The sequence below is a fragment of the Ursus arctos genome, unplaced genomic scaffold (assembly GCF_023065955.2).
Source record: "Ursus arctos isolate Adak ecotype North America unplaced genomic scaffold, UrsArc2.0 scaffold_33, whole genome shotgun sequence".
Lineage (NCBI taxonomy): Eukaryota > Metazoa > Chordata > Mammalia > Carnivora > Ursidae > Ursus > Ursus arctos.
In genome coordinates this window covers 31,457,307-31,529,395 of record NW_026623019.1, presented here as the reverse complement: position 1 = coordinate 31,529,395, position 72,089 = coordinate 31,457,307, and positions in this window count along the sequence as shown.

The window sequence follows — 72,089 nt, the reverse complement described above, 5'->3', positions numbered from 1 at the left end:
TGGCATCATCCAGCTTCAGTGCCTTACCCAGCTTTAGGTCTTGAGATGGATTAAAATGGGAAGTCATTTCACTGATGACGACGTAGTGGTGACCAAAAGATACATGCATAAATGCTTCATATCACTTGGTTTCAGGGAAATGCAAATCTAAACCCCTATAGATGCCATATCACACGAGGCCGAATACCTAAAAATAAGAAGACATGAACCTATACATGTTGGAGTGGATGTGGAGAAACGGGAACCCTCTTACACCCCTGTACGAATGCAGTCTGGTACAGCCACTCTTGAAAATGGTACGGAGTTTCCTCAAGAAGTTATAAATAAAGCTACCCTATGTCCCAGCAATTGCACTACTGGGTATTTACCCCAAAGAGACAGAGGTAGTGAAGACGGGACACATGCACCCCAGTGTTCATAGCAGCAATATCCATAATAGACAAATTGTGGAAGGAGTGCAGATGACCAGGGATAGATGAATGGAAAAAGAAGATGTGGATCATATATATAATGGAATATTACTCAGACATCAGAAAGGATGAGTACTTACCATCACACCGACCTGGGTGGAGCTGGAGGGTATTATGCTGAATGGAATAAGTCAATGAAAGAAAGGCAATGATCATATGCTTTCACTCCTATGTAGAATATCAGAAACAAGGAAGAAGACCATAGGGGAAGGAAGGGAAAATAGAATGGGAAGTCATCAGAGAGGGAGAAAACCCATGATGGACTATTAACTATCACAAGAAACTGATGATTGCTGGAAGAGAAGTTGGGGGGGGGTGTAACTGGGTGAGTAGCATTAAGCAGGTCACACGATACAATGAGCACTGGGTGTTACACACGACTGAAAATTTATTGAAGACTACATCTGAAACTAATGATGTACTGTAAGTTGGCTAATTGAATTTAAATTAAATAATCAAAGACCTCGAATAAACAATCCTAAACATTTGTATGGAACCACTAAAGATTCCAAACAGCCAGTGCAATGTGGAAAAGAAAAACAAAGCTGGAGGACTCACAATTTCAGATTTCAGGTTATACTACAAAGCTGCAGTCATCCTAACAAGACAGTACGGCACAAAAATAGACACAGCAACCAAAGGAACAGGATACAAGTTCAGACACAAACCCACAATTATGTGGTCCATGAATCTTCCACAAAGCAAGCAACGATATCAAAAGGGAAAAGGACAGTGTCTACAACAAATGTTGCTGGGAAAACTAGACAGCTAAGCACAAAAGAATGAAATTAGACTGCTTTCTTACACAATACAGACAAACACAAAACAGTTTCAAGACCTCAATATGAGACCTGAATCCATAAAAATCCTACAGGAGGGAAGACAATAACTTCTTGACATGGACCGTACCAAAGTTTTTCTAGATTGTCTCCTGAGGCAAAGGAAATGAAAGCAAAAATAAACTATTGGGAATACAGCAAAATAAAAAGTTTCCACACGGCAGAAGAACAATGAAAACGTAAAAATAATAAGACAACCTACTCAAAGGGAGAAGATGTTTGCAATGATCATATGCAATAAAGGGATAGTGTCCAAAACATATACAACTGATACTACTCAACCCCCAAAAAACAAATAATCCAGTTAAAAAATAGGCAGAAGACATGGACAGACATTTCTCCAAAGAAGAAATACAAATGGCCAACAGTCCCGTGAAAAGATGTTCACCATCACCCATCATCAGGAAAATATAAATCTAAAGGACAATGAGGTAATACCTCAAACCTGTCAGAATGGCTAACATCAAAAGCACAACAAAGAGCAGGTGTTGGGAGGATGTGGATAAAGGGGAATCCTCGCAAACTGTGGGTGGGAATGCAAACTGTGGTGGCCAACGTGGAAAACAGTATGAAGGTTCCTCAAAAAATTAAATATAGAACTACCCTACGATCCAACAATCACACTCCTCATATTTACCCAAAGAATAGGAAAACAGTAACTTAAAAGGATACGTGCACCCCTATGTGTCTTGCACCGTTATTTACAATATCACAATATGGAAGCAACCCAAGTGTCTGTAGAAAAATTGACAAATGAGATGATAGATGTGTGTATTCACAAACACACACACACACACACACACACACACATACACACACACACAATGGAGTATTACTCTGCTTGAAAAAGAATGAAACCTTGCCATTTGCAGCCACATGGATGGAGCTAGAGAGTATTATCCTAACTAAAATCAGTCAGTCAGAGAAAGACAAATCCCATACGATGTCACTCTAATGGGGAATTTAAGAAACAAACAAAAATAAATAACTAAAAGAGAAAAAGGAGACACACCAAAATACAAACTCTTAAAAATAGGAAACAAATGGATGGTTACCAGAGAGGAAGTGGATAGAGGGATGAGTGAAATAGATGAAGGGGATTAAGAGGACGCTTTTCTTGATGACCACTGAGTAATATAGAGAATTACTGAATCACTCTATTGTACACCTGAAACGAATGTAACACTGTATGTTAGTTCTACTGGAATTAAAATAAATTTTAAAAAAAGATTTTTCTTTCAGGAACCTCTTTGAAAAAGCTTTTCCTGTGCAATGTGCATAAGCCCTACTTGGGAGGATTCACTCTACAATAATTATTCACTCCATGCCTCAAATTCAGATTTCACTGGGTTCTTACCGTGGATTCCAGCCCACGGGAGCCATGGTCCTTTTCTGTCCAGGCTCAGCACCTATGCATTCAAGATTGGAAGTAGAGACACATGTCACTTCACAGTCCAGAAAGCTATTATTGTTTCTCTTTCACTGTGAGAGAGTCACAGACTTTGGGACAGGTTTCAGAGCAGGTTTATTATGGATCCCGAATCTCTACTTCAATGTTCATTGCCTGGATCCATTTGGCTAATAGGTTCCTTGTGGATGGGCTTGCTTCCAAGCACATACATGGAAAATGCAAAGGTGGGTGGGCTTGGTGCAGGACAGGAAGAAGACCAAAAACAGACAAGGGTCCAAACCATCCCCTGATCCAGGAACTGCTACGGGAGAGGGTACGGGAGGTAGAATCCATGCGAAACTCCACGGTCACCAGCTGAACACAGGAGGCACAGGTCAAGGGATCTGGAGATGCAGGGGTTGAAGGCTGCTCTGAGCTACCTCTGGGAGGAAGGGAGGGAAGGAATGAGAAGGAGACACTGCCTGCCCCTGGCCCATGCCAGCTGCCCACCAACACGCATCAGTCTATGAGCTGACACAGCCTGGGCTCAGGATGGGCTGGCTCGGGTCCCTCAGTCCTCAGTGGGACAGCTGGCCCCAGGGCTCAGAGACATGCTGAGGGAGAAGAGAGGGAAAGCTGCCCTGCCCAGGTCATCCCCTCCTTGAGCAGACAGCCCTTCAGAACTGCTAAAAAATACCCATTAACGGGGTTGAAAGGCATGCCATGTATGAACTAAGGCATAGAGATATGTAAAATAACATTCATTTTTAAGTTCAGAGCTGACATCTCAGGAAGTAGGGAGAGTAGGCCCCTGAGCAGGAGGTGGCAGCATGGAGCCGGCCCGAAAGTGCCATGGGAGCAGTGCCCACAGCTACACTGACTGGGTGCCTTCTGTGCCCGGTGTGGCTGACTTCAGTGTGCTCCAGACTAGTCCTGACCACAAGTCTAGGAAGTGTGCACCACCCCGGCCTCTTCTCCCCTTGCAGCTGCTAGGAATCACGGTCACAGACCCTGGTCAGCTTTCGTGGAAACCAAGCAGTGGCTCCCCCACACGCTGCACCTCTGGTGGTGGTCCAGTGCGACCCTCGTGCCTGGCCAGACACTGATGTCTACCTGTCTCCACACAAATCCACAGACAGGAGGGTGTCCCTGAATTCCACAGCACCTGATGAGACAGATCCACAGAACCCAACACCCAGTGGGTCACTCGGGACCTCACCTATGGTCATGGAGCTCACCATACCCTATTTCTGTCACTTCCCACAGAAAGCCTGTTTCTGATCTCCCACAATACCATACATCCTGGTTGCTGACCTGGGGTCACACCATGAACCCACATGGCACCGTTCTTTAAGTGAAGGCTATGCCTACACCTCCTAGAAAATATTTCTAATGAAGTACAAGTCCATCAGGACTATGGTGTGAACCGTAGCACACAGCATGCATGGTAGTAGTCAGTAATTCTAACAAGGGTTAACCCCACCCCCCGTCTCACAAAACCTTCCTCAGTCCCACAGAACTCATGGTCTGCCATCAGAAAACCCTCCAGGAAACAAACCTTTCATCCGAATGCTCTCTTCGCCTTCTGCTTCAAATCTTGTCCAACCACAATGATATGAAACTAGAAATCAGTCTCAAGAAAAAAATGGGACAGTCAAAAATAGGTGGAGATTTTTGGGGCCTGGGTGGCTCAGTCGCTAAGGATCTGCTTTCAGCTCAGGTCGTGATCCCAGGATCCTGGGATCTAGCCCCGAATCAGGCTCCTTGCTCAGTGGGAAGCCCGCTTCTCCCTCTCCCACCACCCTGCTTGCGTTCCCTCTCTCGCTGTCTCACTCTCTGTCAGATACTTAAATAATCTTAAATAAATATGTGGAGATTTAACAACATGCTACAGAAAAACCAACAGTCAAAGAAGAAATCAAAAAAATTTTAGAAGTACCTTGACACTGATGAAAAAGACAACCTACAAAAACTTATGGGATGCAGCAAAAGTAGCTTTATGGGGGACATTCATAGAAACTCAAGTCTTCATCAATCCATATGATGCACTCCAATAAACAACCTGATTTATTTGGTAAAGAAGTAGAAAATAAAACAACAAACAAAGCCCCAAATTAGTAGAAATAAGGAAATAACAAAAAGGAATGCATTAATAAATCCATCGGAGAATAAAAAGAAAAAAAAAACAATGAAAATGAGAGCTGCCTTTTTTGGAAAGATAAACAAAACTGACAAACTTAGCTAGACTCACCAAGAAAGACAGAGGACTCGAATACAATCAGGAAAGAAAGATAATGGATTCATGTCTCATATCAAAATCAAAAGAACTCTTCAACCTTGGACACAACAACTTCTTGCAAGCCACGTCTCTAAAGGCAAAGGAAATAAAAGCAAAAATGAACTATTGGCACTTCATCAGGGTAAAAAGATTCTGCTCGGCAAAGCAAATGATCAACAAAACAAAAAGGCAACCTATGGAATCGAAGAAGATATCTGCAAATAATATTACAGATAAAGGGCTGGTATCCAAGATCTATAAAGAACTCCTCAAACTCGAGACCCAAAAAATGGGCAGAAGACACAAAGAGATACTTCTCCAGAGAAGACATACAAATGGCCAACAGACACATGAAAAAATGCTCCACATCACTTGCCATCAGGCAAATACAAATCAAAACGACAATGAGATACCACCTCACACCAGTTAGAATGGTTAAAATTAACAAGGCAGGGGGCACCTGGGTGGCACAGTGGTTAAGCGTCTGCCTTCGGCTCAGGGCGTGATCCCAGCATTATGGGATCGAGCCCCACATCAGGCTCCTCCGTTATGAGCCTGCTTCTTCCTCTCCCACTCCCCCTGCTTGTGTTCCCTCTCTCGCTGGCTGTCTCTATCTCTGTGGAATAAATCAATAAAATCTTGGGAAAAAATTAACAAGACAGGAAATTACAAAAAGTCAGAGAGGATGTGGAGAAAGGTGAGCCCTCTTACACTTCTTGTGAGAATTCAAGCTGGTACAGCCACTTTTGAAAACAATATGGAGGTTCCTCAAGACGTTAAACACAGAGCTATCCTACGACCCACCAATTGCACTACTGGGTATTTACCCCATAGACACAGAAATGAAAGAAAGGGGCACCTGTATCCCAATGTTCATAGCAGCAATGTCCATAATAGCCAAACTGTGGAAGGAGCCAAGATGTCCTTCAGCAGATGAATGGACAAAGAAGATGTGGTTCATCTATACAATGGAATATTACTCAGTCATCAGAAAGGATGGATACTCCCCATTTGCACCAACATGGATGGACCAGGAGAGGATTATGCTACGTGAAATTAAGTCAAGCAGAGAAAGACAATTATCATATGGTTTCACTCCTATGTGGAATGGAAGGAATAGCATGGAGGACATTAGAAGAAGGAAGGGAAAGTGAAGGGGCGGAATGAGAGGGGGAGATGAACCATGAGAGACTACTGACACTGGGAAACAATCTGAAGGTTGCAGAAAGGGAGGGGAAGGGGAATGGTTTATCCTGGTGATGGGTATTAAGGAGGGCACGTGTTGGGGCGCCTGAGTGGCACAGCAGTTAAGCGTCTGCCTTCGGCTCAGGGCGTGATCCCCGCGTTATGGGATTGAGACCCACAACAGGCTCCTCCGCTGTGAGCCTGCTTCTTCCTTTCCCACTCCCCTGCTTGTGTTCCTTCTCTCGCTGGCTGTCTCTATCTCTGTCGAATAAATAAATAAATTCTTTAAAAAAAAAAAGGAGGGCACGTGTTATAATGAGCACTAGGTGTTATATGCAAACAATGAATCATGGAACACTACATCAAAAACAAATGAAGTACTGTAGGGTGAATAACAATTTTAAAGAAAGAGAAAGATATGAAATCCATAAGGAAACTGTCACAATTTGCAAATGACAGGAAATCCGGAAAGATTCCACAAAAAAAAAAAAAAAACAGAATAAACAAATTCAAGAAAGCTGCAGGATATAAAGTCAATATACAGAGATCTGTTGTCTTTATTTTTTTCAGATTTTATTTATTTATTTGACAGGAAGAGAAAAAGCACGAGCAGGGGGAGTGTCAGAAAGAGGGAAAAGCATACCCTCGCTAAGCGGTTAGCACAACACGGGGCTGGATCCCAGAACTCTGGGATCATGACCTGAGCTGAAGGTAGATGCTTCACTTATGGAGCCACCCAGATGACCCAACTTCTTGCATTTCTGTATACTGATGACACACTTTCGCAAAGAGAAATTAAAAAAGCACCGCCATTTACAATTGCATTAAAAAATCTAGAAATAAAAGTAACCAAGAATGAGAAAGACATAGTACACTCAACATATGGCAGAAAAGAAATGAAAAACATGAGTGTCAAGGGTGGCAGAATGTATGGGTCAAAGATTTGGAAGGCAACACAAACAAATGGTAGCATACGCCATGCTCCGTAACTGGAAGAGTTAATTATGTGAACATGGCCATTGTACCCAAAGCAATCGACAGATGTGATGAAATGCCTGTCTGAATTCCAGTGGCATTATTCGAGGAAATAGAAAACAGTGCTCAAACTTGTATGGAATCACAAAAGACCCCAAATACCCAAAGCAACTGGACAAAGAAAGGTGCAGTCAACACACACCTGGATTTCAAGCTAGATTACAAAGCTGTTGTCATCAAAACAGGATGGTACTGGCATAAACACAGACACCAGGTCAGTGGAACAGTAGAGAAAGCTCAGAAAATTACCCACACGTAGATGATCCTAACTTACAACACAGCAGCAGAAGATATGCCATGAGGGAAGGACTGTGTCTTCAGTGAGCGGTAACAGGCAAACTGGACACTAAATGCAGAAGAATATAACTGGGTCACTTTCTTACACCATACACAAAATTTTTAATGGATGAATGATTTGAACATAAGACCTGAATCCATAAACCTCCAAGAAGACACAGGTACTAAGTCTCTCGACATTGGTTTTGGCAAAGAGTCTTCAGATTGGACACCAAATGCAAAGGCAACAAAAGCAAAAATAAACAAGTGGAACAACATCGAACTGAAATCTCCACACGGCAAAAGAAACCATCAAAAACTTAAAAGGCCACTGACCCAATAAGAAAAAAATATCTGTGAATCATATGTGTGAGAAGAGGCTAATATCCAAAATACACACAACACTCATACAAATCAAAACAAAAAAAAAACTATATAAAAAAATGGGAGGAATATGCGAATAGATACTTTCCAAAGATGGCACACAGGTGCCAAAAGACAGAAAAAGTTGTTCCACATCACTCATCATTGTCAGGGAAACGTCAGTCAAACCCACAATCGGCTATCCTCTCACAACTGTTGGAAAAGCAATTGTCCCAGAGACAGACACCAGGTGGGGTCAAGGGTGTGCAGACGAGGAGACACTGTGCACTGTTGGTGGGAATGGAAATTGGTGCAGCCACTGTGACAAACGGTATGGAGGTTCCTGAAAAAATAAATGCAACTACCCCATGACCCAGTAATGGCTCTACTGAGAATTGATTGGAAGAACACAAAAATGATGCCTCAAAAAGACAGATGCACTCCCACATTCACTGCAGCATTATTCACAATAACCAGACATGGAAACACAGTCCTTGGGGGCCTTATGCCAAGTAACTCAGACACAGAAAGACCAATACCAGATGCTCTCATGTACATTCCACGTGGAATAAACAAATACTGAACGCATAGATACTGAGAGCAGATTGGTAGGTGCCAGATTTGGGGATGGGGTGGTAGAAACGGGTGAAGGTGGTCCAAGTCTCAATGTTTGAGTGAGAAAATCCGACAGTCATGAAATGTTCTGTCCAGCATGGAGACTAAAACTAACCCCACAGCATGGGGTATAGGTTTCCCTGCTCTTTGAAAGTACAGGGCTTCTGAGAAACCATGCACAGCAGAAATGGTGTCAAGAAGGAATGACCATTAATTTACACGAACAATTAGACAGTGTGCTCAGACTCCAAAATTCCTTCTCTTTGGCTTTTCTTAGGCCTCAGCACACAAGTTTCTAACTGAGGCCCAGCATAAATGAAGATAAAGCACTGCAGAGGCTCACAGACACAATTCAAAGTGCTGGTAGCTGGATGCGGAGAGCAGTTCCCAGAGGAAGGAGCTGGTTGGGGTGCACGCCGCCTCTGTCGTGCTTCTCCCGATAACAGATGCTGAACATGATTCTCACTGTTCACCTTTTTTCATAAGAGGGAAATCCTCTTAAGGTCTCTTCCTCTTACTGAAGCTGGGTAATAACGTAGTTCTTTCATGAAAGCCCAGTGTCTTACTGTGAACGTTTAAAAAGTGGGGGGTACTTGTACCTGAGCATTGCTGAGGGAGGAGATGTGAAAGGTCCTCCCAGACACAAACCTCAGCAGATCCACTGGGAAAGGCACCTTCCTCAGCATGAAAAACATGGACTACATCCTACCCCCCAAGAAACCCTCTCCTTCCCCTTGATCAGGACAACCCACAACAGCTAGGAGTTACTTCAACTCCTCCGTTCTCCTGCTCCTAATATCTAACCCATCAGCAAATCCTGTGAGCTCCATCTTCAAAATGGACCCAGAATAGGTCTAACCACTCCATCCAAGGCCACCTGTCTGGTCCACAGTGCCTGAGTTCCTGGAAAAGCTTCGTCATTGACCTGCCTTGCCATCTTCAACCCTCTGTCATCTGTTCTAAACACTGTAGCCAGGATGGCCCAGTGAAACAGCCACTCATGGGGTTATAGCCCTGGAATAGCTTTCTATCACCCTCTGTCACCTCTCTGAGCTCATGTCCTAAGCTGTCTCCTGTGGCCACAGGGCCTTCTTGCTGCTCCTGGACATACCTGGAATTCTCCTGCCCCAGAGCCTTTGCACATGCTTTCCCTTCTGTTCAGAATGCTCTTGATGTGTTCTCACTCACATTTGGAGAAGTCTGAATTGGAGTGACAGGGACAGAAGATGAGGCTGTGTGTGTTGGGTGAGGCTGGTGGCCCAGAAGAAGGTTCTCTGACAGCTCTCAGCCTGTGCCTCACTTGTCCTCAGCTAGGAACTTGCACACAGCCCTCAATTTTCACAACTCTCACCCAGGACACCCACAGCTACCCCTGGAGCCCACACTGCCCACACCCTGCTGCAGAATGCATTCAGCTCTCCTCTGGGACCCCTATCAGTTTTACCTAGACCTAGAACTCCCCTTTCTCCTGCAAAGCTCCCTGATTCCTCCTCTTCTTCCAAAATCACACTGGCACAAGGCTTTCATGAGAAAGCTATAACGCTAACTAATGAAAGGTTCACACCTACTTTCCCCTTCTGTTGCCTTTCTCTCCTCCTTCTTTCCTACCTGTGCAAACTGTAACATATCAGTGGAACACGAACATGCTCTGAGAGCTGAATCTTTCATTGCAGCTTTCTGAGGACTCCTTATGTGATAAGCAACTAGTGTATCCTACTACAGGGTGTTTTACATCTATCCTCTATAGAATAGTACAGCCCAAATCACTACAATTTTACCTCATTCTTCATGAAGCAGAACACTTTTAGCTTTCTTCTTTTACTTAAAATCCAGTTAGTTCACATGCCATGGAATATTCGCTTCAGGGGTCGGATTTAGTGATTCCTCACCTGCATACAGTACCCGGTGCTCATCCCAAGTACCCTCCTTAATACCCCTCACCCATTTAACTCTTCCCCCCACAGCCTTGTCCTGCAGCAACACTCAGTTTGTTCTCCAAGTTTGAGTCTATTTCCTTGTTTGCCTCTCTCATCACCCCTCAACTCTGTTCATCTATTTTCTATATATATATATATATATATATATATATATATATATATATATATATATATATCCCTCATCTGCTTTATCCATTCATCAGTGCATGGACTTTGGGATTCTCTCCATAGTTTTGCTACTGTGGACATTGCTGCTATAAATATCATGGTGCATGGACCCCTTTCGAATCTGCATTTCTGTATCTTTTGGGTAAATTCCTAGGAGAGCAATTGCTGGATCATGTGGCTGTTCAATGTTTAACTTTTTGAGGAACCCCTACACTGTTTCCCAGACTGGCTGCACCACTTTGCATTCCCACCAAAAGGATGGGAGGGTTCCCCTTTAAGCAGAGCATTATCTGTCGGCAATTTCATAAGAGGAAACAAAACCTCTCTGAGATGCACCCAGGGTCAGGCAAGCAGTTGCAGACTTCACCCCAAGGCTCCTGATGCCAAGCCCCTTGAAGCCACCAGCATGCCACTATCCAAAATAATTCCCAGACTCTCCTTCTGACTCCACCACCAAAGAAACTACAGAGAGAATATGGCACCTCAAAATATCGAGATAATACATTTAGTAAAACTAGAAAGTCAAGCTCAACTATTAAACAGGAACAGGCCGCTTTGGATTATTTTGAATTTTCCCTTCACCCTAATTTTAGCTCTTCTGATGAATAAACTAATCAATGAAGAAACATCACCTTTGTCAAATGACATCATCCAAGTCTGTATCAGATGAAAAAAAGCCACCTAATTCTAGATGCTGGCCACTCAACCATATCTTAGGCCCAATAGAATAAACACTGTTAGATGAAGGAACAAATTAGATGTTACAAACAGGCACAGAGTGAATCTCACCTTCCCTTTCTAATAAAAGAGGGTTCCTAGGAAACAGATGGTCAAAATACATTTGTAAGCAATAAATGGACAGAGAAATTGTGATCTCCTGCAAAGTTCTACCTGCAGGGAAACTAAGTAATTCTTGCACCAAACCCAGAATGCTGACAGCTACTTCAATTTTACTTTGTGGCTCAACTAGAGAAAAGAGAAAAGCCCAGGAGGTTTTGGGATAATGAGAGGTTTTACCTCCAGCCCTGACATAGATAGGACATTTTGCCAAACATACCTGTGCTTTCTCTGAACACCGGCGTCCTGTGACAAGCTGCCTCGCTGACTCCGATGCTGACGTTCAAAACCTCGGGTCTCATGGAGCCAGAGCAGAGAAGTGCTGTTAGCCGGGGAGAAGAAGGCACATCTGACCTAAAGCCTGCACACCTGCTTCAGTTTCTGGGTGAAGGGGCAACACATACTTGTTGTTTAGCAGTAATTATCTTCATTCTTAATAGACCAATGACCTTGCCTTTTCTGGAAAGCAGACTTACACTTCTTAAGAAACCCTCAATTCGTCTATTCCCAATGCAACTAGAGTGGAACATTTATTTCTCACTTAAATAGAAAACACTGTTATTGTCGACACTGCGTGAATGAACTTTTAAAAACATTTTAGGGAGAAAGGAAGAGACCTTTATTCAAACCCAAGTCAGGAGAGCTGCCTGGGAGACACAATCTTCACCAAGAAGGGAGTGCTACGGGGAAGGAACATTTGGGGCAGGCTTATATATTTTTTTCTGTATTGTTTTACGTACAGAGTTACACACCACAATGAGGATCTTCTTAGATTCCAGAAAGTGACAGACTCTTTCTTATGTTTTCAGTATGTACATGTCAGTATGATTTTAATCTTCTGGGAGCAAAAGAGGTTCTTTATTTTTTCTTATATTTATGTTGGCATTTTTTGGTTATTGTTTTCTTCTCGAAGCAGATGTACAACATGTGCTTGGGGCAGAAATAGGGCCCATGCTTTGAGGTGTTGCCCAGTCATTTTGAGCTGCGTAAAATGTTAAAGGATAGCTTCCCTGGGAGCCCAGGATCAGGGCCCACAGATGATATAAGATAAAAATTCCCTTTATCATTATAATTACTCCTAAATGGAGGAATTTGAGACAAAAGCACCTTTCACAAGAGTACCAAGAAATCAAAACGATGCCCACGGAAGGCTGCCTGCTCCATGGTCAGCACAGGTAACAGAAGTGTTCACAGTCTCTGGACTCCTGCCCTTCTCCTGCCCAAATCTCTGAAGCACACAGACCACTTAATATCAGAATTGTAGAACTGCTAGACACCTTAGTGATGTCTGGCACCATTCCCTTGGACTGCAGAATAAAACACAGTAGCTCATTGTCACCAACTAATTTCAACATGAAGTGCCCCCTGGATGCACTAAGTTCTTTCTCTGCAAATGTTGACTAATGTAAGTCACAGTCATACCATATAAACACTACGATGGCTGGGAAGTCATCGTAGGTAAGGGAATATTTTAGCCATGTTTATAAGCATTGGCTCACTTTGTAGAAGAGGCTGAGCTGAGTGTTTTTAAATACTATTTCAGACCTGTTTTATAGCACCCTCTGAAAGTACCAGAGCCTGAATCGACTAAAAAAGATAGTTGGTTTCAGTAACTTTAATACCAGAAAAATATTATACTGTCTGTATTCCTAAGCATCTTTGAGTATCTTACCCAGAGGTCCAACACTGAGATAATGATCTTAATGATCACCATGGGCAGATGTGAAAAGGCCCGCTGAATTCGTTCCAGTTTTCCACATGACAAGAAAATCGTGATACTTGATAGGTTTCCAGATTGAGAAGACCAGAGATAAGAGGGAAATAGTACCCTGTATGGAACAACAAGGGATTTGGAGTCAATTTGGGGATCCCACTTAGGTTTCTGACACTAAAATCCTCTGTGACTCATATCATCTGAGTCCCTGTCTAACCACTTGAACATGTGCCTAAAAATATCTACACCCTAGTTTGAAGTTTAAGAGGCAGAATGCTACAAAGAGCCAGTATGATGTCTCTCAGGAACAGGTGTTCAAAGCAATAATTGCTATTGGGTCTATTTCTTTTCCAGAAGAAAGAACACATGTTGAATCCATATTTCTCATAGATGACTCACCAGATGATTTTCAAACCTGAAGGAAGGCCAAGAAGTCGCTCTTGTGTCATATTTCACTCAGAAAGCATGTTGTTGGACTGGTGAGGACGATACGATAGCAGCGTCATCACTAAGAGTAGGGAGCTTCTAATTTCCATACGGCCATGTTGACCCCCTTAGCTCAGAGCCACCAGAAAGGGCAGCTGAGGAGGGGGCACCGCCATCACTATGAGTGGGGAGCTTCCCATTTCCATATGGCCATGTTGACCCCCTTAGCTCAGGGCCACCAGAAAGGACAGCTGAGGGGGACCACAGGCCAAGGCTGCCAGGTGTGGCTGGGACAGGCAGAACTCTGACTTAAGGCTCAACTCCTGTCTAGGTTATTATAATGCTCTTCACAAAGAAAGTGCCATTGTGTGTGAGCCCTCATGTAGAAAAGGTTCAGAATTTCCATTGAGATTCCCTCTCTGACCTTTAGGATATGTAGCAAAGTTCCATTTAATTTTTAAACATTGAAGGACTTCCTGGTTTTCTTTTCGCTATGACTGTGGCTCAATTCCCCTGTGGTCTAAGAATAGAATCTAGTTAATTTCAGGGTTTACCATATGTAGACTTGACTCGTGGTCCCACCTATCATCTATTTGGGTAAAGAGTCTATGACCACTTGAAAATAATGTATTCTGCACTTATTATGGAATGTTCCCTATATGTAAATTAGGTCACATTTGTTACCAATGCTTTGTCTGCTTTATCTGTCAGATATTGAGAAAGGTATATTAAAATCTTCAAACAATGCTGCTCTATTCAAAGTGGCATCGGAGAATCTACCAGTGTTAGAAGGCAAGAGAAACAAAAAGTATAAGAATTGAGGGGATAATTGTGACTATTCACAGATAATACGATTGTGTACATAGAAAATCTAAAACAGTCGATAAATACCCTATTAGAATTAAAAATGCAATTTATAATATTGAGATGGATTGTAGTTTCCCATTGGACAGTTTCTGAAAGAAAACGTAGAACCTGTCAATCTTGGGGTAGGACATAGGGTGCACTAACCATTTAAAAGAATTCAGTGGGACTTCATAAAAATGTGACATTTCTCCTTATCTTATGACCATATGAAAATGAAAAAGTGAACCGCAGGCTGGGAAGTAAAGATTTGCAATACACACACTGATAAAGACTTGTCAATAAAGAAAAACTGCTCATCAACCATAAAAAGTCTATTTATAAACAAATACTTCACAAAAGATTGACTGATGGCCAATAAGAACAGGAAAGGGTGCTCTACAGTATTATTTTCAGGCACAGCAAGGCCTTCCCTAAAATGAAAACATACACACAAACCAGTATTCCCTAGATGGATGACGTCCTTATTTCTGAAGACAGCTTGAAGAACAGACTAGCATCAAAGTAAAGTGATGGAATTCCTGACACTCAGAGGATGGACAATTGACCTCAAACTACAGTACAATTTCTAGGCATCGTTCAGTCCTCTGAAGGCAGACTACTGCCACACCCCTTCCTACACCACACACAGGTTGCTTCCCAACCCCTACCATAAAAGAAGATGAGAAACAGATAGTACTAATATGAAATAGCAAAAATCACATGTGGGGATTATCCTGAAAGACACTGGTCAGATAACTAATGTAAGGAAGTGTAGGGAACTGACAAGGACAGAGACTCAAGAGGTACTTCTTTGGGAAATGCTGTCTGAAATCGTCACACATTGGTACCTGCTTATGAGGGCTCTGAGCATACCCTAGAGTTTGCTCACAAGGGTCTGCAACACCATCGCTGAGGACTGAAACTCTTCAAGAACTCAAAGCTTGCCTGATTGATTATTGGACTAAGAGATTCCCATGTTCTGAAAACAGATACCAACTAATTGAAAGGTTCACCTGGGCTCTCTTGGAAGAGCTGAACCATTCACTAAAAATCAATTACACACACACACACACACACACACACACACACACACACACACCCCTGTCATTTCACCAATTAATAAAACATTCAAGGTTCTTCCTACATTTTCTTTTTCACATTGATATTTATTCTCACATGAAATGTCATGATTTCTAACAAACACTGATGTCAAAATAGAGATCCATTGACACAATAGTCACAAAATGGAACTTCCCTGCTGTCATTTTCGATATAGCGTTTTTTAAAGTTCATGCATATTTTAGGTTTTTGGTAACTTATGCAGGTGAAGATCAGCATTGAAAAACTCTAAATACTGACAGTGAGTTTTAAGCCTAGAGAACAAAAATTGTCCAATTTCATAGATAATAAGGAACCAAAGGGAAAGCATGGAAGCTGTAGTCGAATAATTTTACACATATGCATCCTCTATTATTCTACTACTGAGGGGCATGTTTTATTACCGCTATGCACGCATCAATAGTCTTCCACGTGCACCTGTACAGGTATAATGAATTACTACAGTAGAATGAAATGTCTGGGAACTACTTAGCGGCATCTATAATGAACAATGAAATTTCGATCTTATATTTGGTGAACTTCCACTGTCTGTCCCTTTAGACAATGGACCCTAAACAGAAGGGGGAATATACCACGAGAGACTATGGACTCTGGGAAACAAATTGAGGGCTTCAGAGGGGAGAGAGGTGGGGATTGGGATGGGCCAGTGATGGGTATTAAGGAAGGTACATATTGCATGGAGCACTGGGAGTTATATGCAAATAATGAATCAGGGAACACTACATCAAAAACTAAGGAAATACTGTATAGTGACTAACATATCATAATAAAAAAATATTAGAAAAAAATTAAAGTAAAAAAAAAACAATACAGCTTTTCTGTTTCAAGAACAATCACAATTGAGAAAAAAACTAACTTCCAATCCCTAAAGCAAAACACAGACCAAGTTCCATTTCACTCCCCTTTATTCACATTCTCTGTGGGTTCTAAGCTATTTCCCTACCTCCTTTCCTGCTGAGCAGGGAGCCCGGGCTCGAACCCAGAACCCTGGGATCATAACCTGAGCCAAAGGCACATGCTTAACTGGCTGAGATAGCCAGGAGCCGCAGCCATGTTTTTCTTAAGCAAAGGGACACTTTCTCACAATGCCTTCACATGACTTCACATGGTACCAGAGACCTGCATTTGCCTCTAGGAGGTTGCAGATGAAGGCAATTGCAAACTCTCACAGTGGTTTATCAAATACAATGACCTGCCTGGTGACAGTGAAACTCTTATGAGCCCACGAGAGGGTGCTGTGACACTCAGCTGTTGCTGGGCTGGCACAGAGAACCAAATCCATTTCCCTGCCTGATGTCTGTGAGGAACAGATGCCCCCACTGTGAATGAGACCCTGCCACTGAGCTGTCCAGAGATGGCCATCCTAACAGAGGATGAGGATAAAGGACAAAGCCTGAGGAGACCTCATCTGTCTCTTTTATCTTTTCATATTTTTGACAGTGGACAAATCACTGCCTAGGAGTCCCCAACTACCTTAGTCTCATCTGTGAATGGCCAAGAGGTTTTACAAAACACTTCAGATTTTTACCTCACAAATGCCCACAACCTCTTACCATAGGGATTCAACATTAAGCAAAGATACTGTTCGTTGGAAGAGAGGTCCTGCCCACTGTTGTTTCTCACTTATATGCTCATCTTCCTTACCTCATGGTAACATAACCACCTTGATTCCTGCTTCCGTCTTCAGGAAGGCTGATGTGACTTGAAAGGCATTACCCTGACATCGTTCTTTCTTAGCAATAAGTTGAGGACATTTCCCTAGTCCTACACACCCAAAGTTGAATCGGAATCAGGATTGAGGAGGCTGATGAGAGTTGAAGGTGTTTTCCTGTACACGGTGGTTTATTACCAATAAGGATGGGTCAGAGTCCTCGAAATTCCAGAACCTTTTCATTAATGCTTCCTACTCGTGAAAGATGATGTACATTGGTCTTTCCCTGTATAGTGTGGTGACTCTGAGAAAAGTGCTTAACCCTTTCGTCAGACTTCCACGACCACTTTGGGGCTGGCTTCCATATTCACAAAGGATGATGTTAGGGCTAAGAGGGTTCCTGTACACTGTTATTTCTTACAGATAAGTGTATGGTATTTTTGTTACATTGCCAGAGCCACTTAGCGCCGGGCTTGCCGGCCTCCTGGGGACGAACCCTAACCCTAGGTCGGCCCCCGAGGGGCCCCTCCCAAGGGCCTGACGCCACAACACCGGGGATTGGGGACCCCCGAGCCCAGCGCCAGAGTCACCCTGCCGCCCCGCAACAACCCGGGCTGCTAGGGGCACCGTCAGTCTTTCAGGGCAAGAGAACGGGCAGGGCCCTCCAAGTCCCCAGCGATCCTCGAAGGCCCCCCCTGCCAAAACGATTGGGCCCACACTCCCTCTCACCAGCGCCCTCACCTCGGCCTGCCCCTCCGCCTGCCTCAGAGCTGGCAGAATGGGCCTGCTGGACTCCTGGGGGCTAACACTTACCCTAGGTCGGCCCCGAGGGGCCCCTCGCAAGGAGCCTGGCACCGCAATGCCGGGGATTTGGGACCCCCGTGCCCCAGTGCTGGACTCACTCTGCCACCCCGCAACCACCCAGGGCGCTAGGGTCATTGCCAGTCATTCAGGAAGGGAGAACAGGCAGGGCCCTACGATCCCCCAGCGACCTTCGAAGGCCCCCCGCGCAAAATCTCTGTCTCCCACGCTCCTGCTCACCAGCGCCCTAACCTCGGCCCACCCCTCCACTCGCTGCAGAGCTGGCGGATCGGGCCTGCTGACTTGCTGGGGGATAACCCTATCCCTAGGTCGCCCCCGAGGGGCCCCTCCCAAGTGGCCTGGCGTCGCATGCCACGGATTGGGGACCCCTAAGTCCCAGCGCCTGACGCACCCTGCCGCCCCGCCGCCACATGAGGCGCTAGGGGCGTTGCCAGTCCTTCAGAGCAACAGAATGGGCAGTACCCTCCAAGCCACCTGCGACCTTCGAAGGCACCCCGAGCCAAAGCCAAAATGCTCTGGCCCACGCTCCCGCTCGCCAGCTACCTCACCTCGACCCACACCTCCATTCACCGCACATGTGCGGAACCAGCCTGCCAGCCTCCTAGGGGCTAACCCTAACTCTAGGTCGGCCCCCGAGGGGCCCGTCCCAAGGGGCCTGGTGCCGCAATGCCGGGTATAAACGACCCCCGAGCCCCAGCGCCGAAATCTCCCTGCCGCCCCGCTGCCACCCGGGCCGCTAGGGGTGCCGCTGGTCATTCAGGGCGGGAGAACGGGCAGGGCCCTCCGATCCCATGGTGACCTTCGAAGGCCCCCCCATCCGAAATGCTTGAGCCCACGCTCCCGCTCCTCAGTGCCCTGACCTCGGCCCGCCCCTCCGCTCGCTGCAGAGACAGCGGATGAGGCCTGCCCTCCTCCTGGGGGCTACCCATAACCCTAGGTTGGCCCCTGAGGGGCCCCTCTGAAGGGGCCTGGCACCGCAATGCCTGGGATTGGGGACCCCGGAGCCCCAGCACCGGACTCACTGTCTCACCCCACCGCCACCCGGGCCGCTAGGAGCCCCGTCGTTCATTCAGGGAGGGAGAACAGGCAGATCACTCCCAGCCCCTGGTGACCTTCAAAGGCTCCCCGCACCAAAACCGTTGGTCCCATGCTCCTGCTCGCCAGCACCCTCACCTCGCCCCACCCTCCACTCGCCTCACAGCTGGCAGATCGGGCCTGCTGGCCTCCTAGGGGCTAGCCCTAACCCAAGGTCGGTCCTCGACGGGCCCGTTCCAAAGGGCTTGGCACCGCACCGCAGGGGATTGGGGACCCCGAGCCCCAGCGCCAGACTTACCCTGTCGCCCCGCCGCCACCCAGGCCGCTAGGGGCGCTGCCGGGTATTCAGGGCGGGAGAATGGGCAGGGCCCTCCTAGGCACCGGCTACCTACAAAAGCCTCCTGCGCCAAAACGCTTGGGTCCATGCTCCCGCTCGCCATCGCCCTCACCTCAGCCTACCCCTTCGCTCACCGCACAGCTGGCGGATCGGGCCTGCCGGCCTCCTGTGGGATAACCGTAACCCTACGTCGCCCCAGAGGGGCTCCTCCCAAGGGGACTGGCGCCGCAATGCCGGGGATTGGGGACCCCCGAGCCCCAGCCACGGACTCACCCAGCCGCCCTGCCGCCACCCAAGGTGCTAGTGGCGCCGCTGGTCATTCTCGGCGGAAGAACGGGCAGGGACCTCCGAGCCCCCGGGTCTTTCGACGGCCCCCCCGCGCCAAAACGCTTGGTCCTCCGCTCCCGCTCGCCAGCAGCCTCACCGCGCATGCCCCTCCGCTCACCGCACAGCCGGCCAATCGGGCCTGCCAGCCTCTTGGTTGGTAACAATAAAGCTAGTTCAGCACCCGAGGGTCCCCTCTCAAGGGGGCTGGCGCCGCCACGCCTGGAATTGGGGACACCCGAGCCCCAGCGCTGGACTCACCCTGTCCCCCTGCTGCCACCCGGGCCCCTAGGGGCCCCGAGGATCATTCAGGGCAGGAGAACAGGCAGGGCCCTTCGAGCCCCCGGCGACATTTGAAGGTCCCCTGCGCCAAAACGCTTGGGACCACGCACTGCTCCACAGTGCCCTCACCTCGGCCCGCCCCTCCACTTGCTGCACATCAGGCGGATCAGGCCTGCCGGCCTCCTGGGGGATAATCCTAACCCTAGGTCGACCCCCGAGGGGCCCCGCCCAAGGGGCCTGGCACCGCAACGTGTTGATTGGGGACCCCCGAGCCCCAGCACCGGACTCACTGTGCAGCCCCGCCGCCACCCGGGCCGCCTGGGGCGCCGCTGGTCACTCAGGGCGGGAGAACCGGCAGGGCCCTCAGAGCCCCTGGCGACCTTCGAAGGCCCCCGCACCAAAAGGCTTGGGCCCACGCTCCTGATCGCCAGCGCCCTCGACTCGGCCCGCCCCTCAACTTGCCACACAGCCAGCGCATCAGGCTTGCCGGCCTACTGGGGGCTAACCCTAACCCAAGGTCGGTCCCTGAGGGGCCCTTCCCAAGGGGCCTATCGCCACCCACGCCGGGGATTGGGGACCCCTGAGCCCCTGTGACCTTCGAAGGCCCAACACCCCAAAACTCTTGGGCCCATGCTCCTTCTCGCCAGCGCCCTCACCTCCGCCTGCGCCCCCGCTCGCTTCACAGCCGGCGGATCAGGCCTGCCGGCCTCCTGGGGGCTAACCCTAACCCTAGGTCACTCCACGAGGGGCCCTCCCAAGGGGCCTGGCAACGCAACGTGGGGATTCGGGACCCCAGAGCCCCAGCCAGGACTCATCTTGTCGTCCCGCCGCACCCGGGCTGCTAGGGGAGCCGCCGTTCATTCAGTGTGGGAGAACAGGCAGGGCCCTCCGAGCCCAAGGCAACATTAGAAAGTGCCCCGCCCCAAAATGCTCCCACGGTCCCCCTCGCCAGCGCCCTCACCTCAGCACGCCGATCCGCTCACCGCACAGCTGGCGTTTCAGGATTGCCAGCCTCCTGAGGTCTAACCCTAACCCTAGGACAGCCCCCGAGGCATACATCCCAAGGGGCCTGGCGCCGCACGCCGGAGATTGGTGATCCCCGAGCCCCAGCGCCAGACTCACCCTGCTGCCCCCCCGCCCCCCGGGCCTCTAGGGGCACCGCCGGTCATTCAGGGCGGGAGAACGGGTAGGGCCCTCCGAAACCCCAATGACCTTCAAAGGCCCCCCGCGTCAAAACGCTTGGGCCCACCCTCTCGCTCTCAAGCACTCTCACCTGGGCCCACCCCTCCGCTCGCCACACAGCTGGGTAATCGGGGCTGCCGGCCTCCTGGGTGCTAACCCTAACCCTAGGTCGGCCCCCGAGGTGCCCTGCCCAAGGGAACTGGAGCCGCAACGCCTGTGATTGGGGAACCCCGAGCCCCAGCGCTGGAATCACCCAGCCGCCCTACCACCACACGGGTCGCTAGGGGCGCCGCAAGACATTCATTGCGGGAGAATGGGCAGGGCCCTCCGAGTCCCCTGGTCATTTGAAGGCCCCCCGCGCCAAAACGCTTGAGCCCACGCTCCCACTCGAAAGCGCCCTCACCTCGGCCCGCCCCTCCGCTCGCCACACAGCCAGCGGATGGGGCCTGCTGGCCTCCTGGGGGCTAACACTACCCCTAGGGTGGCCACCGATGGGCCCTTCCCAAGGGACCTGGCACCGCAGCGCCAGGAATTGGCGACACCCGAGCCCCAGCCAGGACTCAATTTGCCATCCCGCCACCACCCGGGCTGCTAGGGGCGCCGCCGGTCATTCAGGGCTGGAGAACGGGCAGGGCCCTCTGAGCCCCTGGTGACTTTTGAAGGCCCCCTGCTCCAATATGCTTGGGCCCATGCTCCCGCTCGCCAGCACCCTCACCTCGGCCCTCCCATCCGCTCGCCACAAAGCTGGCAGATCGGGCCTGCCGGCCTCCTGGGCACTAACCCTAACCCTAGGACGGCCCCTGAGGGTCCCTTCTTAAGAGGCCTGGTGCTGCAAAGCCGGGGATTGGGGACCCCCGAGACCCAGCTCCGGATGCACCCTGCCGCCCCGCAACACACGTGCCTCTAGGGGCGCCACCATTCATTCAGTATTGGAGAACTGACAGGGCCCTCCGAACTCCCTCCGACATTCGAAGGCACCCCGAACCAAAACGCTTCGGCCCAGGCTCATGTTCACCAGCACCCTCACCTTGGCCCACCCCTCTGGTCACCGCACATGTGGTGTATCGGGCCTGCCGGCCTCCTGGGGACTAACCCTAACTGTAGGTCGGCCCCCGAAAGGCCCTTCCCGAGTGGCCTGGCGCCGTAACGTTGGGGATGGGGACCCCGAGCCCATGTGCCGGACTCATCTTGCTACCCTTCAGCCACCCGAGCCTCTAGGGGCCCCACTGGTCATTCAGAGAGGGAGAACGGGCAAGGCACTCCGAGCCCCCAGCGAATTTCGAAGCCCCCCCCCCGCACCAAAATGCTTGGGCCCATGCTCCCGCTCACCAGCGCCTTCACCTCGGCCCGCCCCTCCGCTCCCGCACAGTCGGCGGATCGGGCCTGCCGGCCTCCTGTGGGCTATCCCTAACCCTAGGTCGGCCCCCGAGGGGCCCCTCCCAAGGGGCCTGGCGCTGCAAAGACAGGAATGGGGACCCCTGAGTCCCAGTGCCGGACTCACCCTGCCGCACTACCACCACCTGGGCCGCTAGTGGTGCCGCTGGGCATTCAGGATGGGAGAACGGGCAGGGCCCTCTGAGCCCCTGGCGACTTTTGAAGGCCCCCCACGCCAATATGCTTGGACCCACGCTCCCGCTCACCAGCGCCCTCACCTCAGCCCACCCCTCCACTGGGCGCACAGTCAGCAAATCGGGCCGGCCAGCCTCCTGGGGGCTAACAATAACCCTAGGTCAGCCCCAGAGAAGCCCCTCCCAAGGGGCCTGGAGCTCCAACGCTGGGGATTGGGGATCCCCGAGCCCCAGCTCTGGATTCACCCTGCCGCCCCACCGGCAACCGGGCTGCTAGGAGCGCCGCCGGTCATTCAGGGCGGGAGAAGGGGCATGGCCCTCTGAGCCCCTGGCGACCTTCGAGGGCCCCCCGTGCCAAAACGCTTGGGCCCACGCTCCCGCTCGCCAGCGCCCTCACTCAGCCCACCCCCCCGTTTGCCGCACAGTGGGCGGATTGGGCCTGCCGGCCTCCTGGGGGCTAAGCCTAACCCTAGGTTGGCCCCAGAGGGGCCCCACCCAAGGGGCCTGGTGCCATAAAGTGGGGATTGGGGTCCCCTGAGCCCCAGCGCCAGACTCACCCCGCCTCCCCGCTGACACCGGGCACGCTGGGGTGTTGCTCTTCATTCAGGGTGGGAGAACGGGCAGGGCCCTCGAGACCCCGGCGACCTTTGAAAGCCCCAAGTCAAAACGCTGGTGCCCACGCTCCTCCTTGCCAGCACCTTTACTTCGGCCCACCCCTCCTCTCACAGTCTAGCTGGCATATCGGGCCTGCAGGCCTCCTGGGAGCTAACCCTAACCTTAGATCGGCCCACGAGGGGCCAATCCTAAGGGGCTTGATCCCGCAACGCCGGGGATTGGGGACTCCCAATTCCTAATGCCTGACTCACCCTCCCATCCCACGTCACCCAGGCCGCTAGGGGCGCCGCCGGTCATTCAGGTCGGTTGAAGGGGCAGGGCTTTCTGAGCCACGGGACATTCGAAGGCCCGCGGAGCCAAACCGCAGTGGCCACGCTCCCGCTCACCAGCACCCTCACCTCAGCCCGCCCCTCCGCCCGCCCCACAGTGGTGTATTGGGCCTGCCGGCCTCCTGGGGGCTGACCCTATCCTAGGTCGTCCCCCGAGGGGCCACTCCCAAGGGGACTGGTGCCACAATGCCTGGGATTGGGGACCCCCTACCTGCAGCGCCGGAATCACCCTGCCACCCCCGCCGACACCGGACCCGCTGGGGCGTCACAGGTCATTCAGGGTGGGAGAACGGGCAGGGCTCTCGAGAACCCAGCGACTTTTGAAGGCCATCTGCGCCAAAACGCTGGGGCCCATGCTCCCACTCACCTGGGCTGTCACCTCCATCTGCTCCTCAGCTTGTCGCACAGCCGGCGAATCGGGACTGCAGGCCTTCCTAGGGGCTAAACCTAACCCTAGGTCAGCCCCAAGGGGCACATCCTAGGGGCCTGGTGCCGAAACACCTGGGATTGGGGATTCCCGAGCCAAAGCGCCAGACTCACCATGCCTCACCGCCACCACCCAGGCCGCTAAGGGTGCCGCCAGTCATTCAGGACGGGAGAAAGGGCAGGATCCTCAGACCCCTGGCGACCTTCGAAGGCCCCCCGCGCCAAAACGTTGGGTACCACGCTTCCACTCGCCAGCTCCCTCACCTCGGCCCACCCCTCCACTCGCCCCACAGCCATCTTATCGGGTCTGCTGGCCTCCTGGGGGCTAACCCTAACCCTAGGTGGGCCACCAAAGGGCACTCCCAAAGGGCCTGGCACTGCGACGCCGGAGATTGGGGACCCCCAAGCCCCAGCGATGTACTCAACCTGCCCCTCCGCCGCCACCTGGGCCACTTGGGGCGCCGCCGGTAATTCAGGGTGGGGGAATGGGCAGGGCCTTCCAAGCCCCCCACGACATTCGTAGCTCCCCCACGCCAAAACGCTGAGGCCCACGCTCCCGCTCTACAGCGCCCTCACCTCGGCCCGCCCCCCCTCTAGCCACACAGCTGGCGGATCCGGCCTCCCGGGCTCCTCGGGGCTAACCTTAACCCTAGGTGGGCCCCAGAGTGTCCCCTCCCAAGAGGCTTGGTGCTGCAAAGGCAGGGATTGGGGACCCGCAAGCCCCAGCGCCAGGCTCACCCTGCCGCCCCACCGCCATGCGGGCCGCTAGGGGCGCCGCCGGGCAATCAGGGCGGGATAACCGGCAGGGCCCTCCGAGCCTCCAGTGAAATAAGAAGGCCCCCCACGCCAAAACGCTGGGTACCACGCTACCGCTCGACTGCGCCCTACTACGTTCAATCCCTCCGCTCACTGCACAGCCGGCGGATCGGAACTGCTGGCCTCCTGGGGGTTAACCTAACCCTAGGACAGTCCCCGAGGGGCCCCTCCCAAGGGGCCGGGCGCCGCAATGTTGGGGATTGGGGAAACCCGAGCCCCAGTGCCGGACTGACCCTGCCACCCTGCCGCCACCCGGGGAGCTAGGGGTGTCGCTGGTCCTTCATGGCGGGAGAACGAGCAGGGCCCTTCGAGCCCCCTGCAACATTCGAAGGCCCACCGAGCCAAAATGTTGGGGCCCACGCTTCCGCTCGCCAGCGACCTCACCTTGGCCCACCCCTCCATTCGCTGCAGAGCCGGTGGATCGAGCCTGCCGGCCTAAACCTAACCCTAGGTCGGCCCCCAAGGGGCCCCTCGCAAAGGGACTGCCGCTGAATGCCAGGGATTGGGGACCCCCGAGTCGCAACGCTGGACTCACCCTTCCGCCCCGCCCACACCCGGGCCACTAGGGCACCGCCGATCATTCAGGGTGGGAGAACGGGCAGGGCCCTCCCTGCCCCGGTGACCTTCGAAGGTCCCCAGCGCCGAAACGCTGGGGCCCACTCTCCTGCTCACCAGCGCCCTGATCTTCGACCGCACCTCCATTCGCCCCAGATGGTGGATCGTGCCTGCCGGCCTCCAGGAGCTAACCTTTACCCTAGGTCGGCCCCCAAGGGGCCACTCCCAAGGGGCCTGGTGCCGTAATGCCTGGCATTGGGGACCCCCGAGCCTCAGTGCCAGACCCACCCTGCTGCCCCGCCACCACTCGGGCTGCTAGGAGAGCAGCCACTCATTCAGGGCGGGAGAATGGGCAGGGCCCTCCGAGTCCGTGGCTACATTCGAGGGCCCCTGGCGCCAAAACTTTGGGTACCAACTTCCAGCTCGCCACTGCCCTCACCACGGCCCGCCCCTCTGCTCACTGCACAGCTGGCGTATGGGGCCTGTCGGCCTCCTGGGGGCTAACCCTAACCCTAGGTTGGCCCCAGAGGAGCCCCTACCAAGGGGACTGGTGACCAAAGTCGGGGATTGGGGACACCTGAGCCGCAGCGCCAGACTCACCCTGCTGCCCCGTCGACATCGGGCCCGCTGGGGCGTCGCTGGTCTTTCAGGGTGTGAGGATGGTCAGGGCCCTCGAGACTCTGGTGACTTTTGAAGGCCATTCGCGCCAAAACTCTGGGGCCAACGCTGGAGCTCACCAGCGCCCTCACCTCAGTCCTCCACTCTGCTCTCCGCACAGCTGTTGGATCAGGCCTGCTGGCCTCCTGGGGGCTAACTCTAATCCTAGTTGGCCCCCAAGAAGCCCCTCCCAAGGGGCCTGTCGCTGCAACACCAGGGATTAATGACCCCCAAGCCCCAGCGCCGGACTCAACCTGCCGCCTCGCCAGCACCCGGACCACTAGGGGCGCCACCGGTCATTCAAGGCGGGAGAATGGGCAAGGCCCTCCGAGTCCCAATGAACTTCTAAGGCCCCATGAGCCAAAATGCTTGGGCCTATGCTCCCGCTCACCAGCGCCCTCACCACAGCCCGCCCCTCTGCTCACCGCACAGCCCGTGGATCGGGCCTGCCAGCCTCTGGGGGGCTAAACCTAACCCTAGGTTGGACCCCGAGGGGAACCTCCCAAGGGGCCTGGCACAGCAACGCCAGGGACTGGGGACCCCCGAGCCCCAGCGCCATACTCACCGTGCCACCCCGCCACCACCCGAGCCGCTAGGGTGCTGCTGGCCATTCAGAGCGGGAGAACCGGCAGGGCCCTCCAATTCCCCGGTGACCTTCCAAGGCCCCCCGTGCCAAAATGCTTGGGCCCACACTCCAGCTCGCCGGTGCCTTCACCTAGGCCCAGCCCTCTGCTACCGCACAGCTGGTGGATCATGCCTGCTGGACTCCTGGGTGCTAACACTAACCCTAGGACGGCCCCAGAGGGGCCTATCCCAAGGGGCCTTGTGCTGCAACGCATGGCATTGAGGACCCCCAAAACGCAGCTCCAGACTCACACTGCCACCCCGCCACCACCCGGGCCGCTAGGGCCGCCGCCAGTCATTCAGGGCGGGAGAACGGGCAGGGCCCTCCGAGCCTCTAGCGACGTTCAAAGGCCCTCTACGCCAAAACGCTGGATACCATAATCACGCTCGCCAGCACCCTCACCTCGGCCCAACCCTCCGCTCGCCATAGAGCCAGTGCATCGATCCTGCTGGCGTACTGCGGTCTAACCCTAACCCTAAACCCTAAACCCTAACCTTAAAACCTAAACCTTAACCCCTAACCCTAACCCTAAACCCTAACCCTCACCCTAACCCTACCCTAACCCTAACCCTAATCCTTAAACCTTAAACCTTAACATTAACACTAAACCCTAAACACTAACCCCTAAACCTAATCCTGAAACCCTAAACACTAAACCCTAACCTTACCACTAACCCCAAACCCCAAACCCGAACCCTAAACCCTAAACCTACCCCGACCACTACCATACGCCTATCCCTACCCCAACCCTACCCCTTCAGCTAACCCTACCCCTAACCGGTAACCTAACCCTAACTATAACCCGTACCCTAACCCTAACCTGTACCCTAACCCTAACCGTAACCCTAACACGTACTCTAACCAGTACCCTAACCTTAACCCTAACCCTAACCCTAACTCGTACCATAAGCCGTACCCTAACCCTACCCGTACCCTAACACTAACCTGTACCCTAACCGTAACCCTAAACCCTAAACCGTAACCCGTACCCTAACCCTAACCAGTACCCTTACCTTAACCTTAACCCATACCCTAACCCGTACCCTAACCCGTACCCATTCCCTAACTCGGAACCTAACCCATACCCTAACCCATACCTAACCCTAACCTGTACCCTAACCCGTACCCTAACCCATACCCTAACCCTAAACAGTACCCTATCCCTATCCCTAAACCATTCCCTAACCCGTACCCTAACCCTAACCCTAAACCGTAACCTAACCTGTACCATAACCTTAAAGTGTACCCTAACCCTAACCCTAACCCGTACCCTAACCCTAACCCATACTCTAAACCATAACCTAATCCGTACGCCAACACTTACCCTAAACTGTACCCTAATGCGTACCCTAACCCGTACCCTAACCCTAACCCATACCCTAAACCTAACCTGTACTCCAACCCTAACCCTAACCCTAAAACCAAACCCTAAACCCTAATCCGTACCCTAAACCCTAATCTGTACCCTATCCCATAACCTCTAACCTGTAACCCCTAAATCCAACCATAACCCGTACCCCCTCCTTACCCTAACCCTAACCCCTACCCTCTCCCATACCCTAACCATAACCCATACCCTAATCTTAAACCGTACCCTAATCCGTACCCTAACCCCGGGGATTGGGTACACCTGAGCACCACCACGGGACTCAGCCTGCCGCCCTCAGGAAACCATGCCCCTTGGGGCGCCGCAGGAGAACTGGTAGGGCCCCTCTGAGCCCCCAGCGATCCTCGGCGGAACCCTACACCCCAACCCTGAGGCCCACGCTCATCCCGCCCCACGCCTTCCCTTCAGCTTGCCACCGAGCTCGTCGCAGAGCCGGCAGATCAGGCCTGCCGGGTTCCTGTCGGCCTAGACATGACCCTAGGTCGGCAGGGTAGGGCCCCTCCCCTGGGGCCCGGTGCTGCAGCCCCAGGGACTGGGGACACCTGAGCCCCACTGCAGGACAAAGCCTGCCAACCCGCAGGAAACCGTGCCCCTTAGGAGGCTGTAGAGCATTCAGGGCGGGAGAACCAGGAGGGCCCCCAGAGCCCCTGGTGAACTTCGGCGATCCCTAAACCCAACCTTGAAGCCCATGCTCACCCCACCCCACACCCTCACCTAAGCCCGCGGTGGAGCTCACCACATAGTGGGCACATCTGGCCTGTGGGGTTCCTGGGCGCCAACCCTAAACCTAGTTCATCTGTGGAGGGGCCCCTCCCCAGGAGCCTGGAGCCGCAGCCGTGGGGATTCGGGACACCTGAGCCCCACAGCAGGACTCAGTCTGCCACCCCACAGGAAACCGTGTGCCTTGGGAGGCCATAGAGCATTCAGGGCGGAAGAACCAGGTGGGCCCTCCTGAGCCACCAGCGAACTTCGGCGGCCTCCCGCACCCCAACCCTGAGTCCCATGCTCACCCTCCCCACACCCTCACCTCAGCCCGTGTAGCTCGCCATACAGCCAGCAGATCGGTCCTGCGGGGCTCCTGGGGCCGAACCCTAGAACTAGGTCGGCCGCGGGTGTGGAGACATTCCCAGGAGCCCTACACCACAGCCCCAGGGAATTAGGATACCTGTGCCCCACTGCAGGACTCAGCTTGCCACCCGACAGGAAACCGTGCGCCTTGGGGCTCTACGGAGCCTATGGGGCACGAGAACTTGGGGAGGCCCCCGGAGCCCATCCCCACCTTGGCAGCCCCCCTGCCCCAACCCTGAGGCCCATGCTCACCCTCCCCCATGGCCTCCTCTCAGCCCTCCACAGAGCTTGCTGCACAGCCTGCAGATTGTCCCTGCCGGGCTCCTGGACCCTAACCCTTACCCTAGGTTGACCACAGAGGGGCCCCTCCCCAGGGTCCTGGCACCCCACTCCGGGGGATTGGGGACACCCAAGCCCCACCGTAAGACTCAGCCTGCAGCCCACAGTAAACTGTACCATTTTGGGGCACAACAGAGCATTCAGGGCAAGAGAATTGAGAGCCCCTTCTGCTGAACCCCGACCTTTGTGGGCCCTTCCGGATGAAACCCCAAGGCTCACACTCACCCGCCCTTGTGCCCTCATCTCACTCGGCCTGGGAGTTCTCTGAGCACTGGGCAGTTCAGACCTGCTGTCTCTTGAGGCCTAACCAAACCCTGGGTCTTCTGCTGAGGGTCCCTCCCCATGTGCCTGCCTCCAAGGTACCAGGCATTGTGCTCACCTCTGCACGACTAGAGGACTCAGCCTGCCCCACAGCAGGAAACTGTCCATTTGGGGCTGCAGCAAGGATTCATAGGTAAATCAGAGGGCCACCCTCAGCCCATCCCAGGCAACCCCCACTTACAGAGATCTCCCCGGATCCAATTAGTAGCTTCACACTGACCTTTAAACTTGCTCTCCATGGAGATCTTTTGAAATTCTCCACACTTCCAACCGATGGCATCATCCAGCTTCAGTGCCTTACCCAGCTTTAGGTCTTGAGATGGATTAAAATGGGAAGTCATTTCACTGATGACGACACACTGGTGACCAAAAGATACATGCATAAATGCTTCATATCACTTGGCTTCAGGGAAATGCAAATCTAAACCCCTATAGATGCCATATCACACGAAGCCGAATATCTAAAAATAAGAAGACATTAAACTATACATGTTCGAGAGGATGTGGAGAAACGGGAACTCTCTTACACCCCTGTACGAATACAGTCCGGTACAGCCACTCTTGAAAATGGTACGGAGTTTCCTCAAGAAGTTATAAATAAAGCTACCCTATGTCCCAGCAATTGCACTACTGGGTATTTACCCCAAAGAGACAGAGGTAGTGAAGACGGGACACATGCACCCCAGTGTTCATAGCAGCAATATCCATAATAGACAAACTGTGGAAGGAGTGCAGATGACCATGGATAGATGAACGGATAAAGAAGATGTGGAACATATCTATAATGGAATATTACTCAGCCATCAGAAAGGATGAATACTTACAATCACACCGACCTGGGTGGAGCTGGAGTGTATTATGCTGAGTGGACTAAGTCAATGAAAGAAAGGCAATGATCATATGCTTTCACTCCTATGTGGAATATCAGAAACAAGGAAGAAGACCACAGGGGAAGGAAGGGAAAATAGAATGGGAAGTCATCACAGAGGGAGAAAACCTATAATGGAATCTTAACTATCGCAAGAAAATGATGATTGCTGGAGGAGAAGTTTGGTGGGGGCTAACTGGGTGAGTAGCATTAAGGAGGTCACAGGATACAATGAGCACTGGGTGTTACACACAACTGAAAATTTATTGAAGACTACATCTGAAACTAATGATGTACTGTAAGTTGGCTAATTGAATTTAAATTAAAGAACAAAAGACCTCGAATAAACAATCCTAAACCTTTGTATGGAACCACTAAACATTCTGAACAGACAGTGCAATGTGGAAAAGAAAAACAAAGCTGGAGGACTCACAATTTCAGATTTCAGGTTATACTACAAAGCTGCAGTCATCCTAACAAGACAGTACGGCACAAAAATAGACACAGCGACCAAAGGAACAGGATACAAATTCAGACAGAAACCCACAATTATGTGGTCCATGAATCTTCCACAAAGCAAGCAATGATATCAAAAGGGAAAAGGACAGTCTCTACAACAAATGGTGTTGGGAAAACTAGACAGCTACACACAAAAGAATGAAATTAGACTGCTTTCTTACACAATACAGACAAACACAAAACAGTTTCAAGATCTCAATATGAGACCTGAATCCACAAAAATCCTACAGGAGGGAAGACAGTAACTTCTTGACATGGACCATACGAACGTTTTTCTGGACTGTCTCCTGAGGCAAAGGAAATGAAAGGAAAAATAAACTATTGGGAATACAGCAAAATAAAAAGTTTCCAATCGGCAGAAGAACAATGAAAACGTAAAAATAATAAGACAACCTACTCAAAGGGAGAAGATATTTGCAAAGATCATATGCAATAAAGGGATAGTGTCCAAAACATATACAACTGATACGACTCGACCCCCAAAAAACAAATAATCCAGTTAAAAAGTAGGCAGAGGACATGGACAGACATTTCTCCAAAGAAGAAATACAAATGGCCAAAGGTCCCATGAAAAGATGTTCACCATCACGCATCATCAGGAAAATGTAAATTCAAAGGACAATGAGGTAATACCTCAAACCTGTCAGAATGGCTAACATCAAAAGCACAACAAAGAGCAGGTGTTGGGAGGATGTGGAAAAAGGGGAATCCTCGCGAACTGTGGGTGGGAATGCAAACTGTGATGGCCACCGTGGAAAACAGTATGAAGGTTCCTCAAAAAATTAAATATAGAACTACCCTATGATCCAACAATCACACTACTCGTCTACCCAAAGAATAGGCAAACAGTAACTTAAAAGGATACGTGCACCCCTATGTGTCTTGCACCATTATTTACAATATCACAATATGGAAGCAACCCAAGTGTCTGTAGAAAAATTGACAAATGAGATGATAGATGTGTGTATTCACACACACACGCACACACACAGACACACAGACACACACACAATGGAGTATTAGGCTTGAAAAAGAATGAAACCTTGCCATTTGCAGCCACATGGATGGAGCTAGAGAGTATTATCCTAACTAAAATCAGTCATTCAGAGAAAGACAAATCCCATACGATGTCACTCTAATGGGAAATTTAAGAAACAAACAAAAATAAATAACTAAAAGAGAAAAAGGAGACACACCAAAATACAAACTCTTAACAATAGAGAACAAACGGATGGTTAGCTTTATGGGGGACATTCATAGAAATTCAAGCCTTCATCAATCCATGAGAATGCTCTCCAATAAACAACCTGATATATGTGGTAAAGAAGTAGAAAATAAAACAACAAACAAAGCCCCAAATTAGTAGAAATAAGGAAATAACAAAAAGGAATGCATAAATAAATCCAACGGAGACTAAAAAGACCAAAAAAAACCCAAAAAGAATGAAAATGAGAGCTGCCTTTTTTGGAAAGATAAACAAAACTGACAAACTTAGCTAGACTCACCAAGAAAGACAGAGGACTCAAATACAATCAGGAAAGAAAGATAATGGATTTCTGTATCATATCAAAATCAAAAGAACTCTTCAAACTTGGACACAACAACTTCTTGCAAGCAACGTCTCTAAAGGCAAAGGAAATAAAAGCAAAAATGAATTATTGGCACTTCATCAGGATAAAAAGCTTCTGCACGGCAAAGCAAACGATCAACAAAACAAAAAGGCAACCTATGGAATCGAAGAAGATATCTGCAAATGATATTACAGATAAAGGGCTGGTATCCAAGATCTATAAAGAACTCCTCAAACTCGACACCCAAAAAATGGGCAGAAGACACAAGGAGATACTTCTCCGGAGAAGACATACAAATGGCCAACAGACACATGAAAAAAGGCTCCATTCACTTGCCATCAGGCAAATACAAATCAAAACGACAATGAGATACCACCTTACACCAGTTAGAATGGTTAAAATTAACAAGGCAGGGGGCACTAGGTTGGCACAGAGGTTAAGCATCTGCCTTCGACTCAGGGCGTGATCCTGGCATTATGGGATCGAGCCCCACATCAGGCTCCTCCGCTATGAGCCTGCTTCTTCCTCTCCCACTCCCCCTGCTTGTGTTCCCTCTCTCACTGGCTGTCTCAATCTCTGTGGAATAAATAAACAAAATCTAGAAAAAAAAATTAAGAAGACAGGAAATTACAAAAAGTCAGAGAGGATGTGGAGAAAGGGGAGCCCTCTTACACTACTCGTGAGAATTCAAGCTGGTAGAGCCACTTTTGAACAATATGGAGGTTCCTCAAGACATTAAACACAGAGCTATCCTACGACCCACCAATTGCACTACTGGGTATTTACCCCATAGACACAGAGTAATGAAAAGAAGGGGCACCTATATCCCAATGTTCATAGCAGCAATGTCCATAATAGCCAAACTGTGGAAGGAGCCAAGATGTCCTTCAGCAGATGAATGGACAAAGAAGATGTGGTTCATCTATACAATGGAATATTACTCAGTCATCAGAAAGGATGAATACCCCCCATTTGCACCAACGTGGATGGACCAGGAGGGGATTATGCTAAGTGAAATTAAGTCAAGCAGAGAAAGACAATTATCATAAGGTTTGACTCCTATGTGGAATGCAAGGAGTAGCATGGAGGACATTAGAAGAAGGAAGGGAAAAGTGAAGGGGGGGAATGAGAGGGGGAGATGAACCATGAGAGACTATTGACACTGGGAAACAAAATGAAGGTTGCAGAAAGGGAGGGGTGGGGGAATGGGTAATCCTGGTGATGGGTATTAAGGAGGGCACGTGGCATAATGAGCACTAGGTGTTATATGCAAACAATGAATCATGGAACACTACATCAAAAACAAATGAAGTACTGTAGGGTGACCAACATCATTTTAAAAAAAGAGAAAGATATGAAATCCATACAGGAAAACTGTCACTATTTGCAAATGACATGAAATCCCGAAAAATTTCACAAAATAACTGTTAGTTTAAACCAATTCAAGAAAGCTGCAGGATATAAAGTCAACATACAGAGTCCTGTTGTCTTTATTTTTTTTTCAGATTTTATTTATTTATTTCACAGGAAGAGAAAAAGCACATGCAGGGGGAATGTCAGAAAGAGGGAGAAGCAGACCCTCGCTAAGCGGGGAGCCCAACACGGGGCTCGATCCCAAAACTCTGGGATCATGACCTGAGCTGAAAGCAGACGCTTCACCTATGGGGCCACCCAGATGACCCAACTTCTTGCATTTCTGTATACTGATGACACACTTTCGCAAACAGAAATTTAAAAAGCAATGCCATTAACAATTGCACCAAAAAAATTCTGGGAATAAAAGTAACCAAAAATAAGAAAGACATAGTACACTCAACACATGGCAGAAAAGAAATGAAAAACATGTGTGTCGAGGGGGGCAGAATGTATGGGTCAAAGATTTGGAAGGCAACACAAACAAATGGATGCATACGCCATGCTCCTTAACTGGAAGAGTTAATTATGTGAACATGTCCATCGTACCCAAAGCAATCGACACATGTGATGAAATCCCTATCTGAATTCCAGTGGCATTATTCAAGCAAATACAAAACAGTCCTCAAACTTGGATGGAATCACAAAAGACCCCAAATACCCAATGCAACCTGGAGAAAGAAAGGTGCAGTCAACACACTCCTGGATTTCAAGCTAGATTACAAAGCTGTTGTCATCAAAACAGGATGGTACTGGCATAAACACAGACACCAGGTCAGTGGAACAGAACAGAAAGCTCAGAAACTTACCCACACATAGATGATCCTAACTTACAACACAGCAGAAGAAGATATGCCATGAGGGAAGGACTGTGTCTTCAGTGAGCAGTAACAGGCAAACTGGCCACTAAATGCAGAAGAATATAACTGGGCCACTTTCTTACACCACACACAAAATTTTTAATGGATGAATGATTTGAACATAAGACCTGAATCCATAAACCTCCAAGAAAACACAGGTACTAAGTCTCTTGACATTGGTTTTGGCAAAGATTCTTCAGATCGGGCACCAAATGCAAAGGCAACAAAAGCAAAAATAAACAAGTGGAACAACATCAAACTGAAATCTTCCAATGGCAAAAGAAACCAGCAAAAACTTAAAAGGCCCCTGACCCAATAAGAAAAAAATATCTGCGAATCATATGTGTGAGAAGAGGCTAATATCCAAAATACACACAACACTCATACAAATAAAAAAAAAAAACCTGTATAAAAAATGGGGGGAATATGTGAATAGATACTTTCCAAAGATGGCACACAGGTGCCAACGGACAGAAAAAGTTGTTCGACATCACTCAACATCGTCAGGGAAACATCAGTCAAACCCACAATCGGCTATCCCCTCACAACTGTTGGAACAGCAATTGTCCCAGAGACAGACACCAGGTGGGGTCAAGGGTGTGCACATGAGGAGACACTGCAGTGTTGGTGGGAATGGAAATTGGTGCAGCCACTGTGACAAACGGTATGGAGGTTCCTGAAAAAATAAAGACAACTACCACATGACCCAGTAATGGCTCTACTGAGTATTGATTTGGAGAACACAAAAATACTGCTTCAAAAAGACAGATGCACTCCCATGTTCACTGCAGCATTAATCACAAGAACCAGAAATGGAAACACAGACCTTGGGGGCCTTATGTCAAGTAACTTAGACACAGAAAGACCAATACCAGATACTCTCATGTACATTCCACGTGGAATAAACAAATACTGAACGCATAGATACTGAGAGCAGATTGGTAGGTGCCAGATACTGGGATGAGGTGGTAGAAACAGGTGAAGGTGGTCAAAGTCTCAATGTTTGAGTGAGAAAATCTGACAGTCATGGAATGTTCTGTCCAGCATGGAGACTAAAACTAATCCCGCCGCATGAGGTATAGGTTTCCCTGCTCTTTGAAAGTACAGGGCTTCTGAGAAACCTTGCACAGCAGAAATGGTGTCAAGAAGGAATGGCCATTAATTTACATGGAACAATTAGACAGTGTGCTCAGACTCCAAAATTCCTTCTCTTTGGCTTTTCTTAGGCCTCAGGATACAAGTTTCTAATGGAAGCTGGCATAAATGAAGATAAAGCACAGCAGAGGCTCACAGACACCATTCAAAGTGCTGGTGTCTGGATACAGAGAGCGGTTCCCAGCGGAAGGAGCTGGTTGGGGTGCACGCCGCCTCTGTCATGCTTCTCCCCAAAACAGATGCTGAATGCGATTCTCACTGTTCACCTTTATTCATAAGAGGGAAATCCTCTTCAGGTCTCTTCCTCTTACTGAAGCTGGGTAATAACGTGGTTCTTTCAAGAAAACCAAGTGCCTTACTGTGAACGTTGAAAAAGAGGGGGATACTTGTACTTGAGCATTGCTGAGGGAGGAGATGTGAAAGGTTCTCCCAGTCACAAACCTCAGCAGATCCACCGGAAAGGCACCTTCCTCAGCATGCAGAACACAGACTACCTCCTACCCCCCGAGAAACCCTCTCCTTCCCCTTGATCAGGACAACCCACAACAGCTGGGAGTTACCCCAATTCCTCCGTTCTGATGCCCCTAATAGCTAACCCATCAGCAAATCCTGTGAGCTCCATCTGGAAAATGGACCCAGAATAGGTCTAACCACTCCATCCATGGCCACCTGTCTGGTCCATAGTGCCTGAGTTCCTGGAAAAGCTTCATCATTGACCTGCCTTGCCATCTTCAACCCTCTGTCATCTGTTCTCAACACTGTAGCCAGGATGGCCCAGTGAAACAGGGTCTCATGGGGTTATAGCCCTGGAATGGCTTTCTGTCACCCTCTGTCACCTCTCTGAGCTCATGTCCTAGGCTGTCTCCTGTGGCCACAGGGCCTTCTTGCTGCTCCAGGACTTACCTGGAATTCTCCTGCCCAAGAGACTTTGCACATGCTTTCCCTTCTGTTCAGAATGCTCTTGATGTGTTCTCACTCACCTTCTGAGAAGTCTGAATCGGAGTGACAGAGACAGAAGATGAGGCTGTGTGTGTTGGGTGAGGCTGGTGGCCCAGAAAAAGTTCTCTGCCAGGTCTCCGCCTATGCGTCACTTGTCCTCAGCCAGGAACTTGCACACAGCCCTCACCTGTCACAACTCTCACCCAGGAGAACCACAGCCACCCCTGGAGCCCACCCTGAACACACCCTGCTGCAGAATGCATTCAGCTCTCCTCTGGGACCCCTGTCAGCTTTACTCAGACCTGGAACTCCCCCGTCTCCTGCAAAGCTCCCGGATTCCTCCTCTTCTTCCAAAATCACACTGGCACAAGACTTTCATGTGAAAGCTATAACGCTAATTAATGAAAGGTTCACATCTACTTTCCCCTTCTGTTGCCTTTCTCTCCACCTTCTTTCCTACCTTTGAAAACTGTCACATATCAGTGGAACATGAACATGCTCTGAGATCTGAATCTTTCATTGTAGCTTTCTGAGGACTCCTTATGTGATAAGAAACTAGTGTATTCTACAACAGGGTGTTTTACAATTATCATCTATAGAAGAGTATAGCCCAATTCACTACAATTTTACCTCACTCTTCATGAAGCAGAACACTTTTTCCATTCTACTCTTACTTAAATTCCAGTTAGTTCACATGCCATGGAATATTTGCTTCAGGGGTAGGATTTAGAGATTCCTACCTGCATACAGTACCCAGTGCTCATCACAAGTGCCCTCCTTAATAACCCTCACCCATTTAAATCTTCCCCCCCACGCCCCTGTCCTGCAGCAACACTCAGTTTGTTCTCCAAGGTTGAGTCTATTTCCTTCTTTGCCTCTCTCATCACCCCAACACATTGTTCATCTATTTTCTTTCTGAAATTTCACAAGCGTGAGAGCATGGGATATGTCTTTCCTCACTGATTTTGCTTAGCTTAATACACTCTAGGTCCATCCACATCCTTGCAAATGGTAAGATTTCATTCTTTTTGAAGCTGGGTCATATTCCATTATATATATGTATCCCACATCTGCTTTATCCATTCATCAGTGCATGGACTTTGGGATTCTCTCCATAGTTTGGCTACTGTGGACTTTGCTGCTATAAACATCATGGTGCATGTTCCCACTTTGAATCTGCATTTTTGTATCCTTTGGTTAAATACCTAGGAGAGCAATTGCTGGATCATGTGGTTGCTCAATGTTTAACTTTTTGAGGAACCCCCACGATGTTTCCCAGACTGGCTGCACCACTTTGCATTGCCACCAACAGGATGGGAGTGTTCCCCTTTAAGCAGAACATTATCTGCCAGCAATTTCATAAGAGGAAACAAAACCTCTGGGAGATGCACCCAGGGTCAGGCAAGCAGTTGCAGACTTCACCCCAAGGCTCCTGACGCCAAGCCCCTTGAAGCCACCAGCATGCCACTATCCAAAAGAATTCCCAGACTCTCCTTCTGACTCCACCACCAAAAAAACTACAGAGAGAATATGGCACCTCAAAATATCGAGATAATACATTTAGTAAAACTAGAAAGTCAAGCTCAAGTTTTAAACCGGAACAGGCCGCGTTGGATAATTTTGAATTTTCCATCCACCCTAATATTAGCTCTTCTGATGAATAAACTAATCAATGATGAAACATCACCTTTGTCAAATGACATCATCCAAGTCTGTATCAGATGAAAAAAAGCCACCTAACTCTAGATGCTGGCCAGTCAACTATATCTTAGGCCCAATTGAATAAATACTGTTAGATGAAGGAACAAATTAGATGTTACAAACAGGCACAGAGTGAATCTCACCTTCCCTTTCTAATAAAAGAGGGTTCCTAGGAAACAGATGGTCAAAATACATTTGTAAGCAATAAATGGACAGAGAAATTGGGATCCCCTGCAAAGTTCTACCAGTAGGGAAACTAAGTAATTCCTGCACCAAACCCAGAATGCTGACAGCTACTTCAATTTTACTTTGTGGCTCAACTAGAGAAAAGAGAAAAGCCCAGGAGGTTTTGGGATAATGAGAGGTTTTACCTCCAGCCCTGACATAGGACATTTTGCCAAACATACCTGTGCTTTCACTGAACACTGGCGTCCTGTGACAAGCTCCCTCTCTGACTCCTATGCTGACGTTCAAAACCTCGGGTGTCTTGGAGTCAGAGTAGAGAAGTGCTGTCAGCTGGGGAGATGAAGGCACCTCTGACTTAAAGCCTGCACACCTGCTTCGTTCTCTGGGTGAAGGGGCAACACGTACTTGTTGTTTAGCAGTAATTATCTTCATTCTCAATAGACCAATGACCTTGCCTTTTCTGGAAAGCAGACTTACTCTTCTAAAGAAACCCTCAATTCCTCTTTTCCCAATGCAACTAGAGTAGAACATTTATTTCTCACTTAAATAGAAAACACTGTTATTGTCGACATTGCGTGAATGAACTTTTAAAAGCATTTTAGAGAGAAAGGAAGAGACCTTAATTCAAACCCAAGTCAGGAGAGCTGCCTGGGAGACACAATCATCACCAAGAAGGGAGTGCTCCGGGGAAGGAACATTTGGGGCAGGCTTATATTTTTTTTTCTGTTTTGTTTCAAGTATGGAGTTACACACCACAATGAGGATCTTCTTAGATTCCAGAAAGTGACAGACTCTTTCTTATGATTTCAGTATGTACATGTCAGTATGACTTTAATCTTATGGGAGCCAAAGAGGCTCTTTATTTTTTCTTATCTTTATGTTGGCATTTTTGGTTATTGTTTTCTTCTCAAAGCAGATGTACAACATGTGCTTGGGGCAGAAACAGGGCCCATGCTCTGAGGTTTTGCCCAGTCATTTTGAGCCGGGTAAAATGTTAAAGGATAGCTTACCTGGGAGCCCAGGATCAGGGCCCACAGATGATATAAGATAAAAGTTCCGTTTATCATTATAATTACTCCTAAATGAAGGAATTTGAGGCAAAAGCACCTTTCACAAGAATACCAAGAAATCAAAATGATGCCCACAGAAGGCTACCTGCTCCGTGGTCGGCACAGGTAACAGAAGTGTTCACAGTCTCTGGACTCCTGCCCTTCTCCTGCCCAAATCTCTGAAGCACACAGACCACTTAAAATCAGAATTGTAGATCTGCTAGACACCTTAGAGGTGTTGGCACCATTCCCTTGGACTGCAGAATAAAACACAGTAGCTCGTTGTCACCAACTAATTTCAACATGAAGTGCCCCCTGGATGCACTAAGTTCTTTCTCTGCAAATGTTGACTAATGTAAGTCACAGTCATACCATATAAACACTACGATGGCTGGGAAGTCATCATAGGTAAGGGAATATTTTAGCCATGTTTATAAGCATTGGCTCACGTTGTAGAAGAAGCTGAGCTGAGTGTTTTAAATACTATTTCAGACCTGTTTTACAGCACCCTCTGAACATACCAGAGCCTGAATGGACTAAAAAAGATAGTTGGTTTCAGTAACATTAATACCAGGTAAATATGATACTGTCTGTATTCCTAAGGATCTTTGAGTATCTTACCCGGAGGTCCTCCACTGAGATAATGCTCTTAATGATCACCATGGGCAGAGGTGAAAAGGCCCGCTGAATTCGTTCCACTTATCCACATGACAAGAAAATTCTGATACTTGATAGTTTTCCAGATCGAGAAGACCAGAGATAAGAGGGAAATAGTACCCTGTATGGAACAACAAGGGATTTGGAGTCAGTTTGGGGATCCCACTTACGTTTCTGACACTAAAATCCTCTGTGACTCATATCATCTGAGTCCCTGTCTAACCACCTGAACATGTGCCTAAAAATATCTACACCCTAGTTGAGAAGTTTAAGAGGCAGAATGCTGCAAAGAGCCAGTATGATGTCTCTCAGGAACAGGTGCTCAGGAAGCCATAATTGCTATTGGGTCTATTTCTTTTCCAGAAGAAAGAACACATGTTGAATCCATATTTCTAATAGATGACTCACCAGATGATTTTCAAACCTGAAGGAAGGCCAAGAAGTCGCTCTTGTGTCATATTTCACTCAGAAATCATGTTGTTGGACTGGTGAGGACGATACGATAGCAACGTCATCACTAAGAGTGGGGAGCTTCTAATTTCCATACGGCCATGTTGACCCCGTAAGCTCAGAGCCACCAGAAAGGTCAGCTGGGGAGGTGGCACCACCATCACTATGAGTGGGGAGCTTCAAATTTCCATATGGGCATGTTGACCCCCTTAGCTCAGGGCCACCAGAAAGGACAGCTGAGGGGGACCACAGGCCAAGGCTGCCAGGTGTGGCTGGGGCAGGCAGAACTCTGACTTAAGGCTCAACTCCTGTCTAGGTTACTATAATGCTCTTCACAAAGAAAGTGCCATTGTGTGTGAGCCCTCATGTAGAAAAGGTTCAGAATTTCTATTGAGATTCCCTCTCTGACCTTTAGGATATGTAGCAAAGTTCCATTTAATTTTTAAACATTGAAGGACTTCCTGGTTTTCTTTTCGCTATGACTGTGGCTCAATTCCCCTGTGGTCTAAGAATAGAATCTAGTTAATATCAGGGTTTCACATTTGTAGACTTGATTCGTGGCCCCACCTATCATCTATTTGGGTAAAGAGACTATGACCACTTGAAAATAATGTATTCTGCACTTATTATGGAATGTTCCCTATATGTCAATTAGGTCACATTTTTACCAATGTTTTGTCTCCTTTTCTGTCAGATATTCAGAAAGGTATATTAAAATCTTCAAACAATGCTGCACTATTCAACATGGCATCGGAGAATCTACCAGTGTTAGAAGGCAAGAGAAACAAAAAGTATAAGAATTGAGGGGATAATTGTGACTATTCACAGATAATACGATTGTGTACATAGAAAATCCAAAACAGTCTATAAATACCCTATTAGAATTAAAAATGCAATTTATAAATTTGAGATGGATTGTAGCTTCCCATCGGACAGCTTCTGAAAGAAAACGTAGAACCTGTCAATCTTGGGGTAAGACATAGGGTGCACTAACCATTTAAAAGAATTCAGTGGGACTTCATACAAATGTGACATTTCCCCTTATCTTATGACCATATGAAAATGAAAAAGTGAACCGCAGGCTGGAAAGTAAAGATTTGCAATACACACACTGACAAAGACTTGTCCGTGTTTTATTACCACTATGCATACATCAATTGTCTTCCACGTGCACCTGCACAGGTATAATGAATTAGTACAGTAGAATGAAATGTCTGGGAACTACTTGGCGGCATCTATAATGAACAATGAAATTTCAATCTTATATTTGGTGAACTTCCACTGTCTGTCCCTTTAAACAATGGACCCTAAACAGAAGGGGGAATGAACTACGAGAGACTATGGACTCTGGGAAAGAAACTGAGGGCTTCAGAGGGGAGAGGGGTGGGGGATTGAGATGGACCAGTGATGGGTATTAAGGAAAGTACATATTGCATGGAGCACTGTTATATGCAAATAATGTTATATGCAATATATGAATGTTGTTATATGCAAATAATGAATCACGGAACACTACATCAAAAACTAAGGAAATACTGTATAGTGACTAACATATCATAATAAAAAATCATTATTAGAAAAAAAATTAAAGGTAAAAAAAAAAACCAATACAGCTTTTCTGTTTCAAGAACAATCACAATTGAGAAAAAACTAACTTCCAATCCCTAAAGCAAAACACAGACCAAGTTCCATTTCACTCCCCTTTATTCACATTGTCTGTGGGTTCTAAGCTATTTCCCTACCTCCTTGCCTGCTGAGCAGGGAGCCCGGGCTCGATCCCAGAACTCTGCGATCATAACCTGAGCCAAAGTCACATGCTTAACTGGCTGAGCCAGCCAGAAGCCCCAGCCATGTTTTTCTTAAGCAAAAGGACACTTTCTCACGATGCCTTCACATGACTTCACATGGTACCAGAGACCTGCATTTGCCTCTAGGAGGTTGCAGATGAAGGCAATTGCAAACTCTCAAAGTGGTTTATCAAATACAATGACCTGCCTGGTGACAGTGAAACTCTTATGAGCCCACGAGAGGGTGCTGTGACACTCAGCTGTGGCTGGGCTGGCACAGAGAACCAAATCCATTTCCCTGCCTGATGTCTGTGAGGAACAGATGCCCCCACTGTGAATTAAACCCTGCCACGGAGCTGTCCAGAGATGGCCATTCTCACGGAGGATGAGGATAAAGGACAATGCCTGAGGAGAACTCATCTGTCTCTTTTATCTTTTCATATTTTTGACAGTGGACAAATCACTGCCAACTACCTTAGTCTCATGTGTGAATGGCCAAGAGGTTTTACAAAACACTTCAGATTTTGACCTCACAAATGCCCACAACCACTTACCATAGGGATTCAACATTAAGCAAAGATACTGTTCATTGGAAGAGAGGTCCTGCCCACTGTTGTTTCTCACTTATATGCTCATCTTCCTTACCTCATGGTAACATAACCACCTTGATTCCTGCTTCCGTCTTCAGGAAGGCTGATGTGACTTGAAGGGCATTACCCTGACATCGTTCTTTCTTAGCAATAAGATGTGGACATTTCCCTAGTCCTACACCCCCAAAGTTGAATCGGAATCAGGATTGAGGAGGCTGATGAGAGTTGAAGGTGTTTTCCTGTACAGGGTGGTTTATTACCAATAAGGATGGGTCAGAGTCCTTGAAATTCCAGAACCTTTTCATTAATGCTTCCTACTCGTGAAAGATGATGTACATTGGTCTTTCCCTGTATAGTGTGGTGACTCAGAGAAAAGTGCTTAGCCCTTTCGTCAGACTTCCACGACCACTTTGGGGCTGGCTTCCATATTCAGAAAGGATGATGTTAGGGCTAAGAGGGTTCCTGTACACTGTTATTTCTTACAGATAAATGTATGGCATTTTTGTTACATTGCCAGAACCACTTAGCGCCGGGCTTGCCGGCCTCCTGGGGACTAACACTAACCCTACCTGGGCCCCCGAGGGGCCCCTCCCAAGGGCCTGGCACCACAACGCCGGGGATTGGGGACCCCCGAGCCCAGCGCTGGAGTCACCCTGCCGACCCGCAGCAACGCGGGCTGCTAGGGGCGTCGCCAGTCTTTCAGGGCGAGAGAACGGGCAGGGCCCTCCAAGCACCCGGCGACCTTCTAAGGCCCCCCGCGCCAAAACGCTTGGGCCCACACTCCCTCTCGCCAGTGCCCTCACCTCGGCCTGCCCCTCCACCTGCCTCAGAGCTGGCAGAACAGGCCTGCTGGACTCCTGGGGGCTAACACTTACCCTAGGTCAGCCCCCGAAGGGCCCCTCCCAAAGAGGCTGGCACTGCAATGCCAGGGATTTGGGACCCCCGACCCCCAGTGCTGGACTCACTCTGCCACCCTGCAGGCACCCAGGGTGCTAGGGGCGTTGCCAGTCATTCAGGAAGGGAGAACGTGCAGGGCCCTCTGATACCCCTGGGACCTTCGAAGGCCACCGGAGCAAAAACTCTGGCTCTCATGCACCTCCTCCCCAGAGCCCTAACCTCGGCCCAGCTCTCCGCTCGCTGCAGAGCTGGCGGATTGGGCCTGCCAACATCCTGGGGGCTAACCCTAACACTAGGTGGGCCCCTGAGGGGCCTCTCACAAGGGGCCTGGCGCAGCAATGCCAGGGATTGGGGACACCGAGCCCCAGCACCTCACTCACCCTGCTGACACGCCGCCATTTGGTCTGCTAAGGGCGCCGCTGCTCATTCAGGGCGGGAGTATGGGCAGGTCCCTCCGAGCCCCCGGCGACCTTCGAAGGCCCCCAAGCCAAAACTCAGGGGCCCACACTCCCGCTCACCAACGCCCTCACCTCAGCCCAACCATCCGCTCGTGGCACAGCAGTTGGATTGGGCCTGCTGGCCTACTGGGGTCTAACCCTAACCCTAAACCCTAACCCCTAACCCCTAACTGTAACCCTAACCCTAAACCCTAACCCTTACCCTAACCCTAACCCGAACCCTAAACCCTAAACCTTAAACCCTAAACCCTAACCCTAACACTAATCCCTAAACCTTAATCCCTAACCCTAAACCCGAAAGCCTAAATTCTAAACCCTAACCCTAACCGCTAACCCCAAACCCCAAACCCTAACCCTAAACCCTAAACCTACCCCGACCCCTACCCTACCCCCAACCCTACACCTTCAGCTAACCCTACCCCTAAGCCATACTCTAACCCATACGCTAACCCGTACCCTATCCCTACCCCGGACCCTAACCCATACCCTAACCCGTACCTAACCCTAACATGTACCCTAACCTGTACCCTAACCCTAAACCGTACCCTATCCCTAACCTTTTCACTAACTCGTATCCTAACTGTAACCCTAAACCGTAACCAAACCCGTACCATAACCCTAACCCGTACCCTAACCCTAAACCGTACCCTAATCTGTACCCTAACCCTGGGGATTGGGTATACCTGAACCCCACCACGGGACTCAGCCTTCCACCCCACAGGAAACCATGCCCCTTGGGGCGCCACAGAGCATCCCGTGCAGGAGAACTGGTAGGGCCCACCTGAGCCCACAGCGATCCTCAGCGGCCCCCTACACCCCAACCCTGATGCACACGCTCATCCCACCCCACGCCTTCCCTTCAGCCTGCCACCGAGCTCGTCGCAAAGCCGGCAGATCAGGCCTGCCAGGTTCCTGGGGCATAGCCCTGACCCTAGGTCGGCTGGGGAGGGCCCTCCACTGGGGCCTGGGCTGTAGCCCTGGGGACTGGGAACACCTGAGCCTCACTGCAGGACAAAGCCTGCCACCCCGCAGGAAACTGTGCCTCTTGGGGCTCTATGGAGCATACAGGGCTCGAGAACTTGGGGAGGCCCCCAGAGCCTGTCCTCAGGTTTGGCAGCCCCCGTGCCCCAACCCTGAGGCCCATGCTCACTCTCCCCCATGACCTCATCTCAGCCCTCCACGGAGCTCGCCACACAGCCTGCAGATTGGCGCTGCCGGTCTCCTGGACCCTAACCCTTACCCTAGGTTGGCCACAGAGGTGCCCCTCCCCAGGGTCCTGGCACCCCACTCTGGGGGATTGGGGACACCCAAGCCCCACTGTAGGACTCAGCCTGCAGCCCACAGGAAACTGTACCATTTTGGGGCACAACAGAGCATTCAGGGCAAGAGAATTGGGGCACCCCTGAGAGCCCCTGCTGGTGAACTCCGACATTTGTGGGCCCTTCTGGATGAAACCCCAAGGCTCACATTCACCCGCCCTTGTGCCCTCATCTCACTCGGCCTGGGAGTTCTCTGAGCACTGGGCAGTTCAGACCTGCTGTCTCTTGAGGCCTAACCAAACCCTGGGTCTTCTGCTGAGGGTCCCCTCCCCATTTGCCTGCCTCCAAGGTACCAGGCATTGGGCTCACCTCTGCACGACTAGAGGACTCAGCCTGCCCCACAGCAGGAAACTGTCCGTTTGGGGCTACAGCAAGGATTCATAGCAGGAAAATCGGAGGGCCCCCCTTAGCCCATCCCAGGCAACCCCCACTTTCAGAGATCTTCCCGGATCCAATTAGTAGCTTCACATTGACCTTTAAACTTGCTCTCCACGGAGATCTTTTGAAATTCTCCACACTTCCAATCGATGGCACCATCCAGCTTCAGTGCCTTACCCAGCTTTAGGTCTTGAGATGGATTAAAATGGGAAGTCATTTCACTGATGATGATGTAGCGGTAAACAAAAGATACATGCATAAATGCTTCATATCACTTGGCTTCAGGGAAATGCAAATCTAAACCCCTATAGATGCCATATCACACGAGGCCGAATATCTAAAAATAAGAAGACATGAAACTACACATGTTGGAGAGGATGTGGAGAAATGGGAACCCTCTTACACCCCTGTACGAATGCAGTCCGGTACAGCCACTCTTGAAAATGGTATGGAGTTTCCTCAAGAAGTTATAAATAAAGCTACCCTATGTCCCAGCAATTGCACTACTGGGTATTTACCCCAAAGAGACAGAGGTAGTGAAGACGGGACACATGCACCCCAGTGTTCATAGCAGCAATATCCATAATAGACAAACTGTGGAAAGAGTGCCGATGACCATGGATAGATGAATGGATAAAGAAGATGTGGATCATATATACAATGGAATATTACTCAGCCATCAGAAAGGATGAGTACTTACAATCACACCGACCTGGGTGGAGCTGGAGGGTATTATGCTGAGGGAATAAGCCAATGAAAGAAAGGCAATGATCATATGCTTTCACTCCTATGTGGAATATCAGAAAAAGGGAAGAAGACCATAGGGCAAGGGAGGGAAAATAGAATGGGAAGTCATCAGAGAGGGAGAAAACCCATGATGGACTATTAACTATCGCAACAAACTGATGATTGCTGGAGGAGAAGTTGGGGGGGGGGTAACTGGATGAGTGGCATTAAGGAGGTCACACGATACAATGAGCACTGGGTGTTACACACAACTGAAAATTTATTGAAGACTACATCTGAAACTAATGGTGTACTGTAAGTTGGCTAATTGAATTTAAATTAAAGAATATAAGATCTCGAATAAACAATCCTAAACATTTGTATGGAACCACTAAAGATTTCAAACAGCCAGTGCAATGTGGAAAACAAAAACAAAGCTGGAGGACTCACAATTTCAGATTTCAGGTTATACTACAAAGCTGCCGTCATCCTAACAAGACAGTACGGCACAAAGATAGACACAGCGACCAAAGGAACAGGATACAAGTTCAGACAGAAACCCACAATTATGTGGTCCAAGAATCTTCCACAAAGCAAGCAACGATATCAAAAGGGAAAAGGACAGTCTCTACAACAAATGGTGTTGGGTAAACTAGACAGCTACGCACAAAAGAATGAAATTAGACTGCTTTCTTACACAATAAAGACAAACACAAAACAGTTTCAAGACCTCAATATGAGACCTGAATCCATAAAAATCCTACAGGAGGGAAGACAGTAACTTCTTGACATGGACCATACCAACGTTTTTCTAGACTGTGTCCTGAGGCAAAGGAAATGAAAGGAAAAATAAACTATTGGGAATACAGCAAAATAAAAAGTTTCCAATCGGCAGAAGAACAATGAAAACGTAAAAATAATAAGACAACCTACTCAAATGGAAAAGATATTTGCAATGATCATATGCAATAAAGGGATAGTGTCCAAAATTTATAGAACTGATACTACCTGAACCCAAAAAAACATATAATCCAGTTAAAAAATAGGCAGAAGACATGGACAGACATTTCTCCAAAGAAGAAATACAAATGGCCAACAGTCCCGTGAAAAGATGTTCATCATCACGCATCATCAGGAAAATGTAAATCCAAAAGACAATGAGGTAATACCTCAAACCTGTCAGAATGGCTAACATCAAAAGCACAACAAAGAGCAGGTGTTGGGAGGATGTGGATAAAGGGGAATCCTCGCGAACTGTGGGTGGGAATGCAAACTGTGGTGGCCACCGTGGAAAACAGCATGAAGGTTCCTCAAAAAATTAAATATAGAACTACTCTACGATCCAACAATCACTCTACTGGTATTTCCCCAAAGGCTAGGAAAACAGTAATTTAAAAGGATACGTGCACCCCTATATTTCTTACACCATTACTTACAATATCACAATATGGAAGCAGCCCAAGAGTCTGTAGAAAAATTGACAAATGAGATGACAGATGTGTGTATTCACACACACACGCACACACACATACACACACACACACACACACACACACACACACACTCACACAATGGAGTATTACTCAGCTTGAAAAAGAATGAAACCTTGCCATTTGCAGCCACATAGATGGAGCTAGAGAGTGTTATCCTAACTGAAATCAGTCAGTCAGAGAAAGACAAATCCCATACGATGTCACTCTTATGGGGAATTTAAGAAACAAACAAAAATAAATAAATAAAAGAGAAAAAGGAGACACACCAAAATACAAACTCTTAACAAGAGAGAACAAACGGATGGTTACCAGAGAGGAGGTGAATAGAGGGATGAGTGAAATAGATGAAGCAGATTAAGAGGACACTTTTCTAGATGACCACTGAGTAATATATAGAATTACTGAATCACTGTATTGTACACCTGAAACGAATGTAACACTGTATGTTAGCTCTACTGGAATTAAAATAAATTTTTAAAAAAGAATTTTCTTTCAGGAATCTCTTTGAAAAAGCTTTTCCTGTGCAATGTGCTTAAGCCCTACTTGGGAGGATTCACTCTACAATAATTATTCACTCTATGCCTCGAATTCAGATTTCACTGAGTTCTTACCGTGGATCCCAGCCCACGGGAGCCATGGTCCTTTTCTGTCCAGGCTCAGCACCTATGCATTCAAGATTGGAAGTAGAGACACATGTCACTTCACAGTCCAGAAACCTATTATTGTTTCTGTTTCAGTGTGAGAGAGTCACAGACTTTGGGACAGGTTTCAGAGCAGGTATATTATGGATCCTGGATCTCTACTTCAATGTTCATTGCCTGTATCCATTTGGCAAATAGGTTCCCTGTGGATGGGCTTGCTTCCAAGCACATACGTGGAAGATGCAAAGGTGGGTGGGCTTGGTGCGGGACAGAAAGAAGACCAAAAGTAGACAAGGGTTCGACCCCTCCCCTGATCCAGGAACTGCTACGGGAGAGGGTACGGGAGGTAGAATCCATGCGAAACTCCAAGGTCACCAGCTGAACACAGGAGGCATAGGTCAAGGGATCTGGAGATTCAGGGGTTGAAGGCTACTCTGAGCTACCTCTGGGAGGAAGGGAGGGAAGGAATGAGGAGACACTGCCTGCCCCTGGCCCATGCCAGCTGCCCACCGCTCCGACATGCATCCGTCTACACAGCTGACACAGCCTGGGCTTAGGATGGGCTGGCTCAGATCCTTCAATCCTCAGTGGGACAGCTGGCCCCAGGGCTCAGAGACATGCTGAGGGAGTTGAGAGGGAAAGCTTCCCCACCCAAGTCAACCCCTCCATGAGCAGACAGACCTTTGGAACTGCTAAAAAAAAAAAAACAACACTAACGGGGTTGAAAGTCATGCCATGGATGAACTAAGGCATAGAGATGTGTAAAATAACATTCATTTTTAAGTTCAGAGCTGTCATCTCAGGAAGTGGGGGAGCTTCCCTGAAGAAGACTGAGGGGAGGGCAGGCCATGCTGAAAAGGGAGACATGGCTCTCCTAATTGGGGACCTGCAGCCCCCTTCCAGGGCAGGGCATCATCCTCAATCACATGAGATCCATGAAAGTGTTCCATCAGGACCAGATATTTGTCTCGAGAAGGCTACCCTGGCATCGGACTGCACAGGGCACCAGGGACGAGGGCCAGATGGAGGACGGACAATACCCCGGAGGCCATGGGGCAAGAGCAGAGGCACATGACCTTGAAGATTATGATGAAAAGCAGGAGGTGGCAGCATGGAGCCGGCCCAAAAGTGCCATGGGAGCAGTGCCCACAGCTACACTGACTGGGTGCCTTCTGCCCGGTGTGGCTGACTTCAGTGGGCTCCAGACCAGTCCTGACCACAAGTCTAGGAAGTGTGTACCACCCCTGGCCTCCTCTCCCCTTGCAGCTGCTAGGAATCACGGTCACAGACTCTGGTCAGCTTTCGTGGAAACCAAGCAGTGGGTCCCCCGTACGCTGCACCTCTGGTGGTGGTCCAGTGCGACCCTCGTGCCTGGCCAGACACTGATGTCTACCTGTCTCCACACAAATCCACAGACAGGAGGGTGTCCCTGAATTCCACAGCACCTGATGAGACAGATCCACAGAACCCAACACCCAGTGGCTCACGTGGGACCTCAAGTATGGTCATGGAGCTCACCATACCCTATTTCTGTCACTTCCCACAGAAAGCCTGGTTCTGATCCCCCACAATACCATACATCCTGGTTGCTGACCTGGGGTCATTGCATGAACTCACATGGCACCTTTCTTTTAGAGAAGGCTATGCCTACCCCTCCTAGAAAATATTTCTAATGAAGTACAAGTCCATCAGGACTACGGTGTGAATGGTAGCACACAGCCTGCATGGTAATAGTCAGTAATTCTAAAAAGGGTTAACCTCAACCCCCATCCCACAAAACCTTCCTCCGTCCCCACGGAACTCATGGTCTGCCCTCAGAAAACCCTCCAGGAAACAAACCTTTCATCTGAATGCTCTCTTTCCCTACTGCTTCAAATCTTGTCCAACCACAATGATATGAAACTAGAAATCAGTCTCAAGAAAAAATGGGAGAGTCAAAAATAGGTGGAGATTGGGGGACCTGGGTGGCTCAATCTTAAGGATCTGCCTTCAGCTCAGGTCGTGATCCCAGGATCCTGGGATCTAGCCCTGAATCAGGCTCCTTGCTCAGTGGGAAGCCTGCTTCTCCCTCTCCCAACCCCCTGCTTGTATTCCCTCGCTGTCTCACTCTCTGTCAGATACATAAATAATCTTAAAAAATATGTGGATATTTAACAACATGCTACTGAACAACCAACAGTCAAAGAAGAAAAAAAAATTAGAAGTACCTTGACACTGATGAAAAAGACAACCTACAAAAACTTATGGGATGCAGCAAAAGTAGCTCTACTGGGGACCTTCATAGAAATTCAAGTCTTCATCAATCCATGAGAATGCTCTCCAATAAACAACCTGATTTATGTGGTAAAGAACTAGAAAATAAAACAACAAACAAAGCCCCAAATTAGTAGAAATAAGGAAATAACAAAAAGGAATGCATAAATAAATACAAGAGGGACTAAAAAGACAAAAAAATAAAAACCATGAAAATGAGAGGTGCCTTTTTTGGAAAGATAAACAAAACTGACAAACTTAGCTAGACTCACCAAGAAAGACAGAGGACTCGAATACAATCAGGAAAGAAAGATAATGGATTCCTGTATCATATCAAAATCAAAAGAACTCTTCAACCTTGGACACAACAACTTCTTGCAAGATAGGTCTCTAAAGGCAAAGGAAATAAAAGTAAAAATGAACTGTTGGCACTTCATCAAGATAAAAAGCTTCTGCACGGCAAAGCAAACGATCAACAAAACAAAAAGGCAACCTATGGAATCGAAGAAGATATCTGCAAATGATATTACAGATAAAGGGCTGGTATCCAAGATCTATAAAGAACTCCTCAAACTTGACACCCAAAAATGAGCAGAAGACACAAAGAGATACTTCTCCAGAGAAGACATACAAATGGCCAACAGACACATGAATAAATGCTCCACATCACTTGCCATCAGGCAAATACAAATCAAAACGACAATGAGATACCACCTTACACCAGTTAGAATGGTTAAAATTAACAAGGCAGGGGGCACTAGGTTGGCACAGTGGTTAAGCGTCTACCTTTGGCTAAGGGGGTGATCCTGGCATTATGGGATTGAGCCCCACAACAGGCTCCTCCGCTATGAGCCTGCTTCTTCCTCTCCCACTCCCCCTGCTTGTGTTCCCTCTCTCGCTGGCTGTCTCTATCTCTGTGGAATAAATAAATAAAATCTTGAAAAAAAAATTAACAACACAGGAAATTTAAAAAAGTCAGAGAGGATGTGGAGAAATGGGACTAGCATCAAAGTAAAGTGATGGAATTCCTGACACTCAGAGGATGGACAATTGACCTCAAACTACAGTACAATTTCTAGGCATCATTCGGTCCTCTGAAGGCAGACAACTACCATACCCCTTCCTACAACACACAGGTTGCTTCCCAACCCCTACCATAAAAGAAGAAGATGAGAAACAGATAGGACTAATAGGAAATAGCAAAAATCACATGTGGGGATTATCCTGAAACACACTGATCACATAACTAGTGTAAGGAAGTGTAGGGAAATGACAAGGAGAGAGACTCAAGAGGTACTTCTTTGGAAAATGCTGTCTGAAATCGTCACACGTTGGTACCAGCTAATGAGGGCTCTGAGCATACCCTAGGGTTTGCTCACAAGGGTCTGCAACACCATCGCTGAGGACTGAAACTCATCAAGACCTCAAAGCTTGCCTGATTGACTATTGGACTAAGACATTCCCATGTTCAGAAAACAGATACCAACTCATTGAAAGGTTCACCTGGGCTCTCTCGGAGGCCCTACAAGAAGCTGAACCATTCACTGAAAATCAATTACACACACACACACACACACACACACACACACACACACACACACACCTGTCATTTCAGCAATTACTTAAACATTCAAGGTTCTTCCTACCTTTTCTTTTTCACGTTGATATTTATACTCACATGAAATGTCATCATTTCTAATGAACACTGATGTCAAAATAGAGATCCATTGACACAATACACAAAATGGAACTTCCCTGCTGTAATTTTCAATATAGCATTTTTTAAAGTTCATACATATTTTAGGTTTTTGGTAACTTATACAGGACAATATCAGCATTGAAAAACTCTGAATACTGACAATGAGTTTTAAGCCTAGAGAACAAAAATTGTCCAATTTCATAGATAATAAGGAACCAAAGGGAAAGCATGGAAGCTGTAGTCTAATAATTTTACACATATGCATCCTCTATTATTCTACTACTGAGGGGCGTGTTTTATTACCACTATGCATGCATCAATTGTCTTTCACGTGCACCTGCACAGGTATAATGAATTACTACTGTAGAATGAAATGTCTGGGAACTACTTGGTGGCATGTATAAGGAACAATGAAATTTCGATCTTATATTTGGTGAACTTCCACTGTCTGTCCCTTTAAACAATGGACCCTAAACAGAAGGGGGAATATACCACAAGAGACTATGGACTCTCGGAAACAAACTGAGGGCTTCAGAGGGGAGAGAGGTGGGGATTGGGATGGGCCAGTGATGGGTATTAAGGAAGGTACATATTGCATGGAGCACTGGGTGTCATATGCAAATAATGAATCACGTAACACTACATCAAAAACTAAGGAAATACTGTATAGTGACTAACATATCATAATAAAAAATTATTAGAAAAAAATTAAAGGTAAAAAAAAATACAGCTTTTCTGTTTCAAGAACAATCACAATTGAGAAAAAAACTAACTTCCAATCCCTAAAGCAAAACACAGACCAAGTTCCATTTCACTCCCCTTTATTCACATTCTCTGTGGGTTCTAAGCTATTTCCCTACCTCCTTTTCTGCTGAGCAGGCAGCCCGGCCCGATCCCAGAACCCTGCGATCATAACCTGAGCCAAAGGCACATGTTTAACTGGCTGAGACAGCCAGGAGCCCCAGCCATGTTTTTCTTAAGCAAAAGGACACTTTCTCACGATGCCTTCACATGATTTCACATGGTACCAGAGACCTGCATTTGCCTCTAGGAGGTTGCAGATGAAGGCAATTGCAAACTCTTACAGTGGTTTATCAAATACAATGACCTGCCTGGTGACAGTGAAACTCTTATGAGCCCACGAGAGGGTGCTGTGACACTCAGCTGTGGCTGGGCTGGCACAGAGAACCAAATCCATTTCCCTGCCTGATGTCTGTGAGGAACAGATGCCCCCACTGTGAATGAGACCCTGCCACTGAGCTGTCCAGTGATGGCCATCCTCACGGAGGATGAGGATAAAGGACAATGCCTGAGGAGACCTCATCTGTCTCTTTTATCTTTTCATATTTTTGACAGTGGACAAATCACTGCCTAGGAGTCCCCAACTACCTTAGTCTCATCTGTGAATGGCCAAGAGGTTTTACAAAACACTTCAGATTTTGACCTCACAAATGCCCACAACCACTTATCATAGGGATTCAACATTAAGCAAAGATACTGCTCGTTGGAAGAGAGGTCCTGCCCACTGTTGTTTCTCACTTATATGCTCATCTTCCTTACCTCATGGTAACATAACCACCTTGATTCCTGCTTCTGTCTTCAGGAAGGCTGATGTGACTTGAAGGGCATTACCCTGACATCGTTTTTCTTAGCAATAAGATGTGGACATTTCCCTAGTCCTACACACCCAAAGTTGAATCGGAATCAGGATTGAGGAGGCTGATGAGAGTTGAAGGTGTTTTCCTGTACAGGGTGGTTTATTACCAATAAGGATGGGTCGGAGTCCTCGAAATTCCAGAACCTTTTCATTAATCCTTCCTACTCATGAAAGATGATGTACATTGGTCTTTCCCTGTATAGTGTGGTGACTCAGAGAAAAGTGCTTAGGCCTTTCTTCAGACTTCCATGACCACTTTGGGGCTGGCTTCCATATTCAGAAAGGATGATGTTAGGGCTAAGAGGTTTCCTGTTCACTGTTATTTCTTACAGATAAGTGTATGGCATTTTTGTTACATTGCCAGAACCACTTAGCGCCGGGCTTGCCGGCCTCCTGGGGAGGAACACTAACCCTAGGTCGGACCCTGAGCGGCCCCTCCCAAGGGGCCTGGTGCCACAACGTCGGGGATCGGGGACCCCCGAGCCCAGTGCCGGAGTCACCCTGCCGCCCCGCAACATTCCGGGCTGCTAGGGGCGCCGCCAGTCTTTCAGGGCGAGAGAACAGGCAAGGCCTCCCAAGCCCCCGGAGACCTTTGAAGGCCCCCCGTGCCAAAACGCATGGGTCCATGCTACCGTGCGCCAGCGCACTCACCTCAGCCCGCCCCTCCACTGGCCGCATAGCCGGTGGATCCGGCCTGCTGGCCTCCTGGGGGCTAACACTAACCCTAGGTGGGCTCCCGATGGGCCCCTCTCAAGGGGCCTGGCACCACCACGCCGGGATTGGGGACCCGCGAGCAACAGTGCCTGACTCACCCTGCCGCCCTGCCGCGACCCGGCGGGCTAGGGGCGTCGCAGGTCATTCAGGGCGGGAGATTGGGCAGGGCCCTCAGAGCCCCAGGCGACCTTCGAAGGCCCCCTCGCCAAAAAGCTTGGGCCATTCTCCAGCTCGCCAGCGCCTTCACCTCGGCCAGCTCCTCCACACGCCACACAGCTCTGTAGGCCTCCTGGGAGCTAACTCCAAACCCTATGTCGGCCCTCGAGGGGCCCATCCCAAGGGGCCTGGCGTCGCCACGCCAGGAATAGGGGATGCCGGATCCCTCTCGCTGGACTCACCCTGCAGCCCCGCCACCACCCTGGCCTCTATGGGCGCCGCTGGTCATTCAGGGAAGGAGAACAGGCAGTGCCCTCCGAGCCCCCAGCGAACTTTGAAAGCCCCGCGTGAAAACTCTTGGTCTCACGCTCCCGCTCGCCAGCGCCCTCACCTCCGCTAGCCCCTCCACATGCGGCAGAGCCCGCGGATCTGGCCTGCCAGCCTCCTGGGGGCTAACCCTAACCCTAGGTTGGCCCCGAGTGGACCCTCCCAGGTGGCCTGGTGCCGCAACGCCAGGGATTTTGAACCCCCGAGCCCCAGTCCCTCACTCACCCTGCCTCCCCGCCACACCCAGGATGCAAGTGGTGCCGCCGGTCATTCAGGGTGGAAGAACGGGCAGGGTCCTCCGAGTCCCCGGCGATTTCGTAGGCCCCCACGCCGAAACACTTTGGCCCACACTCCCTCTCGCCAACGCCCTTACCTTGGACCGCTGCTCCGCACACCGCACAGCCAGCCGATCCCGGCTGCCGGCCTCCTGGGTTCTAACCCTAACCCTAGGTCGGTCCCCGAGGGGCACCTCCCAAGGGGCCTGGCGCCGCAACGCCGGGGATTGGGGACCCCCGAGCACCGGCGCCGGACTCACCCTGCCGCCCCGCCGCCTCCTGGGCCGCTAGGGGCACCGCCGGTCATTCAGGATGGGAGAATGGTCAGGGCCCTCCAAGCCCCGGCGTACTTTGAAGGGCCCCCGCGCCAAAAAGCTTGGGCCCATGCTCCCGCTCGGCAGCGCCCTCACCTTGGCCCGCCGATCAGCTCACCGCGCAGCCGGCGAAAGGGCCTGCCAGCCTTCTGGGGGTTAACCCTAAGCCTAGGTCGGCCCCAGAGTGGCCCCTCCCAAGGGGCCTAGCTCCACAAGCCAGGTTATGTGGACCCCAGAGCCCCAGTGCCGGACTCACCCTGCCGCCTTGCCACACCCGGGCCGCTAAGGGCGCCACCGGTTATTTATGGCGAAAGAAGGGGCAGGGCTTTCCGAGTCCCTGGAGAAATTCGAAGGCGCCCCACGCCAAAACGCTTGGGACTAAGCTTCCGCTCGCTAGCGCCCTCTCCTTGGACCGCTGCTCCGCAGACCGCACAGCCAGCCAATCGGGCCTGCTGGCCTCCTGGGGAATAACCCTAAGCATAGGTCTGCCCCCGAGGGGCCCATACCAAGGGGCCTGGCACCGCAATGCCAGGGATTGGGGATCCGGAGCCGCAGTGCGGGACTCCCCCCATCGCCCAACCAGCAATGGAGCCGCTAGGGGCGCCGCTGGTTATTCAGCCAGGAGAAGGGGCAGGGCCCTCCAAGCCATGGCAACATTCAAAGGCCCAGGGCACCAAAACGCTGGTGCCCATGCTCCCACTCCCCAGCGCCCTCACCTTGGCCCGCCCCTCCGCTCACCGCACAATGGGCGGATCGGGCCTGCGGCCTCCTGAGGGCTAACCCTAACACTAGGTCGGCCCCCCAGGGGCCCCTCCCAAGTGGCCTGGCGCCGCAACGCTGGGGATGGGGACCCTGAGCCCAAGTGCCGGACTCACCCTGCTGCCCTTCAGCCACCCGAGCCTTAGGTGCCCCGCTGGTCATCAGAGCGGGGAGAACGGGCAGGTCCCTCCGAGACCCCGCCGAACTTCGAAGGCCCCCCACGCTAAAACGCTTGTGCTCATGCTCAGTCTCTCCAGCGCCCTCACCTCGGCCAAACCCTCCACGTGCCGAACAGGCGCTGATCGGGTCTACCGGCCTCCTGGGGGCTAACCGTAATGCTAGATCGACCCCGAGTGGCCTCTCCCAAGGGGCCTGGTGCCGCAACGCCGGGGATTGGGGATCCCGAGCCTCAGCACCTGACTCACCCTGCTGCCCAGCCGCCACGCGGGGGCTTGGGGTGGTGCCGTTCATTCAGGGCGGGAGAACTGGCAGGGCCCTCCGAGACATGGCGACCTTCGAAGGCCCCTCGTGCCAAAACGCCCAGGCCCACCCTTCCACTCACCAGCGCCCTCACCTTGGTCCGCCACTCCGCTCTCCACACAGCTGAAGAATAGGGCCCGCCAGCCTCCTACGGGCTAAACCTAACCCTAGGTTGGCCCCCGAGGGGCCCCTTCCAAGGGGCCTGGCGCCACAAGTCCGGGATTGGGGACCCCCAAGCCCCAGCACCGGATGCAACTTGCCGCCCCGCCCCACCTGGGCCGCTAGGGGCGCCGACGTTCATTCAGGGTGGGAGAAAGGGCAGGGCCCTCTGAACCCTTGCAGACCTATGAAGCCGTCCCAAACCAAAACGCTTGGGCCCAGGCTCATGTTCACCTGCACCCTCACCTCGGCCCAACTCTCCACTCGACGCACAGGCGGTGTTTCCAGCCTGCCAGAATCCTGGGGGCTAACCCTAACTGTAGGTCGGCCCCCGAGAGGCACTTCCCAAGGGCCTTGCGCTGCAACGCCGGGGATGGGAACTCCGAACCCAAGTGCCAGACTCACCCTGCTGCCCTTCAGCCACCCGAGCCGCGAGGGGCCCCGCCGGTCATTCAGAGCAGGAGAACGGGCAGGTCCCTCCGAGCCGCCGCTGACCTTCGAAGGCCCCCTGTGCTAAAAAGCTTGGGCTCATGCTCAGTCTCGCCAGCGCCCTCACCTCGGCTGAACCCTCCGCATGCCCCACATCCGCTGATCGGGTCCACCGGCTTCCTGGGGGCTAGCCGTAACCCTAGATCGACCCCCGAGGGCCCCTCCCAAGGGGCCTGGTGCTGCAACGCCGGGGATTGGGGACCCCGAGCCTCAGCACCTGACTCAACCTGCCACCCAGCCTCCACCCCGGGGGCTTGGGTGCTGCCGTTCATTCAGGGCGGTAGAATGGGCAGGGCCCTCCGAGACATGGTGACCTTCGAAGGCCCCCCACACCAAAACGCCCAGGCCCACGCTCCCAATCACCAGTGCCCTCACTGCGGTCCGCCACTTCACTCTCCACACAGGTTGCGAATAGGGCCTGCCGGCCTCCTGGGGCTAAACCTAACCCTAGGTTGGCTCCTGAGGGGCCCCTCCCAAGGGGCCTGGCGTCACAACGCTGGGGATGGGGACCCCAAGCCGCAGCACTGGACTCACCCTACCGCCCAACCGCCAACAGAGCCGCTAGGGGCGCCGCTCTTTATTCAGGGCAGGAAAATGGGCAGGGCCCTCCGAGCCATGGCAACATTCCAAGGCCCAGCGCGCCAAAACACTGCGGCCCATGCTCCCGCTCGCCATCGCCCTAAACTCGGTCCACAACTCCGCTCCTCGCACAGCTGGCGGATCGGGCCTGCCGGCCTCCTGGGTGCTAACCCTAAACTTAGGATGGCCCCTGAGGGTCCCTTCCTAAGGGGCCTGGCGCCGCAACGCCGGGGATTGGGACCCCCAAGCCCCAGCGCTGGATGCACCCTGACGCCCCACCCCCCATGGGCCGCTAGGGGCGCCGCCATTCATTCAGGGTGGGAGAACCGGCAGGGCCCTCCGAGCCCCCACCGACCTTCGAAGGACCCCCCGCGCTAAAATGCTTGGGGTCATGCTCAGGCTCGCCAGTGCCCTCACCTCGGGGTAACCCTCCACGTGTTGCACAGCCGCTGATCGGGTCCACCAGCCTTCTGGGGGCTAAACGTAACCCTAGATTGACCCCCGAGCGGCGTCTCCCAATAGTTCTGGCGCCACAACACCAGGGATTGGGGACTCCTGAGCCCCAGCGCCGGACTCACCCTGCCACCCAGCTGCCACCCGGGGTCTTGGGGTGCTGCCATTATTCAGGGAGGGAGAAAGGGCAGGGCCCTCCGAGACACGGTGACCTTCAAAGACCCCTGCACCAAAACGCCTGGGCCCACGCTTCCGCTCCACAGAGACCTCACCTCGACCCACCACTCCTTTCGCCGCAAAGCTGGCGGATTGAGCCTGCTGGCGTCCTGGGGTCTGACCCTAACCCTGGGTCAGCCCCTGAGGGGCCCCTCCCAAGGGGCCTGGTGCCGCAACGTGGTGGATTGGGGAACCCTGAGCCCCAGTGCCGGACTCACCTGCCGCCCTGCCGCCACCTGGGTTGCTAGGGGCGCCGCGGGTCATTCAGGTGGGAGAACTGGCAGTGCCTTCCGTTTCCCCTGCGACCTTCGAAGGACCCCAGCTCAAAAAAGTTGGCTCCCATGCTCCTGCTCACCAGCGCGCTCACTTCGGCCCAACCCTCTGCATGCTGCACAGCGCTGATTGGGTTCACCGGCCTCCTGTTGGCTAACCATAACCCTAGATTGACGCCCGAGGGGCCCTTCCCAAGGGGCCGGGTGCTGCAACGCCGGGGATTGGGGATCCTGAGCCTCAGCACCTGACTCACCCTGCCACCCAGCCGCCACCTGGGGTTTGGGGTGCTGCCGTTCATTCAGGGCGTGAGAACGGGCAGGGCCCTCTGAGACACGGCGACCTTCAAAGGCCCCCCATGCCAAAACACCCGAGCCCACGCTCCCACTCACCAGCGCCCTCACCTCGGTCCGCCACTCCAGTCTCCAAACAGCTGGCGAATAGGGCCTGCGGGCCTCCTAGGGGCTAAACCTAACCCTAGGTTGGCCCCCGAGGGCCCCCTCCCAAGGGGCCTGGCACCGCAACACCTGGGATTGGGGACTCCCGAGCCCCAGCACCAGACTCACACTGCTGCCCCGCCGCCACCTGGGCCGCTAGGGTCGCCGCCGTTCATTCAGGGCAGGAGAACGGGCAGGGCCTTCTGAGCTACTGGCGACCATTGAAGACCCCCCGCGCCAATGTGCCTGGTCCCACGGCCCTGCACTCCAGTGAGCTCATCTCAAACCACCCCTCTGCTCGTCTCAGAACCAGCGGATCGGTCCTGCCAGCTCCTGGGTGCTAACTCAAACCCTAGGTCGGACCCCAAAGGACCCATCCCAAGGGGAATGGTGCCGCAACGCCAGGGATTGGGGACCCCGGAGAACAAGCACTGACTCACCCTTCCGCCCCGCCGCCACACGGTCCGCTACAGGCGCCTCAGTACATTCAGTGCCGGAGAACAGGCAGGGCCCTCCTAGCCCCCGTCGTCCTTCAAAGGCCCACCATGCCAAAACGCTTGGGCCCACACTCCCGCTCGCCTGTGCCCTCACCTCGGCCTTCCCCTCCACTCACTGCACAGCCGGCGGATTGGGCCTGCCAGCCTCCTGGGGGCTAAGCCTAACCCTAGGTCGGCCCCCGAGGAGCCCCTCCCAAGGGGCCTGGTGCCGCAACGTGGGGATTGGGGACCCCAAAGCCCCAGCTCCGAACACACCCTGCCGCCCCGCCGCCACCCGGGCTGCTAAGGTCACCGCCGGTCATTCAGGGCTGGAGAACGGGTAGGGAACTCCGAGCCACCAGAGACCTTTGAAGGCCCCCCATGCCAAAAAGCTTGGGCCCACGCTCCCGATCGCCAGCACCCTTACCTCAGCCCGCCCCTCCGCTCACGCACAGCTGGGAGATCGGGCCTCCCGGCCTCCAGGGGACTAACCCTAACCTTAGGTCTGCCCCAGAGGGGCCCCACCCAAGGGGCCTGGCCATGTAATGCAGGGGATTGGGAACCCCTGACCCCCAGCGCCAGACTCACCCTGCCGCCCTGCCACCACATGGGCCGCTAGGGGCGCCGCAAGACATTCAGTGTGGGAGAATGGGCAGGGCCCTCCGAGTCCCGTCGTCTTTCGAAGGCCCACCGCGCCAAAAGGCTTGGGCCCATGCTCCCGCTCGCCAGTGCCCTTACCTTGGCTCGCCCTCCGATCAGCGCACAGCCGGCGGATCAGGCCTGCCGGCCTCCTGGGGGCTAACCCAAAACCTAGGTCAGCTCCCAAGAGGCCTGGCACCGCAACGCCGGGGATTGGGTACCCCTGAGCCCCAGCGCCAGACTCAATTTGCTGCCCCCAGGCCACCCGGGCCGCTAGGGGCGCCGCGCGTCATTCAGGGCCAGAGATCGGGCAGGGCCCTCTGAGCCTCTGGTGACTTTCGAAGGCCCCCCGCGCCAAAATGCTTGAGCCCACGCTCCCGCTCACCAGCGCCCTCACTTCGGCCTGCCCCTCTGCACGCCGCACAGCTGGCGGATTGTGCCTGCCGGCCTCCTGGGGGCTAACACTAACCCTAGGGCGGCCCCCGAGAGGACCCTCCCAAGGGGCCTGGGACCACAATGCCGGGTTGTGGACCCCCGAGCCCCAGCGCTAGACTCACCCTGCCGCCCAGCTGCCACCCGGGGTCTTGGGGTGCTGCTATTATTCAGGGAGGGAGAAAGGGCAGGGCCCTCTGAGACACGGTGACCCTCAAAGGCCCCCGCCGCCAAAACACCTGGGCCCACGCTCCCGCTCACCAGCGCCCTCACCTTGGTCCGCCACTCCGCTATGGACACAGCTGGCGAACAGGGCCTGCCGGCCTCCTAGGGGCTAAACCTAACCCTAGGTTGGCACCCGAGGGGCCGCTCCCAAGGGGCCTGGCGCCGCAACGCTGGGGATTGGAGATACCAGAGCCGAAGCGCCTGACTCACCCTGCCGCCCCGCCGCCACCAGGGCAGCTAGGTGCACCGCCAGTCACTCAGGGAGAATAGGTAGGGCCCGCCGATTTCCCGAAGTCATTCGAAGGCCCCCCGCGCCAAAACGCTTGGGCCCACGCTCCCGCTCCATAGAGAAATCCCCTCGACCCACCACGCCTTTCGCCACACAGCTGGCAGATTGAGCCTGCTGGCATGCTGGGGTCTGACCCTAACCCTAGGTCAGCCCCTGAGGGGCCCCTACCAAGGGGCCTGGCGCCACAACGCGGTGGATTGCGGACCCCCGAGACCCAGCGCCGGACTCACCTGCCGCCCTGCTGCCACCCGGGCCGCTAGGGGAGCCACGGGTCATTCAGGTGGGAGAACTGGCAGGCCCTTCCATTTCCCCTGTGACCTTCGAAGGCCCCCCGCTCAAAAAAGTTGGCTCCCATGCTCCTGCTCTCCAGCGCCCTCACCTCGGCCCGCCCCTCTGCTTGCTGCAGAGCCAGTGGATAGTGCCTGCCGGGCTCCTGGGGGCTAACCAAAAACCTAGGTCGGCCCCGTGGGGCACATCCCAAGGGGCCTGGCTCTGCAACGCTGGGGATTGGTGACTCAGAGCCCCAGAGCCTGATTTACCCTGCTGCACTGTCGTCACCCGGGCCACTAGGGACGCCGCTGGTCATTCAGGTGGGAGAAGGGGCAGGGCACTCCGAGCCAGCACCTACCTCCAAAGGTGCCCCGATCCAAAACGCTTGGGCCCAGGCTCATGTTCACCAGCACCCTCACCTCGGCTCAAATCTCTGCTCAACGCAGAGGTGGTGTATCGGGCCTGCTGGCCTCCTGGGGGCTAATCTAACCATAGGTCGGCCCCCGAGGGGCCCTTCCTAAGGGCCCTGAAGCCGCAACGCGGTAGATTGGGGACCCCCGAGCCCCAGCGCTGAACTCACAAGCCGCCCCGCCGCCACCCAGGCCGCTAGGGGTGCCGCGGGTCATTCAGGGTGTGAGAACTGGCAGGGCCCTCCGAGACATAGTGACCTTCGAAGGCCCCCCGCGATAAAACGCTTGGGCTCATGCTCAGTCTCGCCAGCTGCCTCACCTCGGCCGAACACTCCGCATGCCGCACAGCCCCTGATCGAGTCCACCGGTTTCCTGGGGGCTAACCATGACCCTAGATCGACCCCCGAGGGCCCCTCCCAAGGGTCCTGGCGCCGCAAAGCCGGGAATTTGGGACTCCGAGCCTCAGCACCTGACTCACCCTGTCGCCCAGCCACCACCCGGCGGCTTGGGGTGCTGCCCTTCTTTCAGGACAGGAGAACGGGCAGGGCCCTCTGAGACATGGTGACCTTCAAAGGCCCGCCGCGCCAAAACGCCCAGGCCCACGCTCCCAATCACCAGCACCCTCACCTCAGTCCACCACTTCACTCTCCACACAGTTTGCGAATAGCGCCTGCCGGCCTCCTGGGGGCTAAACCTAACCCTAGGTTGGCCGCCGAGGAGCCCCTCCCAAGGGGCCTGTCGTCGCAACGCTGGGGATGGGGACCCCGAGCCCACGTGCCAGACTCACCCTGCTGCCATTCAGCCACCCAAGCTGCTAGGGGCCCACCTGTCAATAAGGGAAGGAGAATGGTCAGGGCCCTCTCAGCCCCCGCCGACCTTCGAAGGCCCACTGCGCTAAACACTTGGGCTCATGCTCAGGCTCACCAGTGCCCTCACCTTGACCCAACCCTCCACGTGTTGCACAGCCGCTGATCGGGTCCACCAGCCTTCTGGGGGTAACCGTAACCCTAGATCGACCCCCGAGGGGCCCCTCCCAATGGGCCTGGTGATGCAACGCCGGGGATTGGGGACCCCAACCTCAGCATTGGCCTCACCCTGCCGCCCACTGCTACCCGGGTCTTGGGGTCCTGCCCTTCATTCAGGGTGGGAGAACGGGTGGGACCCTCCGAAACACGGCGACCTTCAAAGGACCCCTGCGCCAAAACGCCCGGGCCCACGCTCCCGCCCACCAGCGCTCTCAACTCAGTCCGCCACTCCGCTATCCACACAGCTGGCGAATAGGGCCTGCTGGCCTCCTAGGGGCTACCCTAACCCTATGTTGGCCCCCAAAGGGCCACTCCCAAGGGGCTTGGCGCCAGAATGCGGGGGATTGGGGATACCCGAGCTGCAGTGCCTGACTCACCCTGCTGCCCCACCGCCACTTGGGCTGCTAGGGGCACAGCCAGTCATTCAGGGAGGAGAATGGGCATGGCCCGCCGAGTCCCCGGGGACATTCGAAGGACCCCAGCGCCAAAACACTTGGGCCCACACTCCCGCTCCACAGAGACCTCACCTCGACCCACCCCTCCTTTCGCCGCACAGCTGGGGGATTGAGCCTGCTGGCGTCCCGGGGGCTAAACCTAACCCTAGGTCATCCCCTGAGGGGCCCCTCCCAAGCGGCCTGGTGCCCCAATGCGGTGGATTGGGGACCCTGGAGCCACAGCGCCGGACTCACCTGCCTCCCCGCCACCACCCGGGCCACTAGGGTCCCTGCAGGTCATTCAGACTGGGAGAATTGGCAGGGCCCTCCATTTCCCCTGTAAAATTCGAAGGCCCCCCGCTCAAAAAAGTTGGCTCCCACGCTCCTGCTCCCCAGAGCCCTCACCTCGGCCCGCCCGTGTTTGCTGCAGAGCCAGTGGATAGTTCCTGCCAGGCTCCTGGGGGCTAACCAAAACCCTAGGTCGACCCCATGGGGCACATCCCAAGGGGCCTGGCTCTGCAATGCTTGGGATTGGTGACTCAGAGCCCCAGAGCCGGACTCACCCTGCCACACTGTCACCACCCGGTACGCTAGGGGCGCTGCTGGTCATTCAGGGTGGTTGAACAGTCAGGGCCCTGGAGAAACCGGAGACATTTGAAGTCTCCTGCGCCAAAATGCAGGGGCCCACGCTCCCGCTTGCCAGGGCCTTTACCTCGGCCTGCCCACCTCTCGCCGCCCAGCCAGAGGATTGGGCCTACCGGCCTCCTGGGGGCTAACTCTAAAGCTAGCTCGGCCCAGGAGGAGCCCCTTCCAAGGGGCCTGGCGCCGCAACGCTGGGGATTGGGGATCCCCGAGCCACAGTGCGGGACTAACCCTGCCGCCCCACCACTAAAGGATCCCCTAGGGGTGCCGCTGCTTATTCAGGGCAGGAGAATGGGCAGGGCTCTATGAGCCATGGCAACATTCGATGGCCCAGGGTGCCAAAACGCTGGGGCTCATGCTCCCACTCGCCATCACCCTCAGCTCGGCCCGCAACTCCACTCCTCACACAGCCAGCAGATCAGGCCTGTCGGCCTCCTGGGCGCTAACCCTAACCCTAGGATGGCCCCTGAGGGTCCCTTCCTAACGGGCCTGGCGCTGCAACACCGGGGATTGGGGACCCCCAAGCCCCAGCACCGGATGCACCCTGCTGCCCCGCCCCACACAGGCAGCTGGTGCGCTGATGCTCCTTCAGGGTGGGAGAACGGGCAGAATCCTCCAATCCCCCGGTGACCTTCCAAGGCCCCCCGCGCCAAAATTATTGGCCCACGCTCCAGCTCTCCGGCGCCCTCACCTCAGCCTGGGCCTCTGCTACCGCACAACTGGCGTATCATGCCTGCCGGACTCCTAGGTGCTAACACGAACCCTAGGATGGCCACAGAGGGCCCCCCCCAAGGCGCCTTGTGCTGCAATGCATGGCACTGGGGACCCCCAAACCTCACTACCAGACTCACCCTGCCACCCTGCCACCACCCGGGCCGCTAGGGGCGCCGCTGGTCATTCAGGGCGAGAGAACGGGCAGGGCCCTCTGAGCCTCTAGCGATGTTCAAAGGCCCCCTGCGCCAAAACGCTGGATACCATACTCCCGCTCGCCAGCGCCCTCACCTCAGACCACTCCTCCACTCGCTCCACATCCAGCGCATCAGTCCTGCTGGCCTACTGGGGTTTAACCCTAACCCTAAACCCTAACCCTAACCTAAAACCCTAAAACTTAACCCCTAATCCTAATCCTAACCCTAACCCCTAACACTTACCCTAACCCTAACCCTACCCTAAACCTAACCCTAAACCCTAATCCTTAAACCCTAAACCCTAACAGTAACACTAAACCCTAACCCCTAACCCCTAACCCTAATCCCGAAACCCTAAACACTAAACCCTAACCTTAACCACTAACCCCAATCCCCAAACCCTAACCCTAAACCCTAACCCTACCCCGACCCCTACCGTACCCCTAACACTACCCTTAACCCTACCCCTTCAGCTAACCCTACCCCTAACCCATAACCTAACCCTAACCTGTACGCTAACCCGTTCTCTAACCCTAACTCTAACCCGTACCCTACCCCTACCCCTAACCTGTACCCTAACCCTAACCGTAACCCTAACATGTACTCTAACCCGTACCCTAACCCGTACCCAAACCCTAACCCTAAACTGTACCCTAACCCGTAACTTAAACCATACCCCAAACCTACCGTAACCCTAAGAAGTACCCTAACCCATATCCTAACCTTAACCCTAAAACCTAAACACTGACCCTAACCCATACCCTAACTCGTACCATAACCCGTACCCTAACCCTACCAGTACCCTAACCCTAACCCGTACCCTAACCGTAACCCTAAACCCTAAACTGTAACCTGTACCCTAACCCTAACCCTAACCCTAACCCTAACCTTAACCCATACCCTAACCCGTACGCTAACCCATACCCTAACCCGTACCCTATCCCTAACCAGGACCTTAATCCATACCCTACCCATACCTAACCCTAACCTGTACCCTAACCCATAACCTAACCCATAACCTAACCCTTAACTGTACCCAATCCCTATCCCAAACCCGTTCCCTAACCCTAACCTTAAACCGTAACCTAACCTGTATCATAACCCTAAATTGTACCCTAACCCTAACCCGTACCCTAAACCTAACCCGAAGCCTAAACCGTACCCAAATCCGTACGCCAACACTAACCCTAAACCATACCCTAACCCGTACCCTAAACCGTACTCTAATGCGTACCCTAACACGTAACCTAACCCTAACCCGTACCCTAAACCTAACCCATACTAAAATCCTAACCCTAACCCTAAACCCAAACCCTAAACCCTAACCCGTACCCTAAACCCTAATCTGTACCCTAACCCATAACCTCTAACCTGTAACCCCTAAACACAACCCTAACCCATACCCTCTCCTTCCCCTAACCCTAAAACCTACCCTCAACCATAACCTAACCATAACCCATACCCTAACCTTAACCCGTACCCTAATCCATACCCTAACCCCAGGGATTGGGTACACCTGAGCCCCACGACGGGACTCAGCCTGCCACCCCTCAGGAAACCATGCCCCTTGGGGCGCCGCAGAGCATCCCGTGCAGGAGAAGTGGCAGGGCCCCCCTGAGCCCCCAGCGATCCTTGGCGGCCCCATACACCCCAACCCAGGGGCCCACGCTCATCCCGCCCCACGCCTTCGCTTAAGCTTGCCACCGAGCTTGTCGCAGAGCCGGCAGATCAGGCCTGCCGGGTTCCTGGGGCCTAGACCTGACCCTAGGGGGGCTGGGTAAGGGCCCCTCCCCTGGGGCCCGGTGCCACAGCCCCAGGGATTGGGGACACCTGAGCCCCACTGCAGGACAAAGCCTGCCAGCCTGCAGGAAACCGTGCCCCTTGGGAGGCTGTAGAGCATTCAGGGCGGGAGAACCAGGAGGGCCCCCAGAGCCCCCCACGAACTTCGGCGATCACTAAACCCAATTCTTGAAGCCCATGCTCACCCCACCCCGCACCCTCACCTCAGCCCGCGGCGGAGCTCGCCACATAGTGGGCAGATCTGGCCTGTGGGGTTCCTGGGCGCCAACCCTAACCCTAGTTCATCTGTGGAGGGGCCCCTCCCCAGGAGCCTGGAGGCGCAGCCATGGGAATTCGGGATACCCGACCCTACAGCAGGACTCAGTCTGCCACCCCGCAGGAAACCGTGCGCCTTGGGAGGCCATAGATCATTCAGGGCTAGAGAACCAGGAGGGCCCTCCTGAGTCACCAGAGAACTTCAGCGGCCTCCCACACCCCAACCCTGAGGCCCACGCTCACCCTCCCCACACCCTCACCTCAGCCCGTGTAGCTAGCCATACAGCCAGCAGATAGGGCCTGCGGGGCTCCTGGGGCTTAACCCTAGCCCTAGGTCGGCCGCGGGTGTGGGGGCCTCCCCAGGAACCTTACACCGCAGCACCGGGGAATTGGGATACCTGTGCCCCACCGCAGGACTCAGCTTGCCACCCAACAGGAAACCGTGCTCCTTGGGGCTCTACGGAGACTACAGGGCACGAGAATTTGGTGAGGCCACCGGAGCCCGTCCCCAACCTTTGGCAGCCCCCCGTGCCCCAACCCTGAGGCCCATGCTCACCCTCCCCCATGGCCTCCTCTCAGCCCTCCACAGAGCTCGCCGCACACCCTGCAGATCGTCCCTGCCGGGCTCCTGGACCCTAACCCTAACCCTAGGTTGGCCACAGAGGGGCCCCGCCCCAGGGTTCTGGCACCCCACTCCGGGGGATTGGGGACACCCAAGCCCCACCGTAGGACTCAGCTTGTAGCCCACAGTAAACTGTACCATTTTGGGGCACAACACAGCATTCAGGGCAAGAGAATTGGGGCACCCCTGAGAGCCCCTTCTGCTGAACCCCGAATTTGTGGGCCCTTCCGGATGAAACCCCAAGGCTCACACTCACCAGCCCTTGTGCCCTCATCTCACTCGGCCTGGGAGTTCTCTGAGCACTGGGCAGTTCGGACCTGCTGTCTCTTGAGGCCTAACCTAACCCAGGGTCTTCTGCTGAGGGTCCCTCCCCATTTGCCTGCCTCCAAGGCAGCAGGCACTGGGCTCACCTCTGCACGACTAGAGGACTCAGCCTGCCCCACAGCAGGAAACTGTCCATTTGGGGCTGCAGCAAGGATTCATAGGAAAATTGGAGGTCTCCCCTCAGCCCATCCCAGGCAACCCCCACGTTCAGAGATCTCCCCGGATCCAATTAGTAGCTTCACACTGACCTTTAAACTTGCTCTCCACGGAGATCTTTTGAAATTCTCCACACTTCCAACCGATGGCATCATCCAGCTTCAGTGCCTTACCCAGCTTTAGGTCTTGAGATGGATTAAAATGGGAAGTCATTTCACTGATGATGATGTACTGGTGACCAAAGACACATGCATAAATTCTTCATATCACTTGGCTTCAGGGAAATGCAAATCTAAACCCCTATAGATGCCATATCACACGAGGCCGAATATCTAAAAATAAGAAGACATGAAACTATACATGTTGGAGAGGATGTGGAGAAACGGTAACCCTCTTACACCCCTGTACGAATGCAGTCCGGTACAGCCACTCTTGAAAATGGTACGGAGTTTCCTCAAGAAGTTATAAATAAAGCTACCCTATGTCCCAGCAATTGCACTACTGGGTATTTACCCCAAAGAGACAGAGGTAGTGAAGACGGGACACATGTACCACAGTGTTCATAGCAGCAATATCCATAATAGACAAACTGTGGAAGGAGTGCCGATGACCATGGATAGATGAATGGATAAAGAAGATGTGGATCATATATACAATGGAATATTACTCAGCCATCACAAAGGATGAATACTTACCATCACACCGACCTGGGTGGAGATGGAAGGTATTATGCTGAGTGGAATAAGTCAATGAAAGAAAGACAATGATCATATGCTTTCACTCCTATGTGGAATATCAGAAACAAGGAAGACGACCATAGGGGAAGGAAGGGAAAATAGAATGGGAAGTCATCAGAGAGGGAGAAAACCCATGATGGACTCTTAATTATCGCAAGAAACTGATGATTGTTGGAGGAGAAGTTGGGGGGGCCGTAACTGGGTGAGTAGCATTAAGGAGGTCACACGATACAATGAGCACTGGGTGTTACACATGACTGAAAATTTATTGAAGACTACATCCGAAACTAATGATGTACTGTAAGTTGCTAATTGAATTTAAATTAAAGAACAAAAGACCTCGAATAAACAATCCTAAACATTTGTATGGAACCACTAAAGATTCCGAACAGCCAGTGTAATGTGGAAAAGAAAAACAAAGCTGGAGGACTCACCATTTCAGATTTCAGGTTATACTACAAAGCTGCAGTCATCCTAACAAGACAGTACGGCACAAAAATAGACACAGCAACCAAAGGAACAGGATACAAATTCAGACAGAAACCCGCAATTATGTGGTCCATGAATCTTCCACAAAGCAAGCAACGATATCAAAAGGGAAACGGACAGTCTCTACAAAAAATGGTGTTGGGAAAACTAGACAGCTACGCACAAAAGAATGAAATTAGACTGCTTTCTTACACAATACAGACAAACACAAAACAGTTTCAAGACCTCAACATGAGACCTGAATCCATAAAAATCCTACAGGAGGGAAGACAGTAACTTCTTGACATGGACCATACCAACGTTTTTCTGGACTGTCTCCTGAGGCAAAGGAAATGAAAGCAAAAATAAACTATTGGGAATACAGCAAAATAAAAGTTTCCACACGGCAGAAGAACAATGAAAATGTAAAAATAATAAGACAACCTACTCAAAGGGAGAAGATATTTGCAAAGATCATATGCAATAAAGGGATAGTGTCCAAAACATATACAACTGATACTACTCGACCCCGAAAAAACAAATAATCCAGTTAAAAAGTAGGCAGAAGACATGGACAGACATTTCTCCAAAGAAGAAATACAAATGGCCAACAGTCCCGTGAAAAGATGTTCACCATCACCCATCATCAGGAAAATGTAAATCCAAAGGACAATGAGGTAATACCTCAAACCTGTCGGAATGGCTAACATCAAAAGCACAACAAATAGCAGGTGTTGGGAGGATGTGGATAAAGGGGAATCCTCGCGAACTGTGGGTGGGAATGCAAACTGTGGTGGCCACCGTGGAAAACAGTATGAAGGTTCCTCAAAAAATTAAATATAGACCTACCATACGATCCAACAATCACACTACTCGTATTTACCCAAAGAATAGGAAAACAGTAACTTAAAATGATACGTGCACCCCTATGTTTCTTGCACCATTATTTACAATATCACAATATGGAAGCAACCCAAGTGTCTGTAGAAAAATTGACAAATGAGATGATAGATGTGTGTATTCACACACAAACACACACACACACACACACACACACACACACACACACACACACACACACTGGAGTATTACTCAGCTTGCAAAAGAATGAAACCTTGCCATTTGCAGCCACATGGATGAAGCTAGAGAGTATTATCCTAACTAAAATCAGTCAGTCAGAGAAAGACAAATCCCATACGATGTCACTCTAATAGGGAATTTAAGAAACAAACAAAAATAAATAAAA